General features: G+C 39.3%; 11 protein-coding genes and 1 pseudogene across 21 annotated transcripts in view; 4 read left to right on the forward strand and 8 right to left on the reverse strand.

Annotated features, from left to right (window-relative positions):
* Window positions 1-1629: 1629 nt before the first annotated feature.
* Window positions 1630-2196, reverse strand: LOC135651440 (dirigent protein 1-like). The gene has a single exon (XM_065171512.1). It carries the CDS (start codon window positions 2194-2196, stop codon window positions 1630-1632), a length of 567 nt encoding a protein of 188 aa, XP_065027584.1.
* A 7927-nt stretch (window positions 2197-10123) lies between these two features.
* On the forward strand, window positions 10124-10990 carry LOC135650805 (protein PAL OF QUIRKY-like). The gene is made up of 2 exons (XM_065170413.1): window positions 10124-10316; window positions 10408-10990. The coding sequence occupies exons 1-2, from the start codon at window positions 10124-10126 to the stop codon at window positions 10833-10835; spliced, it is 621 nt and encodes a 206-aa protein (XP_065026485.1). The 3' UTR covers window positions 10836-10990.
* Window positions 10991-11323: 333 nt separating this feature from the next.
* Window positions 11324-19488, reverse strand: LOC135650804 (uncharacterized). 3 transcript variants are annotated; one of them, XM_065170410.1, is made up of 10 exons: window positions 19340-19485; window positions 18110-18196; window positions 16712-16813; window positions 15943-16019; window positions 15091-15214; window positions 14026-14090; window positions 12471-12540; window positions 11890-11965; window positions 11687-11780; window positions 11324-11578 (listed from the first exon to the last, which is right to left on the reverse strand). In XM_065170410.1, exons 1-10 carry the CDS (start codon window positions 19386-19388, stop codon window positions 11453-11455), a joined length of 870 nt encoding a protein of 289 aa, XP_065026482.1. In that variant the 5' UTR covers window positions 19389-19485; the 3' UTR covers window positions 11324-11452. The 3 variants fall into 3 exon arrangements, with proteins under 3 accessions (XP_065026482.1, XP_065026483.1, XP_065026484.1); XM_065170411.1 differs by lacking the exon at window positions 19340-19485 and adding an exon at window positions 19044-19254; XM_065170412.1 differs by lacking the exon at window positions 11687-11780 and having other exon boundaries at window positions 11548-11686; window positions 19340-19488.
* Window positions 19489-22661: 3173 nt separating this feature from the next.
* LOC135651748 (amine oxidase [copper-containing] zeta, peroxisomal-like) lies at window positions 22662-36408 on the forward strand. Its single transcript, XM_065172148.1, has 12 exons — window positions 22662-23179; window positions 25984-26093; window positions 26198-26503; window positions 28622-28734; window positions 28844-29174; window positions 29267-29482; window positions 29579-29815; window positions 32457-32642; window positions 34410-34550; window positions 35213-35481; window positions 35784-35865; window positions 36160-36408. The coding sequence occupies exons 1-12, from the start codon at window positions 22972-22974 to the stop codon at window positions 36274-36276; spliced, it is 2316 nt and encodes a 771-aa protein (XP_065028220.1). The 5' UTR covers window positions 22662-22971; the 3' UTR covers window positions 36277-36408.
* On the reverse strand, window positions 36340-41464 carry LOC135651749 (uncharacterized). Of its 6 annotated transcripts, none has more exons than XR_010501922.1 (4): window positions 41260-41464; window positions 38381-38471; window positions 36838-38303; window positions 36340-36730 (listed from the first exon to the last, which is right to left on the reverse strand). XR_010501922.1 is itself a non-coding variant. In XM_065172149.1 (3 exons), exons 2-3 carry the CDS (start codon window positions 37258-37260, stop codon window positions 36719-36721), a joined length of 435 nt encoding a protein of 144 aa, XP_065028221.1. In that variant the 5' UTR covers window positions 37261-38303; window positions 38381-41464; the 3' UTR covers window positions 36340-36718. The 6 variants fall into 6 exon arrangements, 1 of the variants encoding a protein (XP_065028221.1); XR_010501921.1 differs by having other exon boundaries at window positions 40021-41464; XR_010501923.1 differs by having other exon boundaries at window positions 36838-37622; window positions 38178-38303; window positions 38381-41464.
* Window positions 41465-41963: 499 nt separating this feature from the next.
* LOC135651441 (uncharacterized) lies at window positions 41964-43638 on the reverse strand (the record flags this gene model as incomplete). Its single annotated transcript, XM_065171513.1, has 1 exon — window positions 41964-43638. A coding segment is annotated over one exon (1587 nt), but the record flags the coding sequence as incomplete, so codon positions are not given.
* Window positions 43639-45693: 2055 nt separating this feature from the next.
* On the reverse strand, window positions 45694-48696 carry LOC135651536 (uncharacterized; annotated as a pseudogene).
* Window positions 48697-48977: 281 nt separating this feature from the next.
* LOC135651537 (uncharacterized) lies at window positions 48978-51721 on the reverse strand. 4 transcript variants are annotated; one of them, XM_065171667.1, is made up of 4 exons: window positions 51555-51721; window positions 51391-51462; window positions 50766-50832; window positions 48978-50678 (listed from the first exon to the last, which is right to left on the reverse strand). In XM_065171667.1, the coding sequence occupies exons 1-4, from the start codon at window positions 51585-51587 to the stop codon at window positions 49282-49284; spliced, it is 1569 nt and encodes a 522-aa protein (XP_065027739.1). In that variant the 5' UTR covers window positions 51588-51721; the 3' UTR covers window positions 48978-49281. The 4 variants fall into 4 exon arrangements, with proteins under 4 accessions (XP_065027739.1, XP_065027740.1, XP_065027738.1 ...); XM_065171668.1 differs by having other exon boundaries at window positions 51339-51462; window positions 51555-51649; XM_065171666.1 differs by having other exon boundaries at window positions 48979-50832; window positions 51339-51462; window positions 51555-51649.
* Window positions 51722-54325: 2604 nt separating this feature from the next.
* On the forward strand, window positions 54326-56017 carry LOC135651542 (uncharacterized). The gene is made up of 2 exons (XM_065171677.1): window positions 54326-54524; window positions 55796-56017. Exons 1-2 carry the CDS (start codon window positions 54378-54380, stop codon window positions 55871-55873), a joined length of 225 nt encoding a protein of 74 aa, XP_065027749.1. The 5' UTR covers window positions 54326-54377; the 3' UTR covers window positions 55874-56017.
* A 2312-nt stretch (window positions 56018-58329) lies between these two features.
* On the reverse strand, window positions 58330-59495 carry LOC135651539 (NAC domain-containing protein 83-like). Its single transcript, XM_065171671.1, has 3 exons — window positions 59109-59495; window positions 58759-59024; window positions 58330-58686 (listed from the first exon to the last, which is right to left on the reverse strand). Exons 1-3 carry the CDS (start codon window positions 59287-59289, stop codon window positions 58477-58479), a joined length of 657 nt encoding a protein of 218 aa, XP_065027743.1. The 5' UTR covers window positions 59290-59495; the 3' UTR covers window positions 58330-58476.
* A 619-nt stretch (window positions 59496-60114) lies between these two features.
* LOC135651540 (membrane-anchored ubiquitin-fold protein 3-like) lies at window positions 60115-65346 on the forward strand. The gene is made up of 4 exons (XM_065171672.1): window positions 60115-60341; window positions 60464-60607; window positions 63594-63764; window positions 64948-65346. The coding sequence occupies exons 2-4, from the start codon at window positions 60478-60480 to the stop codon at window positions 65001-65003; spliced, it is 357 nt and encodes a 118-aa protein (XP_065027744.1). The 5' UTR covers window positions 60115-60341; window positions 60464-60477; the 3' UTR covers window positions 65004-65346.
* Window positions 65347-65684: 338 nt separating this feature from the next.
* Window positions 65685-68556, reverse strand: part of LOC135651538 (omega-hydroxypalmitate O-feruloyl transferase-like) — a 2918-nt gene continuing 46 nt past the window's right edge. Inside the window, exons 1-5 of the mRNA XM_065171669.1 lie at window positions 68304-68556; window positions 67477-68178; window positions 67303-67388; window positions 66780-67217; window positions 65685-66697 (exon numbers count right to left, since the gene is read on the reverse strand). The exon at window positions 68304-68556 is cut by the window's right edge and continues 46 nt beyond it. Of these exons, the coding sequence (XP_065027741.1) occupies window positions 65840-66697; window positions 66780-67217; window positions 67303-67388; window positions 67477-67543 (1449 nt within the window). The 5' untranslated portion in view covers window positions 67544-68178; window positions 68304-68556 and the 3' untranslated portion in view covers window positions 65685-65839. The remainder of the gene's footprint in view (window positions 66698-66779; window positions 67218-67302; window positions 67389-67476; window positions 68179-68303) is intronic.

Consider the following 68556-nt stretch of genomic DNA (forward strand, 5'->3'; position numbering starts at 1 on the left):
AAAAGAACTATTGATAAAAAGAGACAAATGTCAATTAGGATTTTGAACTTTTAGTCATTTTTATTTACTTTTTCTATTATTTTTTAATAAAACTTTTAAATATATGAATAAATTAAATATATTATTCGTTTAGTAGTTAATGCAAAAAAGTTAGAGTTATAGGTATTAGATTCAATTCTCGAATATGTATTTTATATTTATATTATTATTAACTAATATATATTATATATAATATAATAATATAGGAGTGCTCTATCGATCCCTACTCTATTACCATGCTCATAATAAAAAATACCTCATATCTTCATTTATTTTAGTAATAAAATATGTCATCAATAATAAGTGGTCCCCATAGATATTATAATTTTGAGAGGTACCTTAATATTTAAAATAATAAAGAAATTAGACAATTATATTATTGATAGAAAGATCAATAAAATATATATATTTATTTAGGTTAATAATAACTAACCTTCTATATTTGAGATACCCTTCAAATGAGTCAGAATGATATGCGTACTTATCCCTAATATTTCACTACATTTTTGAGTCTTACCGACATACAATAAAAATTCCTTGAGTATATCGCCTTTAAGGGATTACTATTTACTCTTAATAAATTTGACATTTTACTAAGTTCTTGAAATTATTTATTAACTCAAGCATTAGGTGATCTTTATCATGCATGTCCTTGACATTATTTTATAAGATCTCAGGTCAACTATTTGGTGTTCTTGATACCAAATCCATTTGTGATAGACTCGATGAAGAATCATGGTTGGATTCAAATCATTCTTCATGTAAGATAATCAAATTTTATGTTAGCAATTATAAAATGTGAAAGATTTTTCAATGAATAAATTAACTAGAAAAATTGAATGACCAAATGTTGATGGGAGGAATACATACATGTCATTTTGCCAAAGCACGTGATTTATTTGGAATTTGATGCAACTCATTTGTATTATGGTGATTACAGTTTGTGACAAACGTAAAGATTCCAAAAAATAAATTCGGATGATGAGATTCGGATGTGCATGTGTTAGATCTCTTATGAAACTTAATTAGAATTATCTTATTTAAATAGTGACTTTAACATTTAGTAAATAAATTTGTGTCCATATTGTAAAATATACAAATAATATCTCAAGTTATTCCTTCTCTGCAGTTGCTAAAATTCAACTGCATTTAGTGTCGAAAGATTAGAGATTCATGACAAAGTATGATGTCGCAATTACATATTAATTGTGTCATACAAAAAAGTGAAACATTGCATTCTTATATTTGCTTTCATGTCAAATGCTTTAATTATATTAAATTATATGCGACTTTGACACATAAATACAGTTTTTATTTATTTTAAGAAAAAGATAAAGTACAAAGTGATAAATAATTATATGCGACATTGACACATAAACACACAGTTTTTATTTATTTTAAGAATAAGATAAAGTACAAAGTGACAAGTAATTATATACGACATTGGCACGTAAACACACAACACACACACAGAGATATACATATATATATATATATATATATATATATATATTTATATATTATAGAAACGCCATAGGCGGAGATTCTTCGTGTCATGTATAAAGCTTCGGTGACGGCGACGTCTCCTAATCATGCGATGGCACTGAGATGGAGTTCGTTGTAGTAGACGACGTAGACGTCGTAGGAGACGACGAGCTTCGCGACAGAGGACATCACCGTCTCGGTCACCATCTTCCCCCATGCGTACTGGAACACCCCCGTCCCTCCCACGATGGCCCGCTCCGAGTTCCCGGACGCGTCCAGTCTCCCGATCACCGTGAGAGTGCTGTTGATGAACTTCCCCGCCGTGAACACCAGCACCAGCGGTACCAGCATCACCTCCTCCTGCATTGATACGTGGAAGCCCGCGCCCTGCACCCTTCCGAGGAAGGTGGAGCTTGCGTCGGGGCCGACCCTCAGCACGGTGTCGTATATCTCGATGTTCCCGAAGGTGTAGGGGAGGCTCATGTTCACCACGGTGACGGTGGTGTTGTCGGGACCGATAAAGGTCTCGTGGAAGTAGACGCGGAAGTGGATTCTCTTCTGGATGCCGAGTTCAAACTCGGAGGTGACCGGGAAGGCCGTGGCAGCTGCCAGGAGGAGGAAGAAGACGAGGAGGAAGTAGAGATGAGAGGAGCTGTGTGGGGATGAAGCCATGGCTAGGATGACACAATGATCGAAGTGAGGTGGGTACAACGCTGGATCAGGAACATGTACTTATAGAAAATGTCTGTGCCATGCGTCGTTTACAAATATCAGAAAGATTTCAGGATAGCAGATAAGATTTCCTCAATTACAGCTGGACGAAATCTTATCTTCTATAGCTTTCAACCAAATCTCAATATCATGTGTACATAAAATAAGATGATAGCATATAGTAACATGATGTACACTCAGGAGATGGAAGATGGAAGTAATATAAATGATAGTTGCAAGCATTGGCCGATGAGGATAGTGTTAGTGTCAACATCTTGATGAGGTAGCCGACCACGATGGTTCGATCGTGATGGGTTACTGTTTTCTCCGGGAGGGGACCCCTCGCCTAGGCATTCGGGTTGGGAGAGCTCGGCCTGACCCCTCCTACGATCAAGTCATTCGATAGTCTCAGGGGATTTTTCTTATTTGATCTCCCTCCCCTATCGTTCCGAACGCAAGGGTTTTTATAGGGAAGGCCACTATTTCCTGATATGCCCGCTTGTAGGGAGCAGAGTCGTACCTTGGATAACATCTGACACCAGTATTGGTATTGCGTGAAGGACCGGGCTCCTGCAGGATGGCGACGTGCCTCGGTCGACGTTTTGGTCTGCTTCGACCAGGCGCTGTCAGGTCAGACCTAGGTAGGCGATCCCCACAACTCCTCGATCTACGTGACCTAAGAGACGTCACCCCGGTGCAGATGATGTTAGCTCGTGTCCCATCGTTATTATTACCCTCATTAGATAGTATTGCGTCTTCTGCAAGTGTCAACTGGCCACCTGTAGCTCATGAATTTGCCTTTTACTTAACCAACCACATTGACAACGGTTATCTCTCTTGATGTGTTTCAACACAGATGTACGCCTCTTGAGTTGTTGACATGTGGAAATTAGGTGTTGGTTCCCATGCGTGATCGCTGCCTCACCACTCCACTTAAGCCGCGACGTAACTAATGACCGACGGTGCGATGCAAAACCTTCGCTCGCCAATCAAGTCATTCGTGACTTAAGTGAGGCCATTAACCATCTTTTGCTTTACAGTAATCATTCAAATATGCGTCAGTAATCAAATGCAAATCTCTTTTCCAGCAAAGAAAAGCTCACATGATGTGTTCTCATATCAGCATACCAAATGCAATGTTTTATCCGTTTGAAGAAAAATACCACATTCTCTTTCTCTATCTATATGTATATATACATTCAATTTTATGTGAATTTTAATATACATATTCTCTCCTGTTAAAACATATCCTAAATTATGTTTATTTTCACCATTATATCATCACGAGACCAAAAAAAAAAGGGACGGGATGACATAATGCATGTCAACGTTTCCATGTGAATCACACCTACATAATCCTTCACCTATCAAAGGTGTGATTGGTTAACTGCAAGAATTATTACATGACTGCAAGAATCACAGTCAGGCAGTGATAAAAAAGTTGTTCTTCTTTCAGAATTAGGTTACACGACAAAGGTGGAACAAACACGTGTATCACGGAACGAATGTGATGGAAGCGTGATGGAAGCATCACCGTCAACTTCAGCGAAAAGATAGTGTGCGGAGGAAACCAACGCCCGATCAACCTATGATACCATGAAGTGGAAGGTATTGGCCTAATATGAGAAGATGTGGAGGAGAAGACTACAGTCGACATCATTCATGACAACGGCTTCATCTTCTGTGTTAGCATAAATTCATAATTATACTATCTATAATACGAAAAAATTAAATAAATTAGATTTAGCAATATTATGATACATACCTTTCATTATTTGTTCAGAAGAATAAATCTTATTTGATCTACAAGTGCTCCATCATTGGATCAGAGATATTAATCTGTAAGGAGAACTTGATCCTTCTCATCTCCTTTTCTTTTCTTCCTATATTTTCACTTAGATTGATGGATTAGGGATATTGAGAGAAAAACTTCTTTCTCCTCTTTCTTCCTATCTTTTCACTTAGATTGATGGATTAGGAATATTGAGAGAAAAACTTCTTTCTCCTCTTTTCCTATCTTTTCACAGGATCAATTAGCTTCGCTTTTAGCCCCTATGTCATGTCTATTTATAGACGAGAGTAGAGGGTCTAGAATAACTTTAACATGAACTTTTTTTTTATTGGCCAATAATCAGAATCCAATCATATCTAATATTTCTTATCTAATTAAATAAGACTATATAATCTAACATTCTCCCATTTTGTTGATTAATTGGTAAGATAAAAAAGACTTAAAATAAAAAATAAATAAATAAATTATTTAAAAATAATTTGATCCAATTGGATTCTAAATTTTTAGAAAAACTATATACACACGCACAAATTTTAAAAATAGGCTAATAAGTCCAATAATTATAATAATACTACATTAAGTCTTCATAGCGATTATATGTTATCAGTATCATACTTCTTTCTATGTACCACAACTTTCCTAATGCAGTACAAAATGACCCATATAATTTATCTTATCAAGATAATCCTGTCATCACATTCAACCATAATATGTACATACATAATTATGAATAGGATAACAGAAACAAATAACTTTAAGTATATAAGCAAGAATGTCAATTATAGTATCCACTTTATGGGTTGCTCACAAACCCAATCATAAGAACATGTTCTTTAAAAATACTTTAGCTGTAAGTCCTAAGTGAATGAATTAGCAATCAATACAGTGAAACTCAAGTAATTAATTGACATTAGATGTTTTTAGACTCCTTTTCTCTAACCACTAAGTACTTTATGCCATAATACATAGAATGCAATAGTACTTGTCATTCTTAGAGAATAAAACTATTATAATGTCATAAAATATCTTTAACGACTTGGCAATTGAGTCTAATTTTATCAAGTCCTGAGATAAAATTTCATAGTCCAAAATTTGATCAGTGGCCTCAAAGTATGCCACAAAATCAACTTCTATTATTAATAATAATAAATTACCCTTCTAATTGATATATATATTACACAACCAGTATCTAAAAAATACCATTATTTCATGCTGATATAATTTCATACATATGAGCATATAATCCTTTGTCCCTTCCGGATATTTTATTACTTTCTTTGTAGTCCTTTAGTGTTTTTACTTTTGGATAACTTCAATATATACCTAATATTTTAATTATAAAATTGATATTTTTTTTTGACACAAGCTTGAGTATAGACTTTTAATTGCACATATATAAAAAATATCTTCTTTATATGATACTTTTCAAGTTATTTTAACACATTTACTATTGACTAAAATTTTATTTTCATGATGTACTGAATAAAGCTGTATATTAAATCTTTTCAAGACTCAGTTGATATATCCTTTCTAAGACACTCTTCATAATCATTGAGGTCTATTCTTCAACTACTCAATGTTAATAGAAGATGTCTCATTCATATCAACCATCTTAAAACTCTTAGTGACAATTTTTTTAATTTAGTATAATAAATCAAGGTCACTATTGGTAAGACAAAATATTATCCATATACAAGGTCAATATAATAAATGTACTCCAATTGATATAAATACTGATTAATAGTATTTTCATTAAATCTGAAAGTAATGATATCAAGAACCTTTATATATAATGTCTTGAAGCTTGTTTAAGGTCATAGATTTCTAAATTTGCATATCAAACTTTATATTTCTTTCTTTGTAAATCATTTAGAGTAACCCATATAAAACTAGATTTTTAAAAAAAATATTTTCATATCATTATGATATAACTCAAACTCATAATGAGTCACTAATGTCATGATGATTCTTAACGAGTTCATTAAAAATCTTGTTATAGTCGATACATTCTTTATGAGTAAAATTTTTAATCATAATCTTACCATTATATCATTCGACATTATCATTTAAGTCACATTTATATAATAAACTATTTTATAATTATTGGAGAATTCGATAAATTTATCAAACACCATTCTGGTTATTAATTTTAACTCTTCTTTTATTGCATCATATTACTTTTCAGAATCATTCATGACATCTAAAAATAATAAGGGATCTATTTTGATTCATATATCATAATATAATTCTTATAGATATGCCATATAATAATCATAAATGACAAGATTTCATTTCCTTTGAGATATTCCCAAGGTTGTTAATTATGATTGTTTTACAAGACCATTAACAATAATATCAATAAAATATGGAAGTTTAGCAATTTATTTTGTTATTCACTTTTATCAAATCATTTAATGATTTGAATAACAATAATCTTTCGAATAATAAAGGAGTATTAACTTGTATCTCCTCTATATCAAAATTGAATTTTGAGATTTTCACTCTATTTGTTATTTTATAGGAATCTTATATCACCAGATTTAATTATCCTTTTACTATGATTAGAGCAATAAGATATGTACCCCTTTAAACTTTTCTAAATATATTAGAAAATATTCATAAATAGTTATTAAATCTAATTTTCTTTTATATGAGTTAGAAGATTCTTATTTCTATAGGACAATCTCAAATATGTAAATATCTTAAGTTCGGTTTCCTATCATTTCATAACTTAAAAGAAGTTATGTAATTTACTTACTAGGAACATCATTCAATATATACATAATTGTCCTTAGAGCTTTTTCTCACATTAATTTTGGTACAAAAGAATAACTTATCATGCTTTTAACAAAATCTATAAAAGTACGATTATATCTTTCAGCAATCATATTCTAGTATAACACATTTGGTAAATCATATTAAATACATATACCTTATTTTTTCAAGAATCTAGCAAAAGAATTAAAATTATAATTGGGTTCATCATAAATACAATAAAATTTATCACCCTTGTCAGATATGATAATATTGATTTTTCTATCTAATTGTCTATCGACTTTATTTATGTACACTTGAAAAGTGTGAACGGTCATAGACTTTATATAAATTAGATATATATAATTATATCTCAATAGGTTATTTATATGGTGATAAAATGTCTCTTTTTAATGAGACGAAAGCATAGAGTGACCCATAGATATTAGCATAATCTCAAGAAATTTATAAAACTATATTTCATTTCAATATTTAATTATAGTATCATTGTAAATTTAAGATTCATATTAATTCTATATAGACTATTATACATAATTCAAAGGTTAATTTTATTAAATCATAATAAGTTTACAACCATAAAAAAGAAAATAATATTCTAATAATTCTAGGTAAAGAACTCAAATTCCCATAATTATAAGAACATAACATATATTCTTAAAATTTATCAAATTTAATCATCTTTAAATGTAGACGATAAATACAAACTAATATCGCTTTCACTTTAAGATAATTCTATATAACGATAAATATCTCATTCTCTTTTGGTTTTATCCCCCTTTAATTTTATTTTATTTTAATGAATATCTAATATTGGTAACATATATTGAAGCATCAAATTAATCCATCAAGTATTAAAAAAAATTCTGTAATATTTGATTTGAATCATATAAAGGTTATATTTATACCTTTTCATTTTAAATCAAATCTTATATTATATATATATATATATATATATATATATATATATATATATTCTTCTTCACATAACTTTCTTTGCTACAGAAGTAACACTTTATTCTGAATATATTATTATTTTATGAGTTTATATAGTAATTATAAACCCAGGTAACTTACGCTTCATTCTTAATTTAGTGTTACATACTCACTGAGTAGTATTCAAAATATTTGAGATTGGTAGCCCAATTTTTTCTCTACAGTGGGTAGTTCATTTGGTACCCTATGGACTCGGTATTTTTCCTTGCTTATACCGTAGCAGCAGCGGAAATTTTGGTAGGAGAAGCTTTAGATTGACTTTGTTTTCTCCGGTTTGTGGTACAAATATCATTATCTGATGTGGTGTCTCTTGAGATTGATGTGGCTGGTTCTAAATCTTACAAGGTATTAAAGGATCGTGGATGTTACTTTTTCTTCTTTTTGATTCCGTTGAAATCTTTTGGTAGGTTGTAACCCACAGATGGAGATTGAGCCGCAGCAAATTGACTTGAAGAGCATCATCATGGCAGCAACTGGGCTTGGACTGGTATGCTACTTAGCCCAATCCAATTGCTTGGTTACCGCAAAGCTCACTGGTTCAACAGAGATGCATACTATTTCACGAGGGATTACCTTGTTTAACTTTTGCTCCTAAGCCATACAACACCAACGCTAACAGCTGAAGAAGAATATTTGGGAGTCTCAATTAGATCTGACAGATCGTGTTCTCCGCTTCTGCTACTTAGGAGGAGGGCGACGAAGCTGAGGCCAGCGCAGACGCCGGTGACGAGGTTGCTCTCGCGGATGAGGATCTTGCGGGTGATGGTGCTGATGTCGACGGTGATCCGTCGCCCCTCCAAACAACGCCTTGGTGACTTGATTGTAGAACGACGTAACATTGATCGTGACATGTGTTGAATCCAAAATATATCTTATCAAAGATAGGAAAAGATATTGACTTCAAAATGTATATGAGAATGAAAATGATCGAACAATTAGAAAAACTAAGAATGATTTTTAAGAGTTATTATTATTAAAGTTATAGATGGAATCATAATAATTTAAAACGGTGCCTGGCTTTTCATGTATCTTATAATTATTTTTAATCTTAGTCTATTATTGATGTGAGATTAATAGTAGTATTATGATAATAAACAAAGGTTCAAAATTTTGATCTATAAATAAATTGATATCTTAAAATATTAATAATTTATTTATATAAAATATTAATTTGATGATGATACATTGATTGTTCAAAACACTTTCCAAGATGTCATAGCTAATCTCCACCGCTTATTGAATTAAAAAAAAAGATTTCTCAGTGGAATTAAATCGATTTGGCGGAGGTGAGGTGAAGAATCTGATACTTGATCCCTGGATATTCCGATCGTTGCCGAACATTGTGGGTCTGTGGACGCCCTTATCCACACGCATTAAAGAAATATCAAACACACACTAAACCAACCCAAACACCCAAACGACAATTCGAGCCACGAAGGAACGAGACGAGCACCGCAAGCTTGTCGGGAGCAGAGTCAAACCTTCACCGTTAAGATGATTGGGTGGGGGACTTGGACACGATCATTGGAGAACAAATTGGGGCCCATGCTATTTGGATTGTGGGTCAGCCTTATCACCGAGCATATAAAAAATCGAGATACTTATCTGCCATGTCCACCGGATAAACATTTCCTGCATCGATTCAACAAGCTGACACGCATCACCTCACGTTATTTGGTGCATTATCTCTATCTATTCTATTCTCGGACATGACAAGTCTACGCCCACGTTTTTGAGAGTCAGAACTGGTTAAGGTTCGGATTGAGTCAATAGTGGTGTATGAGTACAAGTTGGTCAAAGAAATTAAGAAAGATCAAATCTTTTCTTCATCATTTAATTTTTTAAATAATAATAATAATAATAATAATAATAATAATAATAATAATAATAGCTTGTTGGATTAGAACAACTGTTTTAATCTTAAACCAAAAAATATATCGATCCTAATAATAATTACAAAGTCTTTGTTAAGATATTCCAATGGTTGATGTATCGGAATAATGTTTGAGTTCGCGTGACAATAAAATTATTTAAAAAAAAATTTTAAAAGTTGCGAGGCATGTCCTAGTCAGCAACATCCAATTCCACGTAGGCATCGTGTAGCATTAAATAAAAAGAAAATTTTTTTACTAAGTAATAAATTGGAAAAGGGTGGGTGATGCCACTTGGCATGTTCCTTCCTCTATGAAATCAAAGCCTTATCATTAGCACACAGGCGTCACTTTTCTTCTCTTAGTATAAATGTAGGGCGAACGGTGCCAATGTGAAGCCTGAAGCCAGCAGCAGCAGCAGCAGCTCTGAGGTCGTCGGAGTAGAAGAGAGGAATACATGGTTGGGACCTCAGCCTCCTCGCTCTCCTCCTGCGCTTCCTTGGACGACGTCTCAGTCGTGCCCACGGAACCCGTGAAGCTCCTCTGTAGCTACGGCGGCAAGATTCTCCCACGTCGTCCCGACGGCAGGCTCCGCTACGTGGGCGGGCACACCCGCGTCCTCGCCGTCCGCAGATCCATCTCCTTCTCAGGTATCCTCCACTCTGCTTCTGTTTACTGTGGGATACAGGTCGGGAGAAGCACGGAGGTACTAGGAATCATGCGTACGTGTGCGTGGAACAGAGCTGCAGGTGAAGCTGAGGGAGTTGTGCGGGTGGGGCGCGGTGAGCCTCCGTTGCCAGCTGCCAACGGAGGACATGGACGCCCTGGTCTCCGTCACCTCCGACGAGGACCTCGCCAACCTCGTCGAGGAATACGACCTAGCGAGCCGAGACCGCCGGTCTTCCCCTCTAAAAATCCGAGCCTTCCTTTTCCTCCTCCGTGCCTCAGAACCTTCTTGCAGAAGTCCCGTCGATCCGGTCGCAGCCGCCGAGCGTTGCGTCCGCCAGGCCTCTATGCGGGAGAAGTTGCATAGCTGGTGCGAGAAGCCCGACGCATCTGCCGCCGCCGCCGGAGATCTTCGAGTGCACGGCCACCAACACTACCATCATGGCCACGGCACCCCGAGGCCATGCAACCATCTCGTGCACCACGGAAGACACTGGCAATGATGAGATGTCACGTTTGATATCTTCTTCTTCCTTCCTGCGCAACATCTTTAGTGCTTCGATTCTTCTTCCTCGTGCGTGGCACTTGTTATTCAAAACACAGATTTAATCTTATTAAAAGAAAAAAAAAGGGAACATCGGAGAAAATCTTAGTAATAGATCACTTTATAATTGATCATGAACTATAAATTATAGCAAAAGATAGTAAAAATGATAACAAACATAAAGTTTTTTCAATTGAAAGGTATAAACAAAAAAAATGTAGCATGTGGAACACAATACATTCAGTAAACAACACTAGAAGGCGTGTCGGCTCAAAGGAATATTCTCGTAGCGGAAAGAAAAATGATCAATCAACTTTTGGAGGAAGGAGAAACTTACAGTTCTCTCGACGAGTTGTGGACTTGCAGAAACTAGTTTGAAGACTGCATTGTTTTACTTTACCACTTGAACTGAATTATTTAGACTGATCATGACTGCACACTTGAGCATAAGAACCCAAAGAATTAAGCGGAGAATTTTTTGTGCTCAAACAAAATCAAGGGGTCTTCAATATAAAATCATTTTACAGGTAAAGAACAAAGGACCAACAACAGGTTAACACATCTTTCAATCCAGATTCATGATGTACCCTTTCTCGTAACCCTGCGGAACATGTCTTTAATGTTCTGCGAATTGGTTTCTGTTTTTGGTCTCTTTGATTGTCTTCTATTGCTCGGCATGCTCCTTCCATTCTCTACTTTACTCTGCAAATAAATATTCAGACAACACACCAATCGTTCAGAAGAACCTTAGCAGACAAGTAGCAGGTCAGTTCGTGGAAAAGAGGAGTCTGCTGGGTCTTCCAGAAGTACCTGAAAAGTATGACAAGATTCTGAATTATTCTCTAGGAAAATTTGGCCTGTCATGGTTTTTGTTGTTTCCTTGCGTGTTTCTTCAATATCCAACCTGAAAAGAACTCAAAAGAAGTGACATCATCTTGAAAATCAACACATTATGCAGATCAGGTTGCAGAATGTAATTGGAATTTGGTCATAGCCACAGAAACAGGTCTTACTTCAAGTGACTGCAAAGCAGCATCAACCAAGGCTCATCCTTCACATACTCACCCAAGATTGAGATAACATCCTTCACTGCGAGACAGGAACAACAAGCCTATGTCAAACAACCCATGAGTAACAATTCAAATAATCTAGGATTCGGTTTAAGTTGTAAAGGGTTCTAGATAACTATAACCGATGGCCTTCACCTCTGCTTCTGTTAATTACTGAGAAGGTCAAAGTTAGTCCTGTGAAGAGTCAAGAGTATTTAAACCATACGGAATTTAATTTCAAATATGTATCAGGGTCCTTGTTTAATTAAGATTGAAGTCTTGATCCAACAACAGCAAAAACAAGAATGAAGCTGTACTGTCTAGGAATAAAGAGGCTATCTAGTAGAAGGACATTTGTGATAGATTAAAAATATAAATATATCTTTTTTCTCTGCTATTTTCACTTAATAAGGTATGGTACAATCATTATGGTACCCTGTATAACCCTCCACATGATCTTGGCTATGTGAAATTCTGTCAGTCCAATAATAGACATAGTAACCGAATATGGAACTGGAATTTATATAATAGTTATAGTTCCATACATGTTTCCCTTTCTTCTTGAGCAGTGTAGTTTTTGTCCAATTCTAACAATGTTGCTTTTAAGTGTTGTACCTGCAAATAAAAATAAAATATGAGGATTCAATTCGTACTTCTCTGATTATGGGAAAAAATTATGCACAAGAAAATGAAAAACTAATGAAAGCCATGATCCAACACAAACAACAACACGTCAGTAGTTGATGAATATTTTTTTTATCTCGAGGAAGGGGATGGAAGTCCTAGATGAAAGCATTTGAATAAGTTCGAGGTGAAACAATGATTGAGAAAATGTTCCATGAATCAACCTCTGACGATTTCATGTATTACAGTATGTGAAAAGTCACACCAAGTGCATTGTTTTTCAGATTGAGAACAGATTTCTAAAGGTTAAAGATACAAGTCTACTCTCTTGATTAGACAGCTGTGATAAAGATCATTAGCATGAAACCAAAACCTTAGCTGTGGTCCATAATGTATAGAATGATAGAATCCAGGTTACTAAATAAAATATGAATTCTTGAACCTACATGTCACCACAGACTTATAGGTTCTTAGCTTTTTCTATTTGTTTTTTGTTTCTGGCATTGATAGTAACTCATACTAGTCCCCAGGACAATGATCATAAGCATCTCTCTGTGTATGCCACTTGCTTCACTTGACATGTCTGCATAAGCAAAAGACCATCAAGGCATGCCACAACAAAGGAGACCCTGATATGGCATAATAAGTTCTGAAAAAAATATCTATGAAAAATATAAGCTACAAGATTTTTGTATATTTATTGAACTATTAGGCATTGGTTACTGCTACAATTCTTCACCAAGAGTTAGGAACTTAACTTTGGCTTAGGAATCATTAACTGCCAGCAGCTTAAATTCTTTGGGCCAAATCAAACTATCAACTCAGTGCTTAGCTCACTCAAACTTTCACAAATTTGTTATAAGAGTGACTTAGGTATTCTGGTGAATTAGGAGATAAACCTTGGTTCAGGGTTCATTGGCTGTCAGCAGCTTCGATTCTTTAGATCAAACCAAATTATCAACTCATCATTTAGCTCACTCAAACTTTACAAATTCGTTTCGAGTGACATAGGCATCCTGAAAGACTTTCTTCTATAAACAAGAGTCAAAATTTAGATCTGATACAGGATGTGATTTCTCAGTACAATTGGGCTTCAGTTTTCAGAATTTAGCTCACTAGTAACCCTTTCGGAAGATCTGAAGCGTAACCAGGACTTTGATTGTGCAAGTTTGCTGCCAAATTTAGCTCACTATCAACTCATTATTGCAGTATTACTGTCTATCTCTTTATATGTATTTATAGTTGATTCATATGCTTTAAATATTTTCTTGTATCTTCCACTCATGTACTCAAAAAATTAAATTATTTTGCGATACTTGCATAAATAGGGAACTTGAAGAAAGCAGTTATATTCCATGTATAGCAGCAATAACATACATCAGACAGATATAGATGAATATATGATTTCATGATCCTGGAATGACTAGGTAATAAGACCAATCTTTTCACTTGTACTGGAAATAGATGAAGACACACCTTACAACACAACCAAGCCAGGACCCTTGAATTATCAAGTCTGAAGAACTTTGAGGATCCAATTTCTACAGAAAACAATGAAAGGATATTAGAAAGAGTTACCAATAGTAAATACATGACCTATGATCTTTGGTTTCATTAAGGACTGAATGATATCACGGATCAGAAACCTACTTGGATCTTTATGCAACAGAGAAAGCACACATGGAATTGAAGGAAAAGATACATTAGCTTAAGCATTTTGGAAATTCAGTCGTAATGCTAGTTCATGACGGGCACAATTATCTACAGAGAACTCTTCAAGAACATGTTCTGAATAAATTACTTCAGAAAGAAACTGCAATCAGACTACAAGCTTCATATTTCCAAAAAAAAAGAACCATAGAATTATCCAACAAATATTGAGTTAAGTCTATTTTATGTAGTCATTATAAGGGTGATCACGCTTCATGAACCACCATTTTCAGTTCTGATTCCGATTTCACCAAATTTGGAATTGAAATCGAATCAATTCCATGCGGTTCCGATTCCGGTTCTAGAACTGCCAGTTCCGGTAATTTGATCCACCAATTTCGATTAATAAAAAATAAAAAATTAAAGTACTTCACCAAGATTCAAACCCATGTCAATAGGCTTTAAATATAAAGTATTAACCACTATTCCATGGAAGCTATTTGTGCTTTATTTTTATTTTTTTCATATTTAGCTGGTTTGGAATCGCCAGTTTCGGTTCCAATTTCTAAGAACCAGAACTGAACCGTATGGCCCCTGTTCCAGTTCGGTTCAGAACTGCTGAACTGTTGACTCAGTTTGGTTCCAATTTGGACCAAACAGTGGCTACCCCCAAGTCATTATATAGAATAATAGTAAAATAACATATAAACAACCCAAGAAACATGAATCTCAAAAGCAAGATCCAATAACTTGAATACAAAACAAATGTGAAGTATGCAGTCAAATTCATTATGTTATACATTAGCAAATGAGATTAAATTTGTTAATAACATATGATATAGGCCAATTCTTATTACAACACAAATCAAAACAAAACAAAAAAGATATTACCTTTCACTTCACAAACCATATTCATGGTATCTTTTGCCACAGAAAAAAGATGCTGATAACCCGGATAGCCATCAACATACAGAATTTCATCCAATTGTCTAAACACCCCTTGATCACTTGCCTTCTGCATTTGAATATTATGATTGGTCACACAGCATTAGCTCATTTATTTATGATGGCCAATTTATAATGATATATAATGTGATGATCACTCAAGAAATGAACTGAATAACTTTGTGAATACTAATGCTGCAGTGTGAAATTGGTCCATGCACTAAAAACTGATATTATGGGAGAGAACTTCAATCATTTTTATCAAAGAATCAGCATGCTAAAGTTGGATAGACAAAAAATTAGCAGATACGTAAATGTTCCAGTTAAATATATGCATAAAGGTAAATATTTTTGTTTGATGTATAAACAGGGTTGAATGAATAAGAGCAGATCCATCATACTTTCAATGGGAATTATCACACAACAATTAGGTATGGGTTTGTCAATCCATTCATAGATAAAACATGATGTATGATATGATTTGCAACTTTTAGGGCTCCACTCATTATAAACTGATGACATGACACAGTACCCGCTATCATCAATGGAATAATGTGTATGTCATCAATCCAATTAATTATTAATATCATTTCTGAAAGTACATTCCTGATAATTCAATATGGTATAGGCAAAAAATAACACATCACATTAAGAAACATTATGGGAGGTAACTATAGGGCAAGGAGTTAACAGATCGGATTTCAATAGTAAAGAAAACCTAGCAAGTGCAAATGCCATCAAGAATAAAAAGAACCACAATTTTCTTTGATTAAAAATAAAAGTATATGTTGAAGATACCTTCATACGAGCTTCCTCAAATAATGGCAAAAGGACAAATATGGGGTCAATTGGAGTAGAAATATTTAGGCTGCCATCTGTTGCACCAAAGGAAGAAAATGTCAAATTAAAATGACCATATAATTTAATTTCTTGGAAATAATTAATTGTCGGTTCCGTGTTGCATCATGTCCTATTCTTTCTCAACAGTTGATATATCCAAATATATCCATAACATGCCATGTCCATGTCCTTCCTTGATATCACCTAGATAAGTTCTTCAGTATTCTTGATTCTAAGAGTTATTGTTTTTATGTAGTTCAATTGCATCCATTAGATGATCAAGCCCATTTCAAAAGAGAAAACCCAGAGTTAAGTAAAACCCGTCGACAATAGCTGCCAAAGGAACCAATCTTCCTGAGCATAACTGAGCTAGGAGTGGAAGTCTACCTCCTTGAGTACATCCATTCTTCATATATTATAATCTGAGGTACCAAAGCAAGAAGAATTTCTAGCTAAGTGCTCCTACTTCATGCCAAAAGTATAACTACACAACCATATAGCTGATAATAGACAAGTATTTCTTAATCCAAAAGTCAGATTAACATATTAACGTAAAGTGTCATATGTAACCTCAAATTCCATCATTTTATGAAAATTAACCCACCAATTGAACAGGAAAATGGCCAATAGAACAAACAAATAACTACAGGTCCTTATTACAATGGCAAAAATGAAAATATACTTCAATCTGTGGATGATAAATGACAATTCCAGCATAAAAATTTACCTTCACAAACATAGTCTCCCAGAAACCAAGAGCCATAAGATTGCTTAAACCAATGCAGTTCTTGAAGATAACCTTCCCTGAGAACGTAACATGCTGGTTTGCCTGTTAAACTAGATGTAAAATTAGTAAAAGCAAATGCTTTATGTAAAATATACTTGTTATCAAAATATTATGTCCTGATTACTAACTGTCTTATTGCACACCAAAAAAATGCAGTTTTCAGTTAGTAAATGACAACTGTTGACTGAAAGCAGAGTGGTAGGCATCTTTTGCATGTTAAGAAAATAAAAAAGTAATTCAATCAGCTCACCAATGAGAAATTTTCAGTAAATGGAGTAACACTGAGATATTCTTTAATTTATTAAGGAACGATTGTTTCAAACAACAGTTTAGGCCACCTATAAACAAAAATTTATAGTTATCATAGTATCTTGTTTGGTCATCTTTTGAGAGCTTGTGATTAAAGTCTAATTAGAAATCCCCTAGATAAGGAAAATTGTGAGGAAATACTTGGGCTTATTAGAAATGAAACTGCCCAAAGTTGTAAAACATGAAATCTATAAATATCAAATTGTTTTCTTAATAATGCCAATATGTGTAAATTTCTTCCAAAATATATATCAATCAATTTGTTAAAAGCACTCTTTCTTCTATAAAAATTTCCAAGCATTCAAGAAACTCAACTGACATCCTTCAGAAGTCCTAGGGGATGCCCTGTTCATGGATGTTGATCTTGCAACAATTCTCTTTCTTCTTCTTGTTCCACGAAAACAGTGATAACATAATAGAATCAATCAAGTTGTTTTGACACCATTATAACCAGAAGGATCAATTATTTAGCAGCAAACCAATTAAGTCATATAAAACAAATCCAATTTTCTCACAACCTACCGATACAAGTCAAGCAAATTAGAGGTCTTGCATTACTTTAAACAAATCCGAGCATCAATTTGAATTTTTGGTTCACTAGTGTAGGTCTCCACTCTCTGATTCTCTTATATGAGGCCTGGTTGCACATGCAAGTAAAACCATATGTCAATACATGTAAATACATCCAAACAGGTTTATCTTTTTATACTTCAAACATTTAGATAATAATCAATAGCTTAGATCCTTTCTTGAAAAAGGTAGCGATAAACTTCTATTCACTGATTCTGTTCACACTAAATGAAGGAGATTGGATTTCTCTTTCCAGGCACTTTAGGATCAGCAAATTGTGCTCAAGGATATAATTATCATTGAAATACATCATTGATTTTGAATAATGACCAATCCTAGTTCAGTTTTAAATGAGAAAGTGTGCATATGCAAAAAACTGAAAGGCCTCAAGTGTAAACACAATGTAGAAGTTAAGGTTACAAAATTAAAAAAAAAAAGATTTCAGACACATTGACTTACCTGATTGTGGATGACGTAAAGATAATAAACATCCTTCTGCATTTGTATTTCCAATTATATCTTCCCCTTTGTTTGTAATGGGAGGCACTGCAAAGAATGAAATCTTAGTGCAAAGACTTCAGATAAAGTTATCTTTAGTTATCTGCTATAAATAACATATCTTTTATGTTCAGAAAAAAAACTCATTATATGAATGAGGTTTAAGGAAAAGTTGCACCACAGTAAGGTGTGAAATGTCATCCTCCAGGTCTAAAATCTTAAACAGTTTAATATGATTATAAACTAGTGTAAAAGAACAGAATCCACCACTAAAGCAATGTGATTGGCAGATGAGCACAAGATAGCTAACGATAACATAAATATATTACAAAGGATGGGAGTCTAATATGTAGGTTATCTAAGGATGTCAAAGAGGACAAACAGATCGGGTAAAGAGCATTTTCAAATTTTTACATCATGCTTTCGGAAGCAGCTCTAACAGTAAGAAGGCTTCCGATGGTGTTTACTGATCTGTTTCTGCTAGAATGTCTCAGCTCTGGACTTTCTTGCAAAATATTCTTCAAGGTGTACGATATTCTATTGAACAAAAGACAACATGAAGCACCAACAACGAGGGTACAGTCATTACAAATGAATTCAAGGACCAAAAATGAATAGGGCGCAGAGCTGAGGTGGCCAATTATTTTAACCCTACTGTCTGTCGCTAAACTTGAAGGGTTGGAGAATCGGTGAAAAGAAATACCAGCATTTGGCCTTTGACAAACAAAGACAAGTTTAAGGAATGAGAATAGCTCGAATGGAAGAGTTTGTTGGTGATGGAAATAAGATCAAAATGAAGATCCTATGGAAAATAAATTATAAGAGCTTAATGCAGATCCTAAAATAGAAGCATGAAAGGAAAGAACAGAGGGATTAAAAGAAGAAAAGAAGATACCATGCCTACTCTCAGGTGAGGCCATAACCATAGTCTGTTAGATGCCCTAGTTCCGCTAAATCTACTATCTCAGAGGATCTGGCATCACAATATCTATAAACAATGTCGACCATAGTAAAGTTCAGTAATCCAGCCAAGAAGATAGCTTTCGATCCACACTCTAACATCCGTCATGCGTTTTGGTACCCCTTTCGAATAGAAGCCACAAGTGTCAACATCGACACGAGGATCTTGGACACGAGAGAACGAACAGGGCACGGTCAAGAGAAGAAGTGGGAGAGGGGCAGCGAACTCACAGGGGGCGATCAGGAGACGGGGCGCCTCCACTCCTTCGCACCACGCCATACCCGATGCTGTTCCAGAAAGAGAGCGAGGGAGATGCGGGGGGGATTTTGAAGGACGCCGTGTCAAGGAACAAGGGTGTTGTTTTGGTGGGCCGGAAGGCCCGTGTTTGGGCCCATATTAGGCTTTAAATTGCGCGCAGAGACTATGATCATCCAATAATCATCACGCAATGGAATTCAAAATAGAATGCTTGACGTGTTGTCATTGTCGTTGTTTTCGTCAAGACATTCCCAGCTGTTTGGGTGCTTCGGGGAATCAACCTTTCGCAACTCTAATGCACACTTTCGTGAGCGAACCACTCGACATGATTTGACCACTATTTGGTGCCACTCTGCTTCATCTTTCGAGTTCCTTGCGGCAAGCACTACTGTTATTAATTGCACAACAACAACACACTGGTACGAGCGTTGGAATGTAGCGGAGGCAAGGAGTCCTTGTCTTCTCTTCCCTCGTAATCTTCACCTCCAAATCACGTGCACGAGTTTAATACTACCCGCGATGCAAAGAGGCAGACGTATTCTCTGTTCCTGTCTTCCTTACTGTTGTTCTTTCCCACTCAATATAACTTCCTTTTATAAACCAATGGATCCATTACCGTATCATTTTAATATACAAGTTATGATACAGTCATCGACAGGTCACTTCTTTTCAGTCGACATGTCACCGTGATCCTATTGACATGATAGGATCACGGTGATCCTATGGAGTTAGTTATGCAGTGACCGGCACACTAACTCGGTAAATATTACTTGGTAACTTTAGGTTAAACGGTACAACTTTATGATTAATCGATAATCAATTTATAATTATTCTTGACATTTATCCTGATCTCATCATAAGTTCCCCAACTATATTCTTGAGATTATACTTATTTACTTGGATCATTTGATTAAATCATTATAATCCTTACTGACTAAAGTACTGGGAGATATATTATCGGAGATGGTTCCTATATAATTTTTATAGGGTCTAGAATAGAATTCTCAAAGCTTTCCGATATCTTAACCTGATATAGATTTCAAAGTGGATTTGGTTGCCTATGAACCCATTCACTTGTTGGACAACCTGACTTAACATATTCTAATATATTCTTCTTGCCGCCCTACGTGGATTGCGTATACAAAAACGAACACCGCAAACCGGTGTGCAATCCTTGGCATATTTGCTTCACGAAAGCAAAAGATCGTGTCGGATCCAACACACGGTACACCGACTTTACGCCACTCAAACCTTTCGTCGCGATACGAAACGATGCTCCGGTCCGTATAAAAATACGAGGCCCCGACACGAGCGTCCCATTCAGTCAAATCTGCAAACAGCTTGCGGCCACCAGCCACCAGCCACCATGTCTTCTATGCCTTGCTTTCCAAGTTAGATTCCCCACGGGCAAAAGCAATCCCACCAACGGCCTACTTTTTGTTGCGAGGTCCCAATCGGCAGGCACAGACGCCCATAACCTGTTCGATAAGTTGACTCAGAGTTGCAGTAACCCAGATAAGCACTACCTGGAATCCTTCTCGCTCTTCACATCCATCCTGAAATCTGGAGCGGCATCTTCGATTCGCATCCGCAAACAATCGTTGATTTCTGTACCCATGAGGACCGCGAGGCGGACAAGTGGAACCATCATGTGCTGCACGAGTCCTGTTTGACGAAATGCGTGGCCCCTAAGATGGCCGGAAATGATGGATTGTCCGTTTGGGCATTTTGGCTGCCGCTTGTGAGGAGCAGAATAAAACAAAGGTCGTGCACCCGTCGGGCCTACCCAGGCTGTCATCTCACAACAGCAAGTGACAGAGATCATGCTCCCTCTTTCTCTCCTACCGCATCGGGGAACTTTAAGACAACTGGATTCGAGGACAGATTGAAGTGGGACTTCCCGGCGTGACGGCCACGGGCAAGAATCCATTGTCGCCCGGTCCAATGCCTTCCAATTAATATAATCCGTGGGTGCGTGCCAACAAGTGGGTGCTCCTATCACACCACCCACCGCGCTTATCGTTATCCGCTCCACCCGATCCCCTCACCGCCTCCGGTAACTCCACCCTCGTTCCAAACAACCCGCCTTGTGCTTGTTGAATTGCACGAGACGTCGAGGCTCCTTTGGTAATAACTCGCATGGAGAAAACTTAGAGTGGAAGAGAAAAGAATCCTGCTTTGCTGCCTTGACATCGAGAAGTCTATGGTTTCTAAACGCATCATAAAATATATTGTTATCAATGCATATGGTCTATGAGAATAATAATAAAGATTTTGAGTGGATACTCGAATCTCAATAACTTAAATAATTAAAAAAAGTTGGGTTATTCTCGAGAAAAGATATAATATTTTTAGAATATTAGTAAAAAAATCTTAATTTTTCTAAATGGCCAAAATTCTCTCGTATTACAGAAAACCAAACCTGTAGATTGATTATAATATTTTTTATGGAGTTAAAAGTATTTTTGCCTTTTGATTTAAGATACTATAACTTTGCTAAAATATATTATACCTACCTATTGTCTTGTCGTTTTATTATATTTTTATAATAAATACATATTTTAGAAAATATATAAACCTAAATTAAAGACTGATTAGTAAAAAATATTTATCATTCTGTATTTTAAAATATGTATGAATAAGTCTGATTTTCATCAAAAAAATAAAAGACTCTCAAATAAATCATTTAGCATATGACAACAATTAACACTTTTGTACTATGCTTATTACTTCTTTTGTAATGAACTTATAATGTTCTTGGTCGATGAATAAAAGTATTATAATCGATTTGATGAACTAAAATATTGTAACTTCACATTTGATTGGCTTAATTTTAATAAGATTTTTTTAATTAAAATACAAAATTTTAGATATTTGAAAAGATATGACATCTATGCGAAAATAAGGAGTACTATCCGGAAAAAAAACCCAAAATATGAGATATATCCTATAAAAGTCATCTAAAACATTGTTAATATATTTATAAATTTATCACAAACCAATAAAAAAAACTCATGCAGAAGAATAAGTAAAAAAATAAAGTTATTTCTTTGTAAAGGAATTAAGTAAAAAAAATTGCTGCCCTTACCCAAGTACATGAATCTCGAGTGCAATTACGAAGATTTTGCTGGGTTTCCATAAATGTCTTGGGGTTTCCCGTCCCACCCACCTCCACCATTTAAATTTACTGTACTACCCCCATTCTCTCTCTCTCTCTTTCTCTCGCCAGTTGTCACTAAAACCCGAGCCGAACCGTTTCTCCTGCTTATAAATGCGCCATCTCCCCTCTTCCCCCCTTCTCGTCTCTGTAACCTCAGGTCAAGAAACCATAACGACCCTCCTCCCCACCTCTTCTCCCTTCTCCATCGTTCTCCTTCTCTCGAGGGCTTGGGTCTTGGAGGCCACTGCTCTCTCCAGTTTCGTGACCTCTCCTAAAACAACCTTAAAGAAGAGAATCAAATCGTGACGGGAGACAGGGGGAGGGTTTGGTGGAGAGGAGTGAGAGAGAGAGGAAGGCTACGGAGGCGCGCTGCATGTCAGATTGCAGTAGCAGAGAGGAGGGATACTACGACGGCGGATTCGGTGAGCTTGCCAACCCTCTACAATGGCCGCAACTCAGGAAAAAGCGACGCCCGCCCACGCTTCCGTCGGCGTCGCCGGTGCCAAGGCCGGAGGGGTCCCCGGCCCCGTCCAAGAATGGGTTACCGCGGCCGTTGAGAAGCAAGCTTCTGCGCCGCCGGTGGAGGCCGTTAGCCCGCTGATCGCCCCCGTCGAGGACGTACAGGACCCTCCCGCGAAGCCCTCCTCCAAAGGTGACGACTTCTTGGACCTCCCTTCCTCTTCTTTTGGGGTTGTTGGAACAAAATCTTTTGCTGCGTAGGGAGGTCACGCTAGTCGAAGAGGAGCGATTCAAGAAACGGATCACGTTGTCTTTGTGTCGATCAATGTCGGGGATCTGATATCGAATAATTTAAAAGAAAGTTGTTCAGATCCAGGCAGTAAGATAGGAAAGAAATGACAGGGATAGGTATCCCATCGAGTTAGTTGATTAAGTGGTTCCGTCAAAGTAATCTTGCCGTCAAATTTCTACGATCATGGATGAGTTAAGAGGAGAGCCGCAGTTTATTGGATGAATATAGGTCTGGTGGAATTATTTATGATGTGCTGACATTAGAAAGAAAGCCGAGCTAGGGCAAAATCGGATATAGAATTAGAGAAAAGGATTTTACACAACAAGATTTCAGGTGTTGGTGTGGAATATTCCCCGTTCCGCCAAACCATCAACTTTTTACATTCTCCAATCTGGCTTGAAAATTCTCTACATATGGTCGTTCTGGGAGGACATTGATCACTAAGATTTTATATGATGCCCAATTGTTAATATTATATGTCAGTGCTGCCTCAAGTTATCATCATGGGATATACAGTGTGTTTCAGTTGGTGGAAATTATAAAAGACTCAGTCTTTCCTAATGTGGTTGACTTGGTATTCTGGATGGTTTATGCTAATAGCATTTGTGCTCATAATAGCACACTTGCATGGCTTCCACGTATTCTCTACTACCAAATACGTAAAAGAGAACTTTAGGTAAATTGATTAAGTTGAAGATTGTACTCCTGATTACATAATATGATTACATAATATAACGACTATAACAAGGCGGAAACAAAATAACAAGTGCCACAACTGTCTTTCCACTAAAGTTCCCCTTGTTGGGTCTTGTGCAGCTTATGATCTTGTCTGCACTTGTTACTTCAGTGATCAAGTTTACTAGTTATGCCCAACATCCAACTCTTTCTAAGAGAACTAAAAAGTTATGTCAGCCTCAGCTGTAATGACTGGATGCTATGCATCTTATTTATGTCAAAATTTGTCAAGTCCAGGTTTGATGGATCAATTATTGAGCTCTGTCGCTGCATGGTTACCAATATGCAGTTGCTGGTAATTCTGTTTATCCATATCAATTATTTTTCCCTTTATTTTATTGTATGCTTAGTCTTTACCAAACACATTCAAAGTTCAAAGCACGTGCCACTCTCTGCGATGTGCTTGCACAACATCAAAATAGCATTACTGTCAATATGAAGTATGATAGTGATTCAGAAGCACATCAGAGGATGAACCTAACTTCATTATATATTTAAGAACAATCATTACTTTCAGTCTATATTCCTTTTGCTTTCTGCTGATGTTTACACCATTTTACCCTAGCAGCTGTTACCGTGCTGCATTACTGGGGAGGGAATGACAAGTCCTTAGTTAGGGATTGAGATTTCTGTTTTTAAGTGTTCGCTTTTTTGAAAAATGTTGTGGAACAAATCTGAGTTCTGAAGATAGATGTTAAAGAGTTAAAAAGAGAGATATGTACTTAGACTGAAACTTAATTAGCTTAATTTGTCTTTATTTTTCTCATGTGTTCATTTTTCATTTCCCCCAGTACAATCTAGAATTTTGCTTTCAAAAGTTTGAAAATCTCTTTGACCTCGCCCAGCATCATCAGGGCCATTTTGTTTCCTTTTTTGTTCCATTGCATCTTGGTCTTTTTCATCTTATCAGGACAAGATATTAAGAACATGCATGTTTTTGGTCTAGCTTTCTTGATGCAAAAGGAGTTTCTTTTTTTATTTTCAGGGTTCAACGGTTTGTTATTTTAATTGAAAGGTTAGATTGTTAGAATATACATGATATCTGTAATTTGTCATGAGAAACAATGCGCCAACTGAATATTTCTCGTGTTTTTATATGATGCAATCGTGGATTGGTCTCCGCATTCAGTCCTGACAATTTTGTTGAACTAGTTTGATGAATCTTTAATTCTCTAGCTAAGATATCAATGGACACCAACTGGCCTTAGCCTATTGATTGGTCATGGACTGCAATTTTGGTCTGTGCTGTAACAATTCTAGGTGTTCCACAGCCCCGATGCTTTGAACCCTAAAACTGGTTCCTTATGTTGAACATTAGGCTGGTTCAATGTTTGAGCTGGTTCAACAAAAAAATAAAAGAAAAGGATGGCACAGATCCTTGTATTGCTATCTTCTTAGCATAGTTTGGCAAACCCTGTTATTAATGACTTAAGGCACTTGTTTCAATTATCAATTCGAGTAACACTTTCATACCATGTTCCATTTATTGATTGCTTAAGCAAACTCATATTATGATGCTTTCTCATGAACTTGTCATGTTGATTGGTGATAACATGTGAAGTGAGGTACATAGCTTGTTATGTATCTATTATCTATGTAGCCAGCATCGTGTTTTAATTGGATATCACATGAAGCTCGATACCTTATTCTGTTGCACAGTTGCCTGTTGCTTTCTCCCCTGTACTTTCCATCACAAAGGCTTTGCCATTTTAGATGTGCCTGGATGACAAGGTGGACTCTGCACACCAGTCCCTAGCTATGGTTTAGGGGCCTGAATAGCATACTTGTATCGATTTTCATTTTTTTTTGCTGGTGTCTTTTTTTATCTTTTTATCTTTGGTTGTTTTGTTCATATGATAAATTATAAGTTGTTTATGTATGTTCTCCCTTGCTTCTTATAGTTTGGTCAGTACATTTGTGGTTACTGTAATGCTTTGTTTGATTCATGATGTTCAGTGGTTTAACTGCAGGAATCCCAGTTATGATGAGGGCTCAAACAAGCCACCCTTTGGATCCGTTGTCTTCGGCTGAAATATCTGTTGCAGTAGCAACAGTCAGGGCTGCAGGGGCAACTCCGGAGGTTTTGTTTCTTACTATACTTTAGATGCTTTGCTTGCTTCATCAACTTTCTTTTGGTAGATGTGAATACTTGGCATGAATAAATTTAGGTAAACTTCTCTTCAGGTGAGAGATGGTATGCGGTTTATAGAAGTAGTTCTGTTGGAACCAGAGAAAAACATTGTGGCACTGGCCGATGCCTACTTCTTCCCCCCATTTCAACCATCACTGCTCCCCAGAACGAAAGGTGGCCCTGTCATCCCGAGTAAGCTTCCTCCTAGGAGGGCTAGGCTTGTTGTTTATAACAAAAGGTCAAATGAGACAAGCATTTGGATTGTCGAACTGTCAGAAGTGCATGCAGCAACTCGGGGTGGCCATCACAGGGGAAAAGTCATCTCATCTGAAGTTGTCCATGATGTCCAGCCCTCTATGGTATGTGGGTTTTGGAATAGCTGATGAGTATTCTTTTGCTCGGATAACTTGGATAATTTTCTTCCTGTATCTTTTTTGTGCTAACATAACTTGCTGAACTCGTTCTTCTCAATATCTTTCTCCTTAAAGAGTGGCCAGCAAGCTATAGAAGTAACTAAAATGCAAACTAAATATCTCTATTTCACGTCCACGATATATAGAGCAAAGCTACTAGAAATTATGGAATATTGAATGAAGAAATTAAGGCACGGTTGAAGTTAATTGTATCGAAATCAAAGTCTGCAGTACCTTGGCTGCATTATTAATCAAGTGGTCGATACCATACAGGATTCTGCACCTGTGGTAGTTGGATAGTTGAAGTCAATAAGGTTCATGTGCCATCAAATAACTTAGGTATGAATATTGAAGGGTAGTTATAAGAGTAGACATGCCTTTTTACATTGCTATTTACGCAATAATATATGGAAATGATGAGTATAATTGAGATAAGAATTTCTAGTAATCAGTAGACGAATATATAATAACAATTCACTTATGCTAACTTGGAGGCAGAAGTAGTGGGGTCGGGTAACTGCTTGTTTTCCTTTTTATTATTATACCTTGTCTTCTAGATCGCAACTTGTGTTTTTTACCTTGATCTGTTCTTGTGAAACCCTTGTGCCATTAAACTTCCATTTTGTTTTTATGGTCCTATCTCTTGTTACATTCATTATTTTGCTGAAGTCCACATTTATAATAGAATGCTAAAGATGTATGCCAATTTTGAATATACTCATTTCATGTCCAATATATCATATCAATGCTTTGAATAATCGGAATCTGTAAGAATGTTCTTCCTTTCAGCTCTGGTCAATTCTATAATAGGAGAATTGTGTGAAGCAGTTGGCTAGCAGTGTAAATTGTAAAGTCATTAGCATTTGTTAGTCATTATTAACATTGGATCTTACAGAACAGTTACCTGGATGAGCATATTGAAATAGTTAAATGTTTTGATAGAAGAAAGGGTGTTCTAGTTCAGATATCCGCCAGCGAGGATCATGGGGTGGGTCAACTTAAGTTGTCAAACTTGACATCCAGGTTCAAGTGGAGAAACCTTATCATGGTGACCATTTTCATTCTCTAAATGGCCACTAGATGGATATACTTTAAAATTCCATTGTGGTTAGTTGAAGAAAGCATCAATATTATATTAAAAAAAATGAAGATATTAACTTTTTTCTATCTGTTTATAGAAAATAAATTTGGTGTACCTTTCTAGGAGCAAATTTACAAGCCCTTCCCTTTGCTTGCGACATGTGCATCTTGGGGAACATCAACAGATGGTGCACCCCGCACCCTGGCAGGTGCTACGGGCTTCCAGACAGTGAATTTGTACCTTCTAATTACAGGTGTAGGTTTTGTGGTTTGCTATTGACCAGCTATCACACCAGTGGCTATTGGTGACTACTGGCTTGTGGCCAAAGATCACAGTCTGCACACCATACAGTTGACCTGATGCCCATTAATTCTTGACTCATCAGCACCTGCAAATTTCATTGATGCAAACCCCACATAGTCTATAAGGTATACTGACAAGAAGAAACTAGGAGGATTTTACGCTGGGCTTGTTCCTGACTAGGATGAGTGTTGGCTTCAGTGGCATTGACCCCTGATGTTGCCACGAGTCATCAACAATAGGATGGGATTGATGTGTTAAAACCTGAGCATGAAGTATTTATAGCTCCTGTCCTAGGCCTCTAAATTCATGATTCACCCAACAAGTGGCATGTTACAGCTGTTAGGTCTGAGTTCATTTTTTCCTAAAATTGTGCTTGTATATATATATATATATATATATATATATATATATATATATATTAAATACTAAAATTATCAAATATCTTGTATAGCATGGCAACTGGATTAAGCTTTGTTTTTTCCTTTTATTGCATATTTGGATTTGTTTTCATTGATTGAAGCAGATACCTGAAGTTTCTTATTTACAACTATTCTGGTGGTGCTTTTATGTTGAGAAGCAACATTTTTTTTTAATATCAGAGCAACCTTCTTATTTGAAGCTCAAATTTCTGTCATGTATGAGATGATTTTGAACTGTGTAATCTTCCTTTCTAAATGTAGGATGCCATGGAATATGCAGAATGTGAGGCTGCTGTAAAAAATTACCCTGCATTTATAGAGGCAATGAGAAAGAGAGGAGTGGAGGATATGGATCTTGTAATGGTTGATGCTTGGTAAGATAAGAGTTGTTCATTTATTTACTATAAGCAATTATGATATCAAATGACATTTATAGTTGCTTCTTTCTAACTACTATATCTTTATTTTGACCTATGTATACAGGTGTGTTGGTTACTACAGTGATGCTGATGGTCCTAGCCGCAGACTTGCAAAACCACTAATATTTTGTAGAACAGAGAGTGACTGCCCCATGGAGAATGGTTATGCACGTCCTGTCGAAGGCATACATGTTCTTGTTGATATTCAAAATAATGTGATAATTGAATTTGAAGATAGAAAATTGGTACCTCTACCTCCAGCAGATCCTTTGAGAAACTACACTGCAGGAGAAATGCGAGGAGGCATTGACCGAAGTGATGTGAAACCTTTGCATATTCTGCAGCCTGAAGGTCCAAGTTTTCGTGTAAATGGTTACTTTGTACAATGGCAGAAGGTATTCAGTATTCTTGTTATATTGCAGCCGATATTTATTGCAAATGTTGTAGTGAATCTGAATTGACAATTTTCTGCTATGCTTCTAAACAGTGGAATTTCCGGATTGGTTTCACCCCTAGGGAGGGATTGGTAATACATTCTGTGGCCTACATTGATGGTAGTCGTGGACGGAGACCTATTGCTCACAGATTAAGTTTCGTTGAGATGGTAGTTCCTTATGGAGATCCAAATGAGCCTCATTACCTTAAGAATGCATTTGATGCTGGAGAAGATGGCCTTGGAAAAAATGCACATTCTCTCAAAAAGGTTAAATGTGCTATTCATGCTATTCTGTTTTTTTACTCTCTTAGTTGTATGCACTTTGTGTTTTGTATAATTGTCTCAATGGATCTAATAATCCAGGGTTGTGACTGCTTGGGCTACATCAAATACTTTGATGCCCATTTCACTAACTATACTGGTGGTGTCGAGACTATTGAGAATTGTGTGTGTTTGCATGAAGAAGACCATGGGATTTTGTGGAAGCATCAAGACTGGAGAACAGGCTTAGCAGAGGTTAGGCGGTCAAGAAGGCTAAGTGTGTCTTTCATATGTACAGTGGCTAACTATGAGTATGGCTTTTTTTGGCACTTCTATCAGGTAAGTTGGAATATTTTGCATTCTCTGCTTCTAATTCTGGTTGCTAGCGATGTAAAGTTATGTTGATTTTGTGTAAAGTTACGTTGCATTCTCTGCTTTTAGTTGTTTTCGGACAAGCTGGTTATAATTAAAGCCATTATTGAGGTCCTCTCATTATCTACCTCTAGACTCCTTGGCTAAAATCTTTCACATGTTTAGTGGAAGATATTCCTTGTTCAGGTTCTTTTGTTATTGACCATACTATTAAAATTTAACAAACTAATTGTAACTCTACGTGTTTCTTTTATACCAGATGCACCATCGCTATATGCTGGATTAGCATGCTTCACATGTGCCGCTGTGCACATTCTGACTGGAAAATTCTGATTTTGCATGCTTGGCACATTAGCATCCGTCCACACACAGCTAACATGGTACAAGCCATGTGGAGCAAAGCTAACATGGTATTATTCATCTGTGCACTGGCCAATTGTTCCACAACCTATTCTCAATGAGGTCCATGAGAGTATTTTGTAGTTTACTAACAATTCATAAAAGATTTACAGTTAAGCTAGTAGGCCATTGGGTAATAATTTCGAAATCAATTAATTGATTAAAACATGATTGTGTTCAAGAGGAATCAGGCCTACAAAAGGTAGGAGAGAAAAAGAGGCACAGAAAGAAAGATGATAAGTACATGTGAACCACATATAATCTGCTATTAGCGGAAGAAGTCATAATTTGCAGCAAAGTGGAGAAAGGTTTTGCTTCTTTGCTGTCTCGTTTTAATTGGTGAGGACCGAGTAACAGTGCATGAAACTAGGGTTCTTATAAGTTGTAAGGATTTGCTATCTATTCTAAATGCATGAGCATGAAATTTACATGATGTGCTGCAGGGTAAGTGGTAGGAGGATCTAGTATATGACAAAAATTAGTTGGATTAGCTATCTGCTAGTAGACCTATAGATGCTACGATAGAGGATAAAATTATAAAATGAGGGATAAACATTCAAAATGGTATAGATATGTGTTAAGGAGACATAAATTAGTTAGAAGCAAGGTTGGAGGGAGGCAGCAGCTTCTTCCGCGAGGGCTTCTTCAAGCGGTCGCGGTTCTTGACGACAAAGTCGGCGAGGGAGATCGGGACCAGAAGCGGAGGAGTCAAAGTAGGAGGGAGGTAGCTTCTTCTACCGCGAGGGCTTCTTCAAGCGGTCGTGGTTCTTGATGACGAGGTCATGCTTCTTCAAGCAGTCCTAGAAAGATTTTATTAGAACATATAAAAAAATTTAAATGTTCCTATCTCATTCGGTTTGTTGTTGTTATTATAGGTAGCTGTCATAACTTAATTTGGATAGATTGTGCAACATGCAGTGAAAATGCAAACAGAAACTATGGTAACTGGTTCCTGATGAGCTTCCTGTTGTTTCTTCTATCTTGTACTTGGAGGCTCTGACCCATATGCAAGTCTGTGAGAGAGATATAACAAGATAGAGTTTCTGGTTGGGCTTTTAATATTCTGTCAAATCAAATTGACAGCTTGCCATTTCCTAATGATGGAAATAGTATATAAGAAAAGTTGGGGGTTGCAATTCTGCCAAATTGGCATGATACTCCTTTGTGTTGGGTTAATTTTGGGTGAACATACACTTGTTTAATCTGAACCAAACCCATTTGTAATTGGGTTAGGAAAGTTCAACCTGTGTAGCATACATTGGCATGAACCAAACCCATTTCAGTAACCTGTGTAAGATCTTTAATATGATATTATATTTGAAAGGTGGTGATATAATGATTTCAAAGATACCAATGAGAGAGAGAGAGAGAGAGAGAGAGAGAGAGAGAACTGGTAATGGAGTTATTTTGCTGATGGCCTGGGGCCATGGCCCTAAGGTTAGGGCTAGACAGTAGAGGTTTTAATAAAGTATATTAGGGAGAGTCCTGAGCATGACTGACATAAAGATGTAGAGAAATTAATGAAACTTGAAAATTTTAAAATCTCATTTTAAGATTCTTTACTTAATTGTGTTTTCTTCCTCTAGAGTTTACACAAGTTGCCAAATCACCTAGATGGTCACAGATGGTAACCCCTTGAAATGCATGTGTAAGGCCTAGATACAAAAGGTGTAACATCCATTACTGTAGAGATTTTAGATACCTTTGTCATGTCACTTGCCTTGATCCATTCCAAAGTATTGTCAAAGATTTTTTCTTGCAGGAAATCAAATAACTAAATAAAATGAAAATTGTATGAGTGGTAATAGATTGTACACGAGCATGAGATGTTTTTCTACACATGCTATCTTTAGCAAAGAAAATAATAAAGAAAAGGGGGTGGTGTTGAGTTCTTAGAAGATAGATTGACAGAGTTTCTTTACATGGGAGAGTTTGAGTGAGTATATTAAAGTTGTGTAGTACTTTGTTATAATCAGTTGCATTCTTAATGACATCTCAGTTCCATTTCTTTTTTGATAAAACTGGCTGTAGTTTTGCTATGTTGCCATGACTTTTCACTTTTAATTCATTAAACAGAATAACACAACACATCCATTTTCAATCACTGATTTAGTCGCACATAATTCAATTATTTCAAATGCTTGTTAGTTGTTACCGTATGCTTTGGATTTTATGCATATGGCTAAAAGTGGTGTTCACTTGCTCGCAGGATGGTAAAATTGAGGCAGAAGTAAAACTGACTGGCATTCTAAGCTTAGGAGCATTACAACCTGGTGAATCAAGAAAGTTTGGTACAACAATAGCTCCAGGTTTATATGCACCAGTTCATCAGCATTTCTTTGTTGCTCGCATGAATATGGCTGTTGATTGTAAACCCAATGAAGCCTTCAATCAGGTACTCTTTTGATAAATATTTTGCATTGTGCTGTAGTTTTGTGTTTCTACTGTTTTGTGGTTACCTTCTATCTTTCAGCCAGACTTCTGCTTGACCTAAATTAATTAAGGGTAACTATGAAAGTGTAATAGTTAATATTTAACCTAACAACCTGTTTCTTATTTGTGTTTATGCTCCAGTTTCTTGTCAATAATGATTTCATCTGAGTGTCTGGAGTCTAGTATTTGGGAATGGAACTTAAATTATGCCTATTCTATACACTTACACAGGGAGATTAATGTAGTCCTGGTTTATCTTCACATCAGTCATCAGCTCATGTTACTAATTTGGGATACAACAACAGTTAAAATTTCTGGTTGCTGTGTAAGATAATTGCAAGGACAAATTTAATATGTGAACAAACCAAGGGTTTGTCTTAATGATGTCTAACAGACATATTTTATTGGAAATAAACTTAATAAATTCATGACAATAAAATGATGAACCAATATGAGATCTGAAGAACCTTGATCACTAAGGTAGAAAAGAACAACCTTGCCCATGTACTAGGCTTGCTGTCAATTGTTTCCGTTACTTGAACGCTGTTCGCTAAGGTCACAAAACAGCTAACTGACTGTTGTACTTAAGTAGTTAGGTACACCCTCTAAAATAATTCATGATGATGTCAAGGAGTAACCTAGGGATGAAAAATGGAGGTGGCTCAATCATTAAATAGAGATGAAAGTTTGTTGTTGTAATTACAATTGTCCTCATAACTATTTCAAACATGTAATTAGCAGAAATTTTTTCTTACATAATCATAATGGCAAAACTACCGATGAGGATTTAATTAGGGAAACAAAGGAAGGTAGCATTAGGAAATCTGGGGTGCTGATATGAAAACAGGCAAAGAAAGGGACAGATTCTACAAACAAGAAAAGTGAAAACCTTGAAATATTTCGGAGATGCTAAAGTTAAAAGAGTATACAAAAAGAAATGTTGAATGGTCATTAGAAAGATGAACTGCAATGAATTTATCAACAGGAAATTTAAATTTTTTATTGTATTTCAATTTTGAGCTTGGTTGTCTCTAACTTATAGCATGAAAAATTTGCTGCAAAGTTATGAAGCAAGAAACTAGAAGGTATATAATGTTGAGACATAGGTTTGTGTAGAGAACACCCTAGGCCTGTGCTACTGTATATTTGCCCACATACATGGAAGAAATTTGATGCCTGTCGTAAATGAGGCCAAATCAGCATGGTGGTCACCATGCTACCTAAGTATCCAGGGGCTTGATTACTCAGTTCCACATGGTTAGCTTCTCTCTCTCTCTCTCACACACACACACATACACACGCACGCGCGCGTGTGCATGCTTAGACACACAACCTTTGCTTGTTCAAGTATGGAACACAATCTTGCTTTCTTCCATTAGTTGTCCATTGACCAGATATAACATTCTCTTCAATTTCCAAATATGTCAATAATTGTCGTGAAACTTTGGTCCATGTATTATGCAATTCGCTTCCATTTTTGTGTTGTACATGTAATATTCATTGTACAAACTACAAAGTACAAACTTCAAATAAAATTTCCAAGGCTATACAATTTTGATTAATTGTGATCTATTTTACAGCAATTATTTGTTCTGTGTTTCATCAACAACAACTATCATTGTCCAGACTTATGAGCAGTAGTTTTGTTTCAATGGTTGGTTTATTTGAACTGTTTGTGTTGTGAAAAGCTCTATGTAGTTGTATGAGTGCTATATTCTCTTTCCTGTAGGTGGTTGAGGTGAATGTTAAAGTTGAAGAACCTGGCAAGGATAATATTCACAATAATGCATTTTATGCTGAAGAAAAGCTTCTCAGATCTGAGTTGCAGGCTATGCGTGATTGCCAACCTTTGTCGGCACGACACTGGATTGTACATACTTCACTGTATTTTTACTCTGTTTTGTCCTTATTGACTCATTTGCTTATTAGATTTTTTAATATTTAATTTTTAACATGCACATTATGTGAAATATTGTGTTCTAGTTTGCATAGACTACTGATAGCAGATTGCAAAAGGATTTTAAATGTAACCATCATCTGTGATGGGGAATGACATCCCAATAGCATCTCTGGAGTTCCACCAAGCTGGCTTTTTCATTTACTTAGAAGTAGAATTGTTCCTAACAAATGACCATAATTAAATGGCTACAAATTGTTAGCTGATAGCTTGGACAAGCACACACAATCATGTAAAGTAATGGTTACAAATTGTTTGCTGATGCTATCTGTTCAGGGTAGCCAAATAATTTATCTAATTTGGATTTGCAAGATAATTATTGTGCATTTTGACTTTGTTCTCTTCAATAATCTCTTATACACCTTTGGAAAGAAGTTGCATTAAGAGGATAGCCTTTCATAACTCTTCAGGAATTCTCCATCTGCTTTGTTTCTTGCTAAGGAATGAAAAGTATGTCTTATGATGATAGGACTTGGAGTTGTTGTTTTTATTACTACTTTGGTTCAGCTGAAATAACTAAAATTTGCCTATTCGTTATCGTATTAACCATTAAAGACTTCCATTTTGAATTTCAGGTGAGGAACACCAGAACTGTAAATCGAACTGGTCAACCTGCAGGATACAAGCTGATGCCTGGTTCCAATTGCCTTCCGTTAGCTGGGCCAGAGGCAAAATTTTTGAGAAGAGCTGCATTTTTAAAGCATAACCTTTGGGTTACATCATATAAACATGATGAGATGTATCCAGGAGGAGAGTTTCCCAATCAAAATCCACGCATAAACGAGGGACTAGCTACATGGGTCAGGAAGAATAGGTCCCTTGAGGAAACTGACATTGTCCTATGGTTAGTATCTGGAATTAACAGTAGGATTTAGAATTAATATAAAGGCTTTATTTATTTATTTTGGAATCAATTCCTTTCTCCCCATTGTGTGTTATGTCTACAGCTTTTGCACATAAGATTACACATTTTTATCTCGGAGATTAGTAGCATTAAATTTAGCTATTTCAGACTTTGGTTCTAAATATTAGTTCCTCAGATCTTTTGTTTTGGAAGATATGTACAACTTCAAGATTCTCCATTTTGTTTTGAATTCTTAAGGATGTCCACTGATTTATTTTCATACTAATGAACTTTATTTACAGGTACGTATTCGGAATCACCCACATCCCAAGGCTGGAAGACTGGCCCGTCATGCCTGTTGAGCATATTGGCTTTTTGCTCATGGTATTGCCTCTTCCGTTTGACTTCTTTTTCAAGCTTTCTCATCTGTGTTTGTCAGTTTGGCTTTATTGTATATAAAATGATTGATATTAGAGACAGTCAATAATGTTTAGTTATAAGGAAGGGAAATGAACATTTCACGGATTGTTGTACTGTCCTTTTCAAACTCCTTGTCGTGGCAAATTTTGGAAAGAAATTTTGGTCCCTGATTAGAATCCGGCTGGAGCTTCTTTTATCTTGTATAAATGTTAGGTACATTTTGGTGTCTCCACTGATTCTTAGTTTGAAAATTTCCAGCCGCATGGTTTCTTCAACTGCTCCCCGGCAGTTGACGTGCCTCCTAGTCCCAATGAGGCAGACAAGGAGTGTGGAGCACCTAAGTTGATGCACAATGGACTTGTTGCGAAGCTTTGAGGAAAGATGAGAAGTAAACCTATCAGGTAAGGAGGGCCTGTAAATTAGGGAGGAACTTAAAAAAATATGTTGCTGCTCTATGTTCTGTTTACATTGTGCAATGAATGCTGCTAGTTGATCGAATTTGATTCATGGCATCATGGTCAGCATGCTTTTACTGTAAACGCTCTCACGACAGAGGTTTTGAGAAAAAGGTATGGTTGTTTCTCTGTTTGTCGTGAGAAAAAGGTGTGGTAGTTCTTTGGGGGCACTATAATTTGGCAATGGGCACTTCACATCTCAGTTACACCTCTGGAAGGAAGGTTGTCTGATTCTTATAGGTTCAGATCGTTTTTAACGTCGCATTCTTCCATCAAGTGCTTCTTTGCTCCATCTGACAACTTAAGTGACACTTCCTTTTCTCTTTAAGAATTTTGATGTTGAAGATCAAATATGCCCCTTGCTACTTGTCTTCCTGAGCAGAGATATAGATCAAGGTGTAAAAATCTTAATTTAATTTTAATTATTATTATACCTAAAGCGAACTCGAAGCCAGTTCAAGAATATGGTTGTTCTACTCACGAATGGGAGGGACAAAATCCGGAGCGAGTCCAAGAACTCGGAAATCAAGGTTTGGGGAGAGAATCCCATATCATGTCCATGTCCAAGGAAGGCATCCTGCTTATCGTCACCCCACCTGCAACCCACTGCAGCTCCTTGCCCGGAGCACTCAATGAAGGCCGGGCTACTGTCGGCGCTCGCGGTCTTGTGCCGTTTCATCTCCAGTGGACCACACTCGTCGACGCCCACACGTAAAAGATCTTTCTCCCACGCTCGTTTCAACTCGTTCAAGCTCCACGACGGAGAAGTGGAGCAGGCGGAGCCGCCAGAAGCCTGGAGCTTTGCTTCCAGTAGCGAAGCAATCGCTGCATGAGGATGACCGGTCCATGCCCCAGCCGCTGCTGAAGCGACGATGTCGAGTTGGTACTGTGAATCTGCAGCCATTGAGGGGCGCTGCGCTGCTTAAGTTTCTGATGTGTTTGGAGGTGGAAATCTCGTTTTCCTGCAGGAGGGACATCGCTTGCAGGGAAGACGACGTATGACCGAACCAACGAAGAGCAAAGAGAAGAGCATGGCGGAGAAGGGAACATTAGGGAAGTGCTCACGGAACCATTTAGCTCGAAAGGCTCCGTCGGGCGCTCGGCTTTCACCTCGAGAAAGTTGAGAACGGTGGGGCTCGAAGATCTGCCATCGTTGTCGCTGTAGCGCTTGGCTTGCGTTGCCATTATCATTGCCGGATCGACTGCTCCATTGCTGGTTACTAGGCGGAACTGATCTTCCATTGAATGTCACTCACTTCCGAACCACTGCATCTAATAAATAGCTTGATTTATATAAAATAGAAGCAGAGGATGACACCTGAGAAAGGAAGCATATGGAGGCTTTGCTTTAAATCTATCCAAGGAGAGTAAAAGACTTCAGGAGGCACCTAAACATGCTTTCAAGAATCTGCCCTCATAATCTAATCAACCAGCATGGAGTTTTCCAGTGAACATGGCCAATGACATGCCACAGGGAATCATCCTGCGTGGATGCACTAAATTGATACAGTAATTGTCATATTGTGTCTAGCCAAAGAACAACATCCCTTCACAACAATTAGATTCCTGCTGATTACTTTTATTTCCGCCAACACATGGTGTGCATGGTGAACACGAAAAAGATGGTTATTGTAATTGGGGCCACGTTCTTTTGTCAATGTTGCATTATTTGATGGCATCTTCCTCACCTTTCTCACTAGTTTAAGAGGCTTCATTGGCTGTAATCCAATAGGAACGCATATGCGGATAAACTGTGCCAGATTTCGACATACACATGGCCAGCCATATTTTTTACTTGATAAAACACGAGAAACCACTAACCTTTCTCATCATAGTTTCAGCACAGATTGTTGCAGACCATTATGCGAAGCTGCTTTGAACTGTTGTGTTGAGAATTGTGTTGATCCTTGCTTGCATCCACCAGCCCCACAACAGGACAAGCCAGTCCTGTGTCCATAGATAATGTTACAAGTGTACATGACCTGTACAATTGTAGGCCAACAGTAACCAACAAGGACACTCACCTTCATTATGTATCCAAGTGTGGTAGCAAGGCCTCCTTACAGCTTCTGACAAGGGGCACCATCATGAGCTCCACTTACATTACGATGCTAACTGAAAGAGTTTAACATTTTATTTTAAAACATTAACTTAACAGAAAAAGGTTATCAATATTGTTGCTTTGATTGACAAACAACTGCACATTCATTGCAGAGCGCCAAACTTGTGGATGTAAGTTTGACTCAGTGTGTGTAGGATCATGAAAAAGATGGCATATTCAAGGAGAGGGAATGAGAAGGGCCTCATGGTTGAAGTTCCACAAATGGATGAATCAGAAGCCTAGCCTTTTCTCTTGAACTGCCTACTACCTGTCCTGTCTGACTATGCCGTAAAAGAGATCCATCAAACTTACTTCAAATTTTCTCTTTTCTTTGTTGATAAGCCTACTACATATTTTGTCCGAGATACATCAAGAGCAGCACAACTGCTTCCACTTTATGTGGAAGCTTGGTTTGCGGCAATCACAGCTGCTTTTTCTTCTCTGGCATCATTCAGTCTGCAGGCATCAAACCATGTTCCCCCAGCAAGATAAGATAAGATAGTTTATTTGGGGATCGACGTCTTATTAAGCAAATAGTAGACATGATCTGTAGATAGCTTATGGTGCTGGAAGCAAACAAGAAGGCTGATTGGCTGCCGATGACAATTTCATCAGGCCAAAACCCCTTGGATTATTCCAAAGACAATCCTATGGACAACAGCGACCCTCCCCACTTAGTTAATTTTCCTTCCTATGTAATTATTCTCCATGCCCACTTCTGCAAGGTTACAATTGCAGTCATCAGGGGAATATTTTATATAGCTCTTGCACGTGTAACCTCTTAAAATATCCTTTACATGCACTTTTATGAAGTTCTTATTTGCAACATTGCCTTCTAAAACATATAGCAGAATAAAGACAACTTAGAGATTCTTACAATAAAGCATCAGAGTTCTGTTAGCTAGAATAAGAAGCAGGTGCTTTTCTTTCTCCAGTATAAACTTCATCCTTCACAAAAGTACTCACTTATCCATACATATGAAGAATTTACACATTTTAGGATATGACACTTCTCACAATAAGATTGCATACGACATTGAACAATCTACTTAATTTTTTTAATTTTCAAGAATAAAGAATCATGAAATAGGTAACTTTTGAAAGTTATATGTGAATAAAGTCGAAAACCTATATTTGAGTACCAGACTTTGGCATATAGGATACTTCATGCAATTATTCATAACTATGCTAATTAAAGAAACTAAAATACTCATTTCTTGGACATTGTAGAACTGGTTCATAGACACTAATTTAATCATTATGCTGCTTGTTTCTTATGCTCGTTGGAAGTGATAGATCATCGTCCATTCATCTATTTTCAATTGTTGTTTTCTTTTTGGAAAGGAATCTATTTTTTCTGGTTCAAAGAAAAAGATGAAAGAATCATGAGATCCATAAATTGATGCATCATATTCAACCTAAGGCCTTAATTTGTCATTATTACAGTTTTCCAATATAACTCAAGCAACTAGATAGGCCATCAAGAACTTGTTTGAGAAGGATTTCTCAAATCCCTCGAGAGGAGAGAACGATGGAATAAGACAACAGCTGAGATGTGCTAACCTGATCAAACTAAGTTCATCTCGGGTCACAGTTGCTCAACCCTCCTGTACCCCAACATACCTAGAATGTATACAGCAGACACATTTTAACTCATTTGAATTTCTAATCATCCAAGCTATTCTGGTAAAAGTCAAAGTCAAAATTTGGAAAAAGTAATACGATTAGCAATTTTAACAGCTAAAATTTCTCTACTTATCCTTTTTTCATCCTCTTTCACCTTACTTTTTTAATCCAGGGTATCCTTGTCTTTTCCGCCTTCTCAAGACAAGGCTTAATAGGGTTTAATTTGTCCATAAATTTAGGTAAGCAGTTGAGAGAGGACGTGAGAAAGAATCTTATGAGTTACAGAACAAGGTCTCTCTCTGAGCCTCCCAAGGCCACCGGTGCTAGTGACAATCTATCGCTAATAGATGACCTTCCTATCTTCCACTCCTGTGTTCTATATGCCCAAACAAATCCACTCTTGATGAGGGTAATAATGGCGATAAGACTCGGGTGACGTCAGCTGCCCCAGATAACGCCTCGCGCCTCTGTTGATCTGACAGCACCTGGTCAACACGGACCGGAACGCCGACCGTGGCACATTAACATCCTGCTCAGGCTCGATCTCTCACGCCACGCCAACGTCGATGTCAAACGCTACCAGAAGTACGATCCTGCTCCCTACGGGCAGGCACATCAGGCAACGGTAATCCTCACTATAAAAACCCTCGCGATCCGAGAAAAAAGGGAGGACAATAGAAAAAAACCCTTGCGACTATTCGCTAACTTAATCGTCGGAGGGGTCGAGCCGAGCTCTCCCGACCCGACCTGTGTACAGGTGCGAAGACGGAAGCCTCCCACTAAACGCCCAGGCGAGGACCCCCTCCCGGAGGAAACGACGACCCCGTCCCGATTGGACCACCGCAGTCGGCCGCCTCAGCAGTCTCAAGGGTCGCCCAAGGAAGATCCCCCATCATCCGGAGATCCGAACCAAGCCACATCGGCCCTGAGGCCACGGCATAAAGTTGTTTACACCAACAACCCCTACGATCTATCTTGCTTCATCATGCTACATGCTGATACGTCAATGCAAGAACACGCTATGCTTTTGGAAAGGCAATGCAAGATTAGGGTTTCTTAATCCAAACTAACTAATCTACACAGCCCGTAAATACGTATTTGGAACAGATTACCAAGAAACCAAAGGACATCAAATTTTCAGTTGTTTGTATAGGATTTGAACGGCAAGGATTCAACCGGAAGTCTTCGACCATGGAGAAGGTGTGGATCAGCCGGATGGATCTGCCACAGGTGGCTTGACGTCCAGGAACGCTACAGGGGGTGGGGCGTCGGCCCTCCTGGCGGCAGGGGCATCGGCAGCGACGCCGTCGTCCTCAGCGTCGCCATCCTCGATCTACTCCCGACCGCCATGGCGCTCTCTAAGTGGATAGAGACGGATCCCGAACACGCTATTTCTTCACCCAAATTTAGGTCCATAAACACCGCGAATCATTTGATTGAGTCGAACCAAATCGAGTCACTTGGACCAGCGGTTCGAATCAAGACTCCCGGCTCACACGAAAATGAAACCAACTTTGGACTCCGAATCGGACTCGCGTCAATTGGTTTCTGGTTTTTCTTTATTAGAATGTGATATAGGGAACCACATATTACGCTCATTCGATTTGACGATAAAATTGGCTTCATAAAATGATTACCTCGTAATCATAGTATTAATTTGTTGATATATGATCTCACGACTCATTTATGGTTATACATACTTACTTTTTATATCTATCATAATCGTGACATAATGACTGTCCAACACATTATAAAAAGATATCTCAAGTGTATTGCAATGTACTTTTCTATTTACTCATAAATCTCAAGACTTAATCAAATCCATTATTGAGGTACAATTAGAATACTTAAAACTATTTTTATTTATTGCACACGGGGGATGTTATCCGATCGGATTTAGATCTGCATTCCGATTTGAATTCGATGAGCATCGGATGGACTCCGTCCTGGTGTCGCTCGTCGGAAGCTTCACTCGCTGCACACAACCATGGAAGAGAGTCGAGGATCCGCTGCTCCCATGATCACAACTCCCTTGTTCCTCGCATCCAGCAGATAGTCCAAAGCTTCCCTGGTTATGACTTCACCGGGGTTCAGCACCGGAATACCTGGTGGCATCGTGCAGATGAGCTCGCCACATATCTCCCCGAGGCTTTCTCCAATGTCCACTTTCCTCTTCTTCGCGAAGAAGGCCTCCCTTGGACTGAGCTCCCGCCTAAACCCAGCAAACGGTGTAATCGCGCCACTCCCAACTTGGTTCTGCGATTGGTTCTCGTCGAGGAACCTCGTCGAGAGATGTGACAGAGCTGTGATCAGCCTTTCTGTGTGCTCCATGGACGTCCCCCAGTTGAAGACCAAGGTCACAGACCGCATCCCTTCAAACTCAGGTATGACTCCGTGCTCCTCACATAGCAGCTCATTCACCTTGAAGCCTGTCAGTCCTAGCCGTGAGACACCGACTGTGACACGCAGAGGATCCATGTTGGGGAAATCAGAGGAAAAGCTCGATGCATCCAAGATCGAAAGACCTGGAATTCGCCCTATCTGAAGCCTCGCGAGGTCCGCCATTTCCATGGCTTTACCCAAGATGGCTCCTGGATTCTCGCTCAGCTGAGCTCTGGCAGCGTCCAAAGACGCCAGGAGTAGATAGCTCGAGCTGGTGCTCTGAAGTGCTTCGAGGCATCTGCGTACTCTTTCCCTGTCCACACGATGTCCGGACATGTGCAGCATCGACGACTGCGAAAGAGAGGAGAGAACCTTGTGCGTGGATTGAACCACGAGGTCGGCACCTTGCTCCAGCGCCGTCATCGGAAGCCTCGGATGAAACTTGAAGTGCGCACCGTGGGCTTCGTCTACGATTACCGGAAGGCCGTGCGAGTGACACAGTTTGGTGATCTCATAGATCCGGCTGCATATCCCCTGATAAGTTGGTGAGGTGATGAGGACCGCAGCAGCTGTTTTCCCACCTTCCTTCAGCTCCTCTATAGCTGTCTCCACCTGTGATGGGTTGACTCCTCCGGCAACATCCCATAGCAAGCTGTGCTCCGGCGTGATGTATTTTGGTATGGCTCCGGATAAGACCATGGCGTGAGTTGCAGAGATATGTGCATTCCTAGGGAGAACGAGGAAGTCACCAGGAGAGCAAGTGGCCATGATCGATGCCATCACTCCGCAGCTGGATCCTCCCACGAGAAACCATGTCTCAGATGAGCCAAATAGTTCGGCGGCCAGCTTCTGGGCATCAGAGAGTGGTCCTTTGGAGGAGAACAAGTTGCCAATCCAGGGGATGGGAGACAAATCATACGTGAACACGTCGGGGCCAAAGAGTTGGGAGAGCATTGCCGGGGCAGCTTTGCCTCTATTGTGCCCTGGAAAGCAAAAGCAAGCTGGGCCTCGTTCTGCAAAGGCCATTAGAGCAGAAACGAAAGGGGCATTCGTCGCATAAGGATCTACACCACCATAGCCGCCGTCCTCAGCGCTCTCATCAGCAGCTTGTTTCTTGGTTTGACATGCACAGGTTTCCTGCGTAACAATAGCAGCAAGAACAAGGTATGCACATTACTCACAGCTATTAATTAATTATTTGAGAATTCCGTTGTTTTCTATGTAGAACAAGTTTTAGAAAATGGCCAGTAATTCTGAGGATAATCTTCTTGACATCTGTATTCATCATGTTTGAATGGAAAGAGCAAGTGAAGAAAACCAAGAAAAATCAAAGTGCATAGGTCAATGGAGAAACACAAACAATGGCATCAAAGTCTCTCTTTAATTGGCAAGTTTCTGATGGGTTTTTGAGTGTAAAACAGTTGAGAAATCAAATCTAATGGTTGTTTGGCTATGTTCATATATAATAGTTTCTAACGCAGGTTAGAAAACATATATGTGCAAATCAGCATTATGATTTAAACATTTTTCTACATACTCAGATTGGGTCTCAGTGGAAAAACAACAATCACTGAAGGAACTAATGCCTGCTTGTTTGTTTTCATCGGTCTAATGCCAGCCTTTGAAGTTGTGTGTACTATGTGACCAACAAAGTGCTATAGAACATGGATTATTGTTCTTAGTGAGAACAGCCATTACTATGTACCAATTTCCAGAAAATGGGTCACAAATAGCATTAATGGACCAACTCAGTTTCCATATATATATATATATATATATATATATATATATATATATATATATATATATATATATATATATATATAATCCTCATTGGACCAGTCGTCTTTTCCTATTTGACTGCAGCAATTGTGGACTGAATCTTTTCTCCCTAATCAATGTAAATTGAGCCCCATTTTCTTAAAAGTCTTTTTAAGTTTCAGGTTTTATTTCTGTGCTTTTTCTTGCGTCATTTCTAACTCTCATGAATGAAGAATCTGTAGCTTCGCTCTCCTACAACTATTTCTATCGCTATATTGTCTACTTAAGATTATAATGCCACTCTAAGAAGATGTTGTACTTCCCTCACAGAGGAGCTGATCCAAAGACAGCGTGTGACCTGTTTGTTTACTCTTGGCAATGCATGGCATGTACATTGGAAGGTAAAAAGCTCACAGGATTCCGGTGCCACCTCCGCCACCCGACGTGAAGTCTTGGCCGGCGATCCACAGATGGATGATCAAGCAGCTGGAAATGGAAGGACAATGAAACAAGTAGTCATTTTTAGATAACAAACAGAGAGTGATTAGTTCATGCCGAAAGAAAGAAAGAGCAAAAGCTACGTTTGTCGGGAAGGTGGCGAGGGAGAAGATCATGGCGGACAAAGTTTCGATCGTTTGGCTCTGAAGCAGACGAAGAAGAAGAAGATAAGAGAGTGTTTGAAAGAGGCAATCATCGAGAGCTCTCGCTGTCTGTCTGTCTGTCTGTCCCAAAATAATGTCATCGGTCGGTATAGTTAAAAGGACATTTTAACTTCGCACTGAAAATAACGTCATCGATAGGTACAGTGACAAACGCAAGATGCATGAATTGGTCATATTAGAGTAATTTTGAACATGGATATCATGTATTTGATAGACTTTTTTACCGGAGTGAGTTCCTCAGAAACTCCACTTTAGTATTTAATCCTTAAAATAATGTAGCACTAAATTATTTAGTTTTACTTGAACATGTAAATCATTATATTACAATAAATGTCTAATTTTTGTAAAATTTTCTTGATACAAATTTAATTATTATTCATCCTTACTCTCTGCTTATATAAATTAATCTTCCGAGTGATACATTACGATTATAATAAGTTGCGAAAACCATTATTATTGGCACCTTTACCGTCGTAACGAGTCGAGACTCGCAGCTCTTTGGACTCAAAAGTCAATTAATTTATGATTTTTTATTCGAATATAATATGGGGGCATGCCATGTTGGCAATCGACACATCACACTCATTAGATTTGACGGCAACCGCAACATCGACCGGAGTGATGTGTACGATCATTTTCAATATTTATAGTAACCTTGGCATAAAAAGACATTTCAGGTTCGTTCAGGCGTTTTCATTGGATACTTTCCGATTTGGGGATTCGACAGAATCCTTCAGACTTCAAATTTACATTTAGCAATTGAGACAGACTCGGAAACTCCAAATTAAATTAAGCAACTGAGACAGACTGGAAAGTAGAGCGATACTTCCTTCCTTGGTTGCGAACCCACTCCAGATGTGCTACAATTAGAATCTGACTTAGTCCTTAATACTTAGATCTGTATTCCGATTCCAACTCGGATGGACTCGTCCTGTTGGCTCTGGTCGGAAAGCTTCACTCGCTGCACACTAACATGGAAGAGAGTCGAGGATCTGCTGCTCCCATGATCACAGCTCCCTTGTTCCTCGCATCCTGCAGATAGTCCAAAGCTTCCCTGGTTATGACTTCACCGGGGTTCAGCACCGGAATACCTGGTGGCATCGTGCAGATGAGCTCGCCACATATCTCCCCGAGGCTTTCTCCAATGTTCACTTTCCTCTTCTTCGCGAAGAAGGCCTCCCTCGGACTCAGCTCCCGCCTAAACCCAGCAAACGGTGTTATCGCGCCACTCCCAACTTGGTTCTGCGATCGGTTCTCATCGAGGAACCTCGTCGAGAGATGTGACAGAGCTGTGATCAGCCTTTCTGTGTGCTCCATGGACGTCCCCCAGTTGAAGACCAAGGTCACAGACCGCATCCCTTCAAACTGAGGTATGACTCCGTGCTCCTCACGTAGCAGCTCATTCACCTTGAAGCCGGTCAGTCCTAGCCGTGAGACACCGACTGTGACACGCAGAGGATCCATATTGGGGAAATCAGAGGAAAAGCTCGATGCATCCAAGATCGAAAGACCTGGAATTCGCCCTATCTAAAGCCTCGCGAGGTCCGCCATTTCCATGGCTTTACCCAAGATGGCTCCTGGATTCTCGCTCAGCTGAGCTCTGGCAGCGTCCAAAGACGCCAGGAGTAGATAGCTCGAGCTGGTGCTCTGAAGTGCCTCGAGGCATCTGCGTACTCTTTCCCTGTCCACACGATGTCCGGACATGTGCAGCATCGACGACTGCGAAAGAGAGGAGAGAACCTTGTGCGTAGATTGAACCACGAGGTCGGCACCTTGCTCCAGCGCCGTCATCGGAAGCCTCGGATGAAACTTGAAGTGCGCACCGTGGGCTTCGTCTACGATTACCGGAAGGCCGTGCGAGTGACACAGATTGGTGATCTCATCGATCCTGCAGCATATCCCCTGATAAGTTGGTGAGGTGATGAAGACTGCAGCAGCTCTTTTGCCAGCTTCCTTCAGCTCCTCTATAGCTGTCTCCACCTGTGATGGGTTGACTCCTCCGGCAACATCCCATAGCGAGCTGTACTCCGGCGTGATGTATTTTGGTATGGCTCCGGATAAGACCATGGCGTGAGTTGCAGAGATATGTGCATTCCTAGGGAGAACGAGGAAGTCACCAGGAGAGCAAGTGGCCATGATCGATGCCATCACCCCGCAGCTGGCTCCTCCCACGAGAAACCATGTCTCCGATGAGCCAAATAATTCGGCCGCCAGCTTTTGGGCATCAGAGAGTGGTCCTTTGGAGGAGGACAAGTTGCCAATCCTGGGGATGGGAGCCAAATCATACGTGAATACGTCGGGGCCAATGAGTTGGGAGAGCATTGCCGGAGCAGCTTTGCCTCTATTGTGTCCTGGAAACTGAAAGCAAGCTGGGTCTAGTTCTGCAAAGGCCATTAGAGCAGAAACGAAAGGGGCATTCGTCGCATAAGGAGCTACACCACCATAGCCGTCGTCCTCAGTGCTCTCAGAAGCAGCTTGTTTCTTGGTTTGACATGCACAGGTTTCCTGCGTAACAATTGCAGCAAGAACAAGGTATGCACATTACTCACAGCTATTAATTAATCACTTGAGAATTCCGTTGTTTTCTATGTAGAACAAGTTTTAGAAAATGGCCAGTAATTCTGAGGATACTCTTCTTGACATATGTATTCATCATGTTTGACTGGAAAGAGCAAGTGAAGAAAACCAAGAAAAATCAAAGTGCATAGGTCAATGGAGAAACAGAAACAATGGCATCAAAGTCTCTCTTTAATTGGCAAGTTTCTGATGGCTTTTTGAGTGTAAAACAGTTGAGAAATCAAATCTAATGGTTGTTTGGCTAATGTTCATACATAGTTTCTAACGCAGGTTAGAAAACATATATGTGCAAATCAGCATTATGATTTAAACATTTTTCTACATACTCAGATTGGGTCTCAGTGGAAAAACAACAATCACTGAAGGAACTAATGCCTGCTTGTTTGTTTTCATCGGTCTATGCCAGCCTACGAAGTTGTGTGTACTATGTGACCAACAAAGTGCTATAGAACATGGATTATTGTTCTTAGTGAGAACAGCCATTACTATGTACCAATTTCCAGAAAATGGGTCACAAATAGCATTAATGGACCAACGCAGTTTCCATATATATATATAGAATCCTCATTGGACCAGTCATCTTTTCCTATTTGACTGCAGCAATTGTGGACTGAATCTTTTCTCCCTAATCAATGTAAATTGAGCCCTATTTTCTTAAAAGTCTTCTCTTTTCCCCTTTTTAAGTTTCTGGTTTTATTTCTGTGCTTTTTCTTGCGTCGTTTCTAACTCTCATGAAATGAAGAATCTGTAGCTTCTCTCTCCTACAACCATTTCTTATCGCTATATCGTCTACTTAAGATTATAATGCCACACTAAGAAGATCTTATACTTCCCTCACAGAGGAGATGATCCAAACACAGTGTGTGACCTGTCTATTCTTGGCAATGCATGAAATTGTACATTGGAAGGTAAAAAGCTCACGGGATTCCGGTGCCTCCTCCCCCACCCGACGTGAAGTCTTGGCTGGCGATCCACAGATGGAAGATCAAGCAGCTGAAAATGGAACGAAAATGAAACAAGTAGTCATTTTTAGATAACAAACAGAGAGTGATTAGTTCATGCCGAAAGAAAGAGCAAAAGCTACGTTTGTCGGGAAGGTGGTCAGGGAGAAGATCATGGCGGACAAAGTTTCGATCGTACGGCTCTGAATCACACGAAGAAGAAGAAGAAGAAGAAGAAGAAGGTAGAGAGTGCGGTGCCTGCCGTCCACTAAATCATCGTGGGAAGGCGTTTATGGTGCGTGGTAGTGGTTGGTCCACGGCGACAAAAGAGGCAATCATCGAGAGCTCTCGCTATTCCGTCTATCCCAAAATAATGTCATCTGTCGGTATAGTTAAAAAGGACATGTTAACTTCCCACTGAAAATAATGTCGTCGATAGGTATAGTTACAAACGCAAAATGCATGAATTCGTCATCCTAGAATAATTTTGAACATGGATATATGTATTTGACATCTCAAATAAAACAACAGAACATGTTGGCACCTCAATAAGATATAGTAAATCTATACAAAAAATATTATAAGGGAGAAAAAGATGCCCAAAAATACAATGCAAATTAACTTATCAACATTTGTGAGGTTTCCAATAGATTTTTATTATCCAAATTTATATTTAGCAATTGAGACAGACTCGGAAACTCCAAATTAAATTAAGCAACTGAGACAGACTGGAAAGTAGAGCGATACTTCCTTCCTTGGTTGCGAACCCAATCCAGATGTGCTACAATTAGAATCTGACTTAGTCCTTAATACTTAGATCTGTATTCCGATTCCAACTCGGATGGACTCGTCCTGTTGGCTCTGGTCGGAAAGCTTCACTCGCTGCACACTAACATGGAAGAGAGTCGAGGATCTGCTGCTCCCAAGATCACAGCTCCCTTGTTCCTCGCATCCTGCAGATAGTCCAAAGCTTCCCTGGTTACGACTTCTCCGGGGTTCAGCACCGGAACACCTGGTGGGAACGTGCAGATGAGCTCGCCACATATCTCCCCGAGGCTTTCTCCAATGTCCACTTTTCTCTTCTTCGCGAAGAAGGCCTCCCTTGGACTCAGCTCCCGACTAAACCCAGCAAACGGTGTTATCACACCACTCCCAACTTGGTTCTGTGATCGGTTCTCATCGAGGAACCTCGTCGAGAGATGTGACAGAGCTGTGATCAGCCTTTCTGTGTGCTCCATGGACGTCCCCCAATTGAAGACCAAGGTCACAGACCGCATCCCTGCAAGCTCGGGTATGACTCCGTGCTCCTCACATAGCAGCTCATTCACCTTGAAGCCGGTCAGTCCTAGCCGTGAGACACCGACTGTGACACGCAGAGGATCCATATATGGGAAATCAGAGGAAAAGCACGATGCATCCAAGATCGAAAGACCTGGAATTCGCCCTATCTGAAGCCTCGCGAGGTCCGCCATTTCCATGGCTTTACCCGAGATGGCTCCTGGATTCTCGCTCAGCTGAGCTCTGGCAGCGTCCAAAGACGCCAGGAGTAGATAGCTCGAGCTGGTGCTCTGAAGTGCTTCGAGGCATCTGCGTACTCTTTCCCTGTCCACACGATGTCCGGACATGTGCAGCATCGACGACTGCGAAAGAGAGGAGAGAACCTTGTGCGTAGATTGAACCACGAGGTCGGCACCTTGCTCCAGCGCCGTCATCGGAAGCCTTGGATGAAACTTGAAGTGCGCGCCGTGGGCTTCGTCTACGATTACCGGAACGCCGTGCGAGTGACACAGCTTGGTGATCTCATCGATCTTGCAGCATATCCCCTGATAAGTTGGTGAGGTGATGAGGACCGCAGCAGCTCGTTTCCCACCTTCCTTCAGCTCCTCTATAGCTGTCTCCACCTGTGATGGGGTGACTCCACCGGCAACGTCCCAAAGCGAGCTGTACTCCGGCGTGATGTATTTTGGTATGGCTCCGGATAAGACCATGGCGTGAGTCGCAGAGATATGTGCATTCCTAGGGAGAACGAGGAAGTCACCAGGAGAGCAAGTGGCCATTATCGATGCCATCACTCCGCAGCTGGATCCTCCCACGAGAAACCATGTCTCAGATGAGCCAAATACTTCGGCGGCCAGCTTCTGGGCTGCGGTGAGTGGTCCTTCGGAGGAGAACAAGTTGCCGATCCAGGGGAGGGGAGTCGAGTCATACGTGAATACGTCGGGGCCAAAGAGTTGGGAGAGCATTGCCGGCGCAGCTTTGCCTCCATTGTGTCCTGGAAAACAAAAGTAAGCTGCGTCTCGTTCTGCAAAGGCCATTAGAGCAGAAACGAAGGGGGCATTCGTCGCATAAGGAGCTACACCACCATAGTTGTCGTCCTCGGTGCTCTCAGCGGTTGTTTGTTTCTTGGTTGCATATGCACAGGTGTCCTGTGTAACAATAGCAGCAGGAACGAGGTATGCAAATTACACAGCTATGAATTATCTGAGAATTCTGTTGTTTTGTACGTAGAATAAGTTGTTGAAAATGACCAGTAATTCTGAGGATAATCTTCTTAACATATGAATTCGTCATGTTTGAGTTGAAAGACTGAGTGAAGAAAACCGAGAAAACACATAATAGGAAAAATGTGAAGCGTCGAAATCATAAGAAGAATCTCCACATTTGAAGTACAGTCTCAATATTACTGATTTTATTTCTTTCTCATAATCCCTTATTTTCTTGGTCGGTGAAGTTCATTATGGATGTTGTCAATCATGAGCGCTTGTCGTCGCCATTGCCATAGGGAAAAGAAGAAGAGGAGAAAGAATGGAAGAAGAAGAAGAAGAAGAAGAAGAAGAAGAAGAAGAAGAAGAAGAAGAAGAAGATATTTAAGGTTAAGTTATGAAAAGAGAGTTTAAAAATATTTTTAAAGAGAGTTTAAACACAGAGTGACCTTTTTACTCTTGGCAATGCATGGCTTGTACATAGGGAGGTAAAAAGCTCACGGGATTCCGGTGCCTCCTCCGCCACCCGACGTGAACACTTGGCCGGCGATCCACGGACGGAAGAGTACGCAACTGGAAATGGAAGGAAAATGAAACAACAAATCATTCTTCAGATAATAAACAGACAATGATTAGTTCATGCTGAAAGAAAGATCAAAAGCTACGTTTGTTGGGAAGGTGGTCGGCGAGGAGATCATGGCGAACAATGTTCGATCGTATGTCACCTCGCTGGTGATCGGTGGCGTTGGCTCCGCGTGAAAGCTCTCACTGTTTCTCTATCCCAAAACAATGTCACCGGTAGGTACAGTAAAATAGCCATTTGTCCGTCGCATCGAAAACATCGACAGGTCTATTTAAAAGGATATTTATACTTCGTGTTGCGTCAATCCACGAGACGACTGATCTGATCCGATTAGAATAATGTTGATCGCGAATACCATGCGTCCGACACCTCAATAATATATTTGAATATGGATAGCACGCGTTTGGCACCTCAATAAAATACCTATAAAAAATATTATAACGGAGGAAAAAGCACTCAAAATATAATGCAAATTAACTTATCAACATTTGTAAGGTTTTAAATATGTATATTTTTATTAGTTCGAAAAGAAAATCATGTAAAAAAAACAACTTACTTTTTATACTACTTGGAGTGTAATTTAAATAAGCTTATAATTTTTTTTGCTACATATATATAAAAACATTGTATGCTTATACAAAAATATCATATTTGAGAAATATAAATTAACTTATCAATCTTGATCGAATTTCAAATAAGTATTCTTGTTAGTTTGGGAACACAAACACATAGAAAACTTAACTTTTATATCAATTAGGCTTCTTTCAAACTTGGGTTCAAATTAACTAAAACAGTCGAGACGGATTTAGGAAGGAGACGTCTGCTTCCTCGGTTGCGAACACAATCCAATCCACGTCTGATAAATAGAATCTTGGTACTTATATTTAGATCTGCATTTCGATTCCAATTCTATGAGCATCGGATGCAGACTATCATGGACGAGAGTCGAGGATCTGCTTGCTGCTCCCATGTTCCTCGCATCCTGCAGAAAGTCCAAAGCTTCCCTGGTTATGACCTCTCTGGGATTCAGCACCGGAACACCTGGTGGGAACGTGCAGATGAGCTCGCCACATATCTCCCCGAGGCTTTCTCCAATGTCCACGGTTCCTCTTCTTCGCGAAGAAGGCCTCCCTTGGACTGAGCTCCCGAATAAACCCAGCAAACGGTTTGTGTAATCACACCACTCCCAACTTGGTTCTGTGATCGGTTCTCATCGAGGAACGTCGTCGAGAGATGTGACAGAGCTGTGATCATCCTTTCTATGTGTTCCATGGACGTCCCCCGATTGAAGACCAAGGTCACAGACCGCATCCCTGCAAGTTCAGGAATTACTCCATGCTCCTCATATAGCAGCTCGTTCACACTGAAGCCTGTCAGTTCTAGCCGTGAGATGCCGACTGTGACACGCAGAGGATCCATGTTGGGGGAATCAGAGGAAAAGCTCGATGCATCCAAGATCGAAAGACCTACAATGTTGCAAATATGGATCAAGCCACCAGAGTCACGGAACCATAAAATGGACCAATCATCTTTTCTTTACTGCAGCACACGGAGACTGAATCTTTTCTTCCTCGTGAGTGTGAAGTGAGCCCCTTTCTTTCTCTTCGTGTCTTTTTGAAGTTTCAGGTTTTATTTCTGTACTTTTTCTTGCATCATTTCTACTCCCATGAAAGGAAGAATCTGTAGCTTTTCTCTCCTACAACTATTTCTATCACTATATTATCTACTTAAGATTATAATGTCACTCTGAGAAGAACTTATAGTGACAAAAACAGATTGACCTGTTTGCTCTTGGCAATGCATGGCTTGTCCATAGGAAGGTAAAAAGCTCACGGGATTCCGGTGCCTCCTCCGCCACCCGACGTGAACACTTGGCCGGCGATCCACAGATGGAAGAGTACGCAACTGGAAATGGAAGGAAAATGAAACAACAGATCATTCTTCAGATAACAAACAGATAACGATTAGTTCATGCTGAAAGAAAGAGCAAAAGCTACGTTTGTCGGGAAGGTGATCAGGCAGGAGATCATGGGGGACAAGATTCGATCGTATGACTCTTTACTTACGAAGGAAGAGGAGGAGGAGAATGCAGCGCCTGCCTTCCGCTAATTATCGTGGGAAGGCTATAAAGGCGGGAGCACCTCGCTGGTGACTGGTCGCGTTTGCACCTCGCTATTTATACGTACATTTGAAACGACATTTGTCCTTCGCTTGGGAATCGGTGTGATATTTGTGTCTCGTGTTCGGGTCAACTTGTTGGTTAGTCAATATGTAGTACAGTTCAATTGACTAAACAAAATCAAGCAATCGTAGCACATTCCATTCAATTTCCATATTAAAAAACAAAATAAGATTAAGAGTAGGATCGGACGGAGATCCTATTTTTAATCTAGACTAGGACTAAGCAAATATTTTTGTTATCCCCTCACATCGGATCCTGACAGCAATCCACTCAAGTTGGGTTGGCTATTTTACATATATATTTTGTATATGCCTGCCTATACAAAAAAAAGTTGTAATTGAACCATAGGACCAAGTTATTTGATTTTATTTGAAGATGTAAATAATTAAATTACAGTAAGTGTCTATTTTTTGCAATATTTTCTAAATACAGTTTTTATTATTACCCGTCCTTATACTCTGTTTATATAAAAATATTTATATCTATTTTACATATATATATATATATATATATATTCTTGTGTTATCAGGTATTCTTCCAATGTGATACGTTACAATCATTATCACTGCGTTATATACGTGCCAAAAACGTTATTATCGCGCATTTCTCCGTCGTAACGGCCTGTTATTAATGAGACGAGTAGCTGAACCCTACAGCGTTTTATTCCCGAAGAGCACCTCGTCGCCTACCACCGCCACGCGCGCAAAGAGCGACGGGGGAGAGATGGCGGGGTTTATGGGGGCGTTTTCGGGGACGCGGGCGCTGGAGATCGTGAAGCGGAACAACTCGCCGGGGCTCCTCTGGAAGCGGATCAAGCTCACCACCACCCGCAAGAACAACGCCAAGAAGCGCCTCCGCCGCGTCTGGCAGGTGACTCCGCATCCCGCTCCTCAATTCTTCCCCATTTCTCTAGGGTTCTCGATCGAGGATTGGACGAACCCGTCGAAACCCGAGCCCGGTCGAGATTATTGATTCAGAATGGATTGTTTTCTTGATCGAATTATACGGTGTCGATTAACTTGAGTCGGTGAGTTCGCTGTTGTTTGCGTTGCTTTTGTACCGTCAAAACCCTAACAAAATTACATCTTTCTCATAAAATTACATATTTTGTGTGCCCAAAGTGTATTGTAGGTTGTATGAGTTGCTTATGGGCAGTTAGTCACACATGAGATCGGATCGCACTGAGGTGTATAGTAGAAATCTGTGTAGGTTCTAGAGATTTTAGGGGAAATCTGTGTATGTTCTAGAGATTTTAGGGGAAATCTGTGTAGGTTCTAGAGATTTTAGGGGAAAGGAAGGGAAATGATTATTCCTGGCTTCATTTGCCAGGGCATTCCTTTTTCCCGGATTCTTTCAAGGAAATATCTATCCAATGCCCTTAGTCAGCTTGTGCTTCTTCCTTTTGGCAAAGAAATGGGTGCTGCTGTTATATGCTGGAGAAACTTAATATCTTAGCATCAGTGCCTCGTAATGTCCAGGTTATTATCTTAGCATTTAACGGTTCTAATCGATTAAAAGAGATTTCATATAAACACTGGTGAATAGTAGACAAGATCTCCACTTTCTGGGTGTTCGGTAGGGTCTTTAAGATTGCTATTCTTTGGAGCTGGAATCTGGATGCTAAATATGGCGTCGTAACAAAAACGGGTTATGCTGTTTCTTTGTACAGCACACTTGCTTTGTGATATACCTTTGACAACCTTACTTTGCTCTCCCGCTGGAAGTAGAAAAGCATCCACAGATAAGTGAAGCATCATATTATGGAATGAGTCAGTAGTGTCCATTAAACATAACTCAAGGAAGCAAAACCATGTTTTTTGCAGTTCTATTTTGTTGTTGACTATCTAAATTTTTTTTAGGTTAAACATTCAGGGGACAGTTTTACCCCTTTTTATCATGGAATGGGCATTTTGCTGTATAGCCTGATCTGTTTTTGGTTAATTGTTGGATCTAGGAAGCATAAAACAAATTATGCTCTTGTCTTGGAAATCCCTAAATTTTGAAATTCCAAGCTCATGTTTATGTAAATACTGTATTTCATTACTTAGCATCTTTGATAATGTGATGAATTCGGCAATTATTTTTCCTTTCAGAATCAAATTTTTTTTACATAGAAAAGGTTGTTTTTTATTGTAATGCAGAATGAAGCTGTCTTGAGGGCTTGTGCTGAACCACAACAAGAAACTGCAGCAAGTACTGCTGCAGTTGGAAATAAATAGACTCGAGATCAGATGTAGTGCCATTGATAATTCTTTCTTTTCTGCTTTGGAAATCGTTGCAACCGACGGATTTTGTTGTGTATTTTTGCTTAAAACAAGCATTTGAAATGGTACTGTTAGATAAGAATTTATTCTCTTTATCTATTCTCTTTTGTCTCTAGAAAATTTGCATCTCAGATTTGATATTACTTTTCTTCTCTACTTCACTTGCTTATCCCTCTTGCAACATGAAGAATCGTGTACTTTGTCTGTCATGATCTACATATAGGTTTCCTCATTTTGATTGTTGTTTACTTCTTTCATGGTTTCTCAAATGAAGTCGAAAGCTATTGATTCAGAATCATCACAATACCTTTGTGAGTATAGGAGTGCAATTATATGCAAACAGTACTCATTACATGTGCTTAGAATGTTGTCTTTCTTATCATGCCACAGGTTAATTATTATTTGCACACAATGACCTTTTTTTCCTTGTTTCCATATCCTTTGGTCCACTTATTTAAACAGTGGTGAATTTGTCAGAATCATGCAATTCTGTGTCAGAAGGTAAAAGTATTTCAAGAAGATTAACTTATCATGTCTGACTGTCTCTTTGTCTGTATGTTGAGATAGAGGTGAACCAGAGAAATGCTGCATTGTGTCAAGTGGGTGTGAACTTGTATTTTTGTGTCATTTTGAAGATGTTTAGGTATGCATTTTAATTCATCAGTATCCGCTCGACCTAAGCGGAAGTAGTGGGAGGTTGAATTATCCCCAACTACAGCAGTCCAATCCAAGGTGGGATTGATGGCAGGGTATGATGTGGTTCTAGTACTGACTGGTATTTACTGGTGCATCCATGACCTAGAATTGGATTATAACCTTCTTATCATTTTTTTGATGATAACAGATTATTTGAATTGGTATATCGTTCAGTCCAACCAAAACCAGTGTCAGATTGTGATTTAAGTCTTCATGTGGTGTTTGTATTCATATGTCGAGTGACTTCACAGATCCAACCGGCCCACAGGCCCCACTGTCCGTCAGAGTATTGTGACCACCATTCCATTCCATTCCGTTCAGCTCTTCTAGATTTTAAATTCATGTGTGATGTTTGTGTTTCTTGTTCGGCTCAAATTCCCTATGGTTGGTCAAAGTGCACTGCAGCCTAAACAAATCACGTGTTCCATCATGCCTGCAGCCTTATGTGATGGATTGACTAAGAAGAACCAAGTCAGCAATCCAGTGCTACACTCAAGTTCGGTACATGAATTCCTGCTGGATCATGACATCACGATCTTGAAGAAACACGCATGCTGTCTTGGACCGCGGCTCGAGAACCGAAGATGAACTGAATCGGTGATAGGTTTGACTTCCGGTGTTTAGGTGTTTGGTTCTTATGATGCTTAATTCGTTCTTCCAAATTGTTATTTTTTGATTCCGTATGTACATGCCCCTATATTACTAGCCGCAATCTGGACAGAGCTTTCATTGAATGGAACGTGGACGAAGGCCTGTAGGTTGCTGTCTTGGATGGATACCCAAAGCTCAAGACGGATGATGATTCCAAATCCAAGCTCACAAGAAACATCGGTCGGCTGTACTTTTTGGGGCTCGTTGCAAGAACAAATGCGGACCACCATACAATACACATGTCAATCTACTTTGCTGGTCCTTCATATCCCTACATTTCTGTTTTGTTTCACTAGGACGTGACCTATTTGATTACTTGGTTTCCGTCTCGTTCTCATCTATGTTGGAGCATAAGATTATGACCTCGCATTAACTTTATAACGCCGCCCATAAGTTTAATAAGCCTGAGACATGACGTTGTTGCATGTAAGTGCCAAATTAGGTGGTGCATCAGCAAAATAGCATATCCAAGTCTATGTCATGTTCTACAGACTTAGTTTTTAATGCAATATCTACGCCATAAGCTTAGAGCGTACGAAGTACCCCGTCTTTTCTCTTGAGCATTCGTGGTTGAGAGGACTAAAACGATTGCTAACCACATACAATTAAGATACTATTGCCACCGGAATTAAGTTGCCATAGATGCAAGGAGAGCATGATGGTGAGTGTTGCTGCACGAGTTTATGACCTCGACAGTGGTGGAAGGAAGGAGAAGTTTGTGATTCAGAATCATCGAGGTACAAGTCTTTAAATCTGATCCAAATGAGTGTCCATTTCCTGTGTCGTCGCAATCCTCAGCGTCTTGATCATGGACTACTACTTCGATCAACACACATGACTTGGGGGAAGAAAAAGTGCAGCTTTTGTGGTCCATGGAAGAGCTGGAGGATAAGGTGGTGTCGCCTAATTGATTGATCCACTGATGGCGTTGAACTCGAATCCATCTCCAGAGCTGCAGCTTGGAGAATGAATCATCATCTCCTACTCGGGAGTTCATGTTGTGTTTAGCGGATATCTGAACTCAGAGTTGCAGGCAAACACACAACGGATGATCACTGTTTCAGTAGTACAAAGGATTAGTTGCAAGAGATGAAGAGATTACACGTATCTCCTAGAATTTACAGCTCGAACTTTATTCTGCCTCTGGTTTCCAGGAAGAAGACAACTAGAGGACGGACAGTGTGAGCATGTGATGTTACAGTAACTTGTTCTCATGGAGGTGAACTCATGCTGCTTGAACTCGCTTCCTCTCCATCACTAGATACATCAGGGAGCTCAGTGACGCAGCTGGAGCCATCATCTCCCATCCTCATCATCTGCTCTCCTGCCTGTTCATCATCTTCTTCGGCCTCCATCTTGGCGGCTCTCTTCTTCCTAAAGATGCGACACAACACCCAATCTCCGTTTGGAACCATGCTACTCTGCATCGATAAATTCCAATTCAGTTCAGTAACTCATCATCAAGAGCTACTAAGGTACGAGTAAGAGCTCACATGAGTTGCATCATTTCTTGGATTGGCATCGGGCCGGGCGAGGCGATACTCATGCATGATCCAATCGGTTCTCGTCGGCGGCTTTCCTCGATAGAAGACCAAAACCTTCTTCATCCCCACCACCTGGTTGCACCCGGAAGCCACCACTTGCCTCTCCTTCCCTGCTACTTTCCAGCATCCGGATCTTGCCCTCGGATTCGATCGGTTTCGGTTCAGATATGTTGCCTCTCTGAAGCTGAACAAGTACCGGACCTCTTCGCGCCCACCTATGACATCGCAGCCATGATATATAGTTTCGATCACGTTAGAAGTTCTAACAACAAAAATTCTCTCATGGAAGAGGCACTGACCGGGTAGATCCCATGGGTCATGGTTCCTGAGATCGATCTCGGGGATGATGGAGGCCGGCAAGGGGAAGGAGTAGACCTTCCTCTTGAGGTACTGAACCACAAGTTCTTCATCAGTGGGATGGAACCTGAATCCCGGTGGAAGCCTCAGCATACCATGCCTTACAAAACCGGTATTGTCCATGGAAACCTGAAACAAAAACCAAGTCTTCTCCTTGGTCTCGATATCACATCCCCGGGTCCAACTCTGTGGCAACAGAAGACTTCACGGAGATGATCAGTTAGGCGAGCCAAGGAGTGTGTCTCAAAGGAGAGGGAGAGGGCGTGTTTCCAAGGAGAGGGAGGGTGCGGATCTTTTAAAGGCTGCCCGCAGAAGAAGACGACGACCACGGTAACGTGATCCGGACTCAAAGGTTTGACGATATCCACCAAAGTGATTGGTATTTGGGACAATTCGTATTTGAAAACGTCAAGGGAGCATGAAGAAACAACACCTAGCCAGGAGTCAGATTGGGACAACATGCAAAGGCCACTAAACCACTGAAAGCTTGCGCATGCAGACTCTTTTCATCTTCGATTTGATAGCAATCATCTGCTCCATCCAGGAGAAGCTTGAGATTCGGATGTCAGCCTCTCTATATCTATCTGCTCCGTGATCCATGCTCATGTAGAGATAGGCAACACATGCAACATATATTGGTGGGACTTTTAGGATATATATGTGTGTATATACATATGTATTTATGTACAAAGATATATATTTATAAATATATATACAAATACATATAAAAGAGTTATGTTCTTGGCAAAAAAGAATAGAAAAGGTTGGCACCGCCTTCGACCGTCCTTTCACTTTTAGCTACCCATCACCTATCCGTCATGTGATTGGCGGCGTCGGGCGGCCACGCGTGACCCAGATGTGGGCCCACGGCAGCAACCGGGAGGAGAGGAATGACTCGTTGTTACATACATGCATTGTGTTGTCATTAGTATATATATTTATTTCTTATTGGTTTTATTAATCTGACGATTCCTTGTCTTTAATTTCCGTTTTCCTCATATTATCTATCTTCTTCTTGCGATCGAACGCTGCCCTTCTTGAACCCTAACTCTCCACCTGTGGATCTCTAATCTCAAGATCCCCCTCATTGATCCCGCTCCCGCGTTCCTGGGATCTCCTCCTCGGTTGCTTTCGCTTCTGGATCCCGACGTCCCCGCTAGCTTGCGCTGCGAAAGGTGTGGTTCTTGCCCCCTCTCCTTGATTTCGATTTTGTGCTGGTACCTATTCGCTTCTCCGGTGGATGAATCGTTAGTTCGTATCTTGACTGATCTTTACATTTTGGGTGATCGGTGACTAGATCGGGGAGAGCAAATGCCAGACGAGGATCTGATCGAGCTCAAGTTTCGGCTGTATGATGGAACGGACATCGGCCCGATCCGCTACTCTGCTTCTTCCACCGTTGCCATGCTCAAGGAAAGGATAATATCCGAGTGGCCGCGAGGTAGGAGTTCACGTTTCTTTTAGTCTTTGGTTCTCAAATCAGCAAGTCTTTTTTTCCCGTGAAAGTGAACTTGTCGTTTCTTGATTTTGGTATACGATTCCTAGATCTTTCAACAAGTCAAAATATGTTTACGGTGAATCCTATTTTTGATTCTTTTCGCAGCGATGCCGACTTAAAAGTTAAAAAGAAATATCAGAATGTATTTACATTTAAGTTTAATGTCGATCCGCTTCCTATACGAACAAAATTATTACGACACTTAGTTTGCTAGGTTGCTGTCAAGTTTTGTTGGCGACGTTATGTGATGCCAATTTGTTGCTAACCGCCAGACACAATAATCCACATTTATGTCATTGCATATCAACCGTGAATAATGATCTCAACTTTATGTATTTTCAAAATTTTACGGTGATTAACCGAATACTTAACCGGATAACGGCAACGCTCTGCCACGATAATTCAATTTGTGAAGGTCAACTCTCAAGGGCCACGTCTCAGTATCAATCTTTTCTCTAGTTATCTTTTCTGTGGTTCGGTATTGTCCGGTTTGAAGCTGCTTCTTTACTCACTTCTAGTACTAAACATTGAGCTCACTGAAAAATTGGATATATTTCAGATTTTTTATTTAGTTCATAATATTCGTTTCTTTCAATATGTGTATATTCTGCAATACTTGTCAAAAGTTTTGCTGAAACATTCATGTGGTATGCATTACAATCTGTGCCTGATCAATGGTATTTGTGTTTGTTATAGTGTCTGAATAATCTGCCGTTCTATTGCGACATCACATTGTTGTGTTATTGATAAGTCTCACGTTCAACTAAGTGTCTTGTATGCTGTTTAATATGATGAATGAAAAGTATCATTATTTAAGTAAAAACATGTATTCTGCCATTTGTTTGTGCAACATCATATCCTTTTCAGGAGTACACATGTTCACCTTGTTCATTTTTTTATGCATCTTCTTATTGTGGCAAAGTGCAATTCTCAGAGAAAAATTCTCACATTGCCCTGCTAATGTTGTTCCAATTTGCTCGTACTTCAAATTGGTGGCTTTTTGTACTTTTGTTTATATGATATCTGTGGCAAGACTTTAATGAATATTTATGGTTTGAGATTTACTTTTTAAAAAATTTAATGTCAATTTTATTAGGGTGGTGACATATAAGTAGCTGATGATCATGCCAAAAGGGTAGAATTGTAAGTGGAGAACAATATGTGTTGTGCTTGTGATGGATACTATATTGAAAAATGGGGTAAATGCGTGGCTGTTTCTGATCTAAATGGGCCAGAAGTGCTATGACAAAGAAGCAAAAACAACACTGCAAGCTAAGAAATGTATAACATGTTCTTGAAATTAAAATCTCATTCTTATACTGCTTATGATGTACTCAAACTTTTAGGAAGATGCATAAAATATGAGATGGTTTTTACCAGAATGCCTCTTGAGAATTTTATGTAATACTAGTTTGTCTAGTTTGGAGCACTTTGCAAATGATGATATAATCTATAAAACAAGATTTGTACTAGTGCATAATATAAGTTTATCTTTAGTTTTTACTAAGCTGTCTCGAGTCAGTTCCTAAGTAATGAGGGAAAAGAATAAATTCCATAGTTTAGTTGGAATTTGAAGTTATGGTCAGAATCAGGTTATAGATATAATTTGCCTGTTCCGTTTACACTACCATGTAAGGTCTCCTTGAAGGCTAAGTTATACTTGGAAGCTTGGATATGTAGATCAAGTATCTTGATTGTAGAGTTATAATTAGAATCAGGTATAAGTTATAGTTCGTGTTCTATTTATCACTATCATATAATGAGTCTTGCAAGGCTGGGTGATACTTAGAAGCTTGGATTTATTGATTTAGTGCCCTGTTTCTTTTTCCGCTTCTGATTCTCATGATCATTGGTGACAGTGCCTTTCCATTTTTGGTGTTTCCTTGTAGAGATAAAAGGAAGGTCATTGGGTGACACTTGTATTTATTCATTATGTTCAGAGAAATGACATGAAAGGGCTTACACAATATTTCAATTGTAGGAATAGCAGTTGGTTGATTTGGTTGACACTGTATGGATGAGATATTTTTTGTTGCATTTTATCATATGTCCTGTCAAACCTATAATTCTACCAATCACATTGGGTTTAAAAATAACCTTTTGTTGGCAGTGGGCTTTTCTAGCCAGGCTGGTGAGATCTTTTAAGTATCTTTTATGATTCATTCAATCTGTTATCAGTATCGTGCTTTTCCAGTCAGGTTGATCTTATCTTTTTGGGATGTTCTGTGAATATATTTCCTTTTTGGTGCCTAATTGTAGGCTTTAAAGTTTGTGCCATTAATCTGATAACAGGGACAACTTTTTTCAGTTGGTTATTCGAGTTTAGTTTACTTACTGTGTTTAAATCTGTTCTTTTCAATGGCATGTATCTGTATCTCTTTGAAAGGAGAACCTTTGGGTGTTATCTATGTCAAATTGGCTAATGGACTCGTAGCTTGATTTTTTGGATATGCAAAAAGAGAAAATCCTACTTATACAGTTAGACTAGTAACGTTGATATTGTTATATTTTCTGAAGAGAATTGTCTCACTCCATTTCTCTCACAACTCTCCTCGAAAAGACCTTTATTTGGAACCAAAGTAGCAAATCTTGCTTTAAGACATGGAATATCGAATGGCAATTTTGGCCATATAAGTGTGTATTGCAGTGGCACTAGTTGCGTTTGACTATAAGCTGCTTAAGGCTCATCTAAAGTTTGGCGATTTAGTTACATATGGTTATTAGGATTTTTTTTCCTATAAATTTATTATTGTAGCATTTAAATGATTACATATACTCATCATGTTGCTTTCACTTTTATGTTTTGGTCTGTTCTCTGTCTTTGTGATATTATCCTGTGATTGTCTAAATTTTTTGCTGATCTAATTTAGCTTTATATTGCTAATTTCATTAGTGACTCAATCATCTTCTGTCCTTGCATTCTCTGCAGACAAGAAGATTATACCAAAGGTGGCTAATGATGTCAAATTGATAAGTGCTGGCAAAGTATTAGAGAACAACACAACAATTGCCCAGTGCAGATCACCTTTTGGTGAACTTCCTTCAGGGGTTGTCACCATGCATGTTGTTGTGCAACCGTCATTGACTAAAACTAAAACAGGTAAGCTGGATCTTGCTACTTCTTGAATGCTATGAATTGTGATATCTTTTCTTGGTGTCACTGAAGTACAGTTAGATGTATGTGCAATTCCATGTCTTTTGATTGATTAATTAAGTAGCTTTTTTTAGTAGAAGCAGGTTGGTATTATTGTTAAGAATGATTTAAATTGTCACTAGTTGGAGAACCTCATCAGAACTTATTTATAAAGCTCTTGCAAAGGCTTATAAGTAACAAAATCTTGCATCGACACCTTTAATCAATTTGTTAAGGTAGGTCAATTGTGTGGTCTTTCCACTAACTAGATGATAGTTGAATACTCATGATATGATGCATCTATAAATAGTGCAATCTATTTCTAGTTTAATATCAGGAAGTATACAAAAGCATTTTAGACCTCACTGTACCAATCAAATTTGCTAATAAGTGTGCAACTGACTTGAGCTGAAACTAACGAATGATCTGCTGTTGGATGGTAGGTGCTTTTTTTTCTTGGGGAAAACAAAGTACTGCTGGAAGGATTTTTTTTTTTTTTTGTTTCCTTGCAATCAATTATACATGTAAATACTGATATCTTTTTTGTTAAATATGCTTCTATTAATAAACTTAAGATCAGACAGTACCATGCCATGGAATAGGATTCTTCAAATAAGTATTGACTTGAATGCTAATCAGCTGACTAAGTGCTTTTCCAAAAGGCTTTTAGGTGAGGGGCTTTCTTTTAGTAACCTGAAAGTTGAATATCAAAGAAATAATGAGCTGATAGATACCATCCAGATTAGTGACTGATCATGATTGTAATATTCGATAGAATCCACCTAGATCCTAAGATCAGCATGTAACTGTAACACGAGCAATGACTAGTCATGGAATAAGAATATGACAGCATAAAACGTGACAAATTGTTGTTCAAAATGACATTAGTGCCTCTTTATCTGACCTTAAGATAGAAAATGCTATTCTCCTGGAAAATATGCCTGCTGTGTTCGGCATTTGTTTGGTTGCCAGAGTTGCTTGTGTGATAAATCCTTTAGTTGATGAGACATGTAGCAATCTCTCTTGCCCATTTATTTCCTACAGAAGATTTCTAATAACTAGTGTCTGCCTTCTCACTACCAATCTTCATTTCTTTTCTGCAAATTTAAACTGCTTGCTTTTGATTTCTTTTTTCTACAATAAACAACAGAAAAGAAGGTGGACAAGTTGCCGAAGAAGAGTGCCTGTTCTTGCTCTATATTGTAGAGCAAGGATGTATCGGTAATGTTTGGTTGGCAGCAATAGAGTATCATCTGTGAAACCCCTGGTGGTAAGCAGAAACCACTTGGGGCAGATGTTTTCTTTTCTTAGGGGCCAAAGTTGTCGTTTCTTGTGTATTCTGTTGCGCAGATCGAGTTGGTGGACGGCTGTACTATTTGTCTTAAAGCAGGTAAGTCTGAGCAGAGTATTATTACATGTGGAGTAGATTGTTCCTCGATATATATATATATATATATATATATATATATATATAATCGCACTTCTTGAACGTATGTATATCGATTGCATCAACTGGAATTTAATTCAATAGTCCCGATGATTTCTCTCTCGTCTAACTGTCTCGATCTTGTTTCCCGCACATAGCATGTTGATTTCTTGGTAGATATCAATGGTCTCGATGCCTGTAAATTGAGGATTTGGCATGCTCATGAAATAGTATCTGTCAGTAAAAGTGATGATCCTGGTTTTCCTACCAGCAATAAGAAATTTTTATGGTTCAGCTCGAATCAGAATCTCATCAATCATGGTAGAAAATAAAGTTAGATAATGCCTCTCTGGAATCAATTTAGCATGATCAATATAGCACATGGTAGAAACGATTCAATGCACTACGTCCACATCCTGAAAATATCATAGGAAAAATGCTAGGATATGTAAACCATATCATGAAATAGAATAAGAATAATAATTCGCCATCTTATTATAGTTTTTCGCACAATAGCACATCTGACACAATGATGAAACAATTATGAATGCATAAACGTATAGCTACTACGGAAACAGACATCCATGAACGTCGAAGACCCGTCCTCCATGACTTCCTATATCTCCATCAGCTCTTGGAACCTCGCCATTGCTGAGTTTGGGAGCCCCAGGAGCACATTGATGCTCTTCCTCTCCTTCCCATGCGACAGGAACAGGATGACCTCCTTCTGAGGGAGAGTCACCGGCCCGGACTGAACTGGCTCCCCCCACCCGAAGTCCGTGGTGTGGAAGGACAGTCTTGACCAAGTCGTGATCAGTAGAGTAGCAGTCAGAGACGGCCTCGCCCTCGTCGCCTCGAAGTAGTCCATGGCGGATCTCATGTACTCGTCGGTGACCATCTTGACTGCGCCCTGGACCAGTCCGACGGCGAAGGAGAGCGGGCGAGCCAGAAGCTCTCCCGCGGTGCACAGGGAATTGGTGAGTACGATGCCGTTGCCGAAGTACCCCTCCGGCAGCGGAGGGTCGAATCGCGACCGCCCGTCGACCGCGAACAAGAGCTTGGTCTGCTGGCCGGGCTGCAGCAGCAGCGCCTCCGTCCGGGCTCGCCAGACCAGCCCGGAGAGCGCCTCGAAGGTGGTGCACTTGTCGAGGGCCCCGTCGTCCATGGCACTCCTCTTGACGCGCCCGAGCTTTTCGGGGTCGAAGCAGAAGGATCTGTACAGCATCTCTTCCTGGTACAAGGTCACGACGTCAGAGACGTCTTCGATCTCAGCGAACTCGTGGTGGGGGAAACTGATGACGGGGGGTTCTCGTGGCTTGAGGATGGTGCGGTCGATGAAGGGCGGCACCGACACCGGCTGCCCTCGCGCCGTTTCGCCCCACGAGTTGACGAACTCCATTGCTCCGAGGCCGTCGAACATGCAATGGTTCATGGCCAACCCAAGGATGAATCCCCCGCATCTAAACCTTGTGACCTGGAAGAAGAACGCTAAGAACTCGGATCAATCTCTACCCGAAAGAACAGCCACAGATCAAGGTGATCGAAGTGAGGAGTACCTGAGCCGCCAGTGGAGGTATCTCCAGTATGTTCTTGGCACCAGGAACGTTGTAAACGAGCTTCCCAAGTGTGTTGGGGTCGGGCTTGGCGATGTCACCGATGTCCGCCATCTCACAGTCTGCTTCGGCCTCGACGAACACCGCACCTTCTCCGGTGCAATCCACGATGAGCTTCCCCTCGTTGCTGATCGTAAGCCGGCCGGCGAGCGGGTAGTAATCAACGAGGACCTTCGCCAAAGCCTCCTTTATCACCTCCCCAGTCTTCTCATTCCCCTTCTCCTCCGACCTGAAGCAGTATATGGTCTGCACTATGACTGCAATGTTCTGGTCGAGGTTGGTAAGGAAGTAGAGGCCCTTCTGCGTCTCTTCCGCCGGGGGAACAAGCGTTACTTCCCCTTGCCTCACGCTGAGTTCAAACATCTCCCTGGTCTCTGCAACCTGAACACCACATGCACCAATAAAAAGTGTTCAGGGTTAAGTGCCGCTGAGCTGAACAGAGGAAGTGAGTTGAGATAGACTCTACCATCTTTGACAGCTGAGGAATCTGATGAGCAGTCTGAGCAACCAGAGATGATGGAGGTGATGGTTCTTGCGTGCCAACGAATCGTGCTATTTATAGAGAGATTGAAAGAAGAACTCAATGATCCTGCATCTTCTCTAACAGAATAGATTTAACTAATAGAGTAAGAACATGGACCTGAGCTGGTTGGTGGGGTTGAAGGATCGTACACCAACCATGTTTGAGAGCTCAAAATCTTCTTCATGTTTCAGTTTCACTTGGTTGGGGTTGGCTACTGGCATGGAACCAACCACAGCCAATTAAAATCTCCTTGTTGATGAATAGTAGGTAGGGTTGGCCTCCTAATCCCCAGGACTCCATATCACTTTGTCCAAGAAGCAAAGTTACATCAGGAATGATGGTTACTGCTGATTAAATATGATGCTGGTGATTAATGATGGGATGCTGCAGCCCGGGATTTGTAGTATGTTGGTTTCACTGAACAAGGCTTCATTGATTGACCAGGAGACACTGTGCTGAGAATTAGGAGGTGTGCTTGAGGCATGTCAGGTTGCTGTTTGCCTGCCATAGAGTTCTTATGCTTTGGCCAAAGATTGTGAAGATTCTGACATCCAACCAATCTTTAGTAGGCAGGCTACCTCATCTACTCCATATAGACAGACTGGATGTGATGTAGGGAAAGCAGCTTCTCCATAACATGGATCCAAACCTTCATTGTCTTTTCATCTCACGTCTCTGTTGAACATGAGCACCCAGTAGCATTGTCCATTACCATCACCCTGTTCTGTCTGAGGTAAGCTTTGTGCCTGTATGCAGCACTTGTGCTATGGACACCATTGATCTGTTCTCTATGAGTTCTAGTTTCATCTGTTGTTGTGACTGCAGGAGAAGAAAACATTGATGATTTGAATAGTTCCAGAAAATTATACTTAACATTCACTGGTGCTTTCATGCTGGGGAAAATCATGTCCTGATAGTTTCATGGAGCTGTTTTGGGGCTATACCTGTGTCCTCTTCTTTCTCAGCTCTTCTACATCGCTTGCTCTAGATATATGGTCTACCAATTGGAAGTCCATCTCTGAATCTTTTGCTAGTTCAGATTATTGGAGTATTTATTAAGCTTGCATCATATCAAGCTGGTATGGAGAGCAAAATTTTCCTGAGGATATGTACTTCAAAAAAGGGAAAAGACTGAAGTACCTGCTGCTGTTGAAGTGTTTAGGGAAAATACTAGTAGAATTTCAATATAAAAAAAAA

This window comes from Musa acuminata, chromosome BXJ3-10 (genome assembly GCF_036884655.1).
Source record: "Musa acuminata AAA Group cultivar baxijiao chromosome BXJ3-10, Cavendish_Baxijiao_AAA, whole genome shotgun sequence".
NCBI lineage: Eukaryota > Viridiplantae > Streptophyta > Magnoliopsida > Zingiberales > Musaceae > Musa > Musa acuminata.

Bases quoted from the DNA above. Each gene is read 5' to 3' on its own strand.
- LOC135651749 (XM_065172149.1), bottom strand. From the start codon at position 37,260: ATGGCTGCAGATTCACAGTACCAACTCGACATCGTCGCTTCAGCAGCG.
- LOC135651542 (XM_065171677.1), top strand. From the start codon at position 54,378: ATGGCGGGGTTTATGGGGGCGTTTTCGGGGACGCGGGCGCTGGAGATC. The intron at 54,525-55,795 runs GTGACTCCGCAT...ATTGTAATGCAG, and splicing joins GCCTCCGCCGCGTCTGGCAG to AATGAAGCTGTCTTGAGGGC.
- LOC135651440 (XM_065171512.1), bottom strand. From the start codon at position 2,196: ATGGCTTCATCCCCACACAGCTCCTCTCATCTCTACTTCCTCCTCGTC.
- LOC135650805 (XM_065170413.1), top strand. From the start codon at position 10,124: ATGGTTGGGACCTCAGCCTCCTCGCTCTCCTCCTGCGCTTCCTTGGAC. The intron at 10,317-10,407 runs GTATCCTCCACT...TGCGTGGAACAG, and splicing joins CAGATCCATCTCCTTCTCAG to AGCTGCAGGTGAAGCTGAGG.
- LOC135651539 (XM_065171671.1), bottom strand. From the start codon at position 59,289: ATGGACAATACCGGTTTTGTAAGGCATGGTATGCTGAGGCTTCCACCG. The intron at 59,025-59,108 runs GTCAGTGCCTCT...GCGATGTCATAG, and splicing joins TGACCCATGGGATCTACCCG to GTGGGCGCGAAGAGGTCCGG. The intron at 58,687-58,758 runs GTGAGCTCTTAC...TTATCGATGCAG, and splicing joins CAAGAAATGATGCAACTCAT to AGTAGCATGGTTCCAAACGG.
- LOC135651748 (XM_065172148.1), top strand. From the start codon at position 22,972: ATGGCCGCAACTCAGGAAAAAGCGACGCCCGCCCACGCTTCCGTCGGC. The intron at 29,175-29,266 runs GTATTCAGTATT...GCTTCTAAACAG, and splicing joins ACTTTGTACAATGGCAGAAG to TGGAATTTCCGGATTGGTTT. The intron at 34,551-35,212 runs GTACATACTTCA...TTTGAATTTCAG, and splicing joins TGTCGGCACGACACTGGATT to GTGAGGAACACCAGAACTGT.
- LOC135651537 (XM_065171665.1), bottom strand. From the start codon at position 51,587: ATGATCTCCTCGCCGACCACCTTCCCAACAAAC. The intron at 51,463-51,554 runs GTAGCTTTTGAT...TTCCATTTCCAG, and splicing joins CGACCACCTTCCCAACAAAC to TTGCGTACTCTTCCGTCCGT. The intron at 50,833-51,390 runs GTGAGCTTTTTA...ATTGTTACACAG, and splicing joins GGAGGAGGCACCGGAATCCC to GACACCTGTGCATATGCAAC.
- LOC135651540 (XM_065171672.1), top strand. From the start codon at position 60,478: ATGCCAGACGAGGATCTGATCGAGCTCAAGTTTCGGCTGTATGATGGA. The intron at 60,608-63,593 runs GTAGGAGTTCAC...CATTCTCTGCAG, and splicing joins AATATCCGAGTGGCCGCGAG to ACAAGAAGATTATACCAAAG. The intron at 63,765-64,947 runs GTAAGCTGGATC...AATAAACAACAG, and splicing joins ATTGACTAAAACTAAAACAG to AAAAGAAGGTGGACAAGTTG.
- LOC135650804 (XM_065170410.1), bottom strand. From the start codon at position 19,388: ATGGCGTGGTGCGAAGGAGTGGAGGCGCCCCGTCTCCTGATCGCCCCC. The intron at 16,814-18,109 runs GTAAGTCAATGT...CTAGTTTAACAG, and splicing joins TTTACGTCATCCACAATCAG to GCAAACCAGCATGTTACGTT. The intron at 15,215-15,942 runs GTATCTTCAACA...ATTCAAATGCAG, and splicing joins TTGAGGAAGCTCGTATGAAG to AAGGCAAGTGATCAAGGGGT.